Below are 72,089 nucleotides of genomic sequence, written 5' to 3'. Positions count from 1 at the left end.
TCTTAGAGAGTAAAGTTACCATTTTACTCTCTATTCAGGATTTGGCATGATTAAATACCATTGGGAATTTTGAAAAACAAGAACAAAACAATATTATGTACAGACGCTCCCCACCTTACGAACGAGTTACGTTCCGGACGATCGTTCGTAAGGTGAATTTGTTCGTAAGTTGCTTCAGTGCTATATTTTGTATTATAATTTATGTTTAAAGCCTATATAAGTATATTGAAGGTTTATATAAGTATGTTTAAGGCTTGTACAAGTAACCTGCATTGGTTTGTACTGAAAAAAAATTAATAAAATGGAGAGAATACGTACAGTACTGTACTGTACTACGTTTGTTAGAGAGAGAGAGCGAGACACACACACACAGTATGTACATGTACGTAATAAGATAAATAAAATGAAGTTTAACTTACTTTTGGAAGATGTACTCGATGCTTAAGGAGATGATGGAGGAGGAGTAAGAGGAGGATTTTATATCATGAGAGATTCTTCGTCGTCGCTGGAATCGGCTTCAAAAGTTATTTCCTCCTTTATGGGGACCGGTGTTTCTTCCTCCTCCTCCTCGCCACGTTGCTCAGCCTCCAATGAGCTCTCACAGCGCCAAACGTCGGTATTAGTGGCGGAAAGAAGCCCTACGCGCAATACAAAATCTAACTTACAGCATTTCTTTCCGAACATTTTTCGACATACTATACGCGGAGAAATGTTCGTATGTACCGTTGTTCGTAACTCGAATGTTCGTAAGTAGGGGAGCGTCTGTACATACAATAAGTGCTACAGAACTGATCATTAAATTATCTTGAATATCATTGGAGATATTTTCACGTGCATGCTAAAAATATAGGCAATAGTGAGTTGGCTGGCATTATTACAAATATAGGAGCATTAGATATGGTTCAAGTAAGCAACCAAGGTTCCATCAAACTGCTGGGGTCAGAATAATCTTGTTTTTAGACTCAAAGGCATCCCAATCCTCGCAAAAGGTTTGAACACAAACTCAAGAGTTTGATCCAGATTCAAACCAAGACTGGATTCTGTGAAGCAATCCGATTGTTGAATCCATATTTGGCATTGAACAACACAGAATTGATCCAATTCTTTATCTAGAATCCATTCAAATGACTTTAGAACAGCTAGTCGTAGGGATTTGAATCAGAGATCAGTGAAGGTAAAGAAACACACATCTCTTATTGCTAACAATGCCCTTGAGATATTTATTCAAGGATAGCAGACATAAAAGTGAAGAAAAGAAACTGACTGGTACGCAAAAAAAATAACTGAGTGGCACTTGTCAAGGTGAAGCCACATATTTCTGTCTCTGTAAGGCAACAGCAAATGCCATGCTGATTTGCAGTAAATATTTATTCAATTTTGATGATTACTTCATTTCATGCACTTATGAAATGCATAACGCCATCCATTCATTTTCTGTACCGCTTATCCTCAATCGAGTGGTCCAGCTGACTTCCTGAACTGGTCACCAGTCAATCATACGAGTAGGTAAAATATATACGTACGTTTTGAGTTTGAAGATGTGAAATCTTATGTGTCCAGTTTGGGGGATCAATTAATAAAACTTGTGGGGTTCATTTGTATAGACACAATGCACTTATGCACAAAAGGGCACGACTTTCCAATTAAAAGCAGTCTTGATTAAACCAAATAACAAACAAATGCCAATGATGAGTGAGAAATGAGTTTCACAATTGATTCTTTCATATATGGATGCCATAATGGCAAAAATGAACCATATGAATCTGAAATATGAACCCATTCTTTCACAGTATCAATATATAGATTAGATACAGTATAACATACATAATTCTTGACTTTCAAAATTTATTGTTGCAACAATTTATTATTGTTCAGCAAACATCTGGGAAAAAACGTTCAGATGTCATCCCACTGAGGTTCATCCCTCCGACAGATGTTTTGCCCGTTCTCCAGGAGACAAGTCATTAGCTTTTCTGCACTCGTAATTCCTGATATTGTTAATTGTGATGGAATATTGCCCTCCACTAAGATGATATATGAACAGATAATGTGAGGGTCTGTGTCAGAAAGGTCTCACATACTTTGCTAAACAACATCTGTCACGCCCTTCAGCCTTTCTCAGTTGAGTATTAACACAGCAGTGTTGTCACAGTTGCACTGCTTGTAATGACATTGACTTTGATTTGATCAAAACAAGGGCAAGATACTTCATTCAACACTCAACTTTCTACATGCAGTCAATATTCGGGTTAAGGTCAGAATTCCGGTTTCTGAAACAACCGAGGTAACACGTTTACATGCGTGGCGGAAAGAGCTACTCACGTTTACATGCTCATTTGTGCTCGATTGGAATACCCCATTTTGGCCGCGACGCACGGACAACGTAATTATGTAAATAACGTCATTTCCGCTTTTAACTTACTGTAAGTTAAATAAAAGACATTATATTTCACTCACCACGCTAAATAAAGTAGTCGATTTCCTCCTCGCTTCAGAAATGTGATTCTTTGCTGTGAGCGTCATGTTTATTGACACCGGCTTGAGTATTTCTGGTGGGCTGCACGCCAGAAGCACAGACTTATATACTTGTATTTACTGTATGTGTATATAGGCACAAACTATGGTACTTTTGCCGTAGAGACACAAAATAATGTGAAAACGCAGCGGAGAAATCAATGCATTCAAGGGAGGCTCCTTTTAGCAAGTAGGACGTATACAAGTTGTGATTACATAGACCAAGATTCCTTGCGAATCAAATAAAACAAAGAAAACGAAGAAGAAAAATAGCGAGCATGCGCACAGCGAAAAATATTGCCTCGATCGATCGAGGTATTCCGAATTATATGAGCAAAAATTCCGGTTATGAAAGGAGTAACCCAGGACTCTTATTCGGGTTATTGCGTGTTTACATGGTCTTACAAAACCCGAATATTGCCAATATTTGGGTTTTAAAAGAGTTATTGCCTGCATGTAAACGCAGTCACAGTCTTTATGCATTTGACTGTTTTTTTACAGTGTTCTTTCGTTTTCCGCTGGGGTTAGGTTCCCAAAAATACCTGCACTTAATGAAATCCGCGAAGTAGTTAGCTGTATGTTTTACATTTGTTATAAACGTTTTAAGGCTCTAAAACCCCCCACCACACAGTTTATACACTTTTCTCATCGAGGCATTTACATTTTCTCACATTTCTCTCTTGTTTAAACATTCTCATCTTGTTTAAACATTTTCAATGTCCAAACCTTTATACAAATTATAAAATAGATACATTACTGTAAAAACATGAATGCAAAATTGCACAAAAAAAAATCAGCGAAACAGCGAGGCTGTGAAAAGTGAACCGCGTTATCGCGAGGGAACACTGTATTCAATGAACGGATGAAAGGTGCACTGGTAACATATGAAGGGTTTATGTATTTATATTAATAAAATGTGATGATGATAATTGAATGTAATGACATGACCCCCTGGAGAAAATGGGAAAAACAACAATCTGGCAGATTTAAGTAATTTTCTAATTGATGGGTTACTCAATAACACAGATGGATCTGAGCAGGGGTGCTGTTTTGGGGACAAAATGACAATGCTGATTCTAATGACCCATGACTGACTACAACCCTAGAACAGTACATTCCCATACTTTTATTGTGCCAAAGTGCTTATTTATGTTAGAGAAATCTAGTGTGAATACTGATATATCTAGCATGATATAATAATGATCTTTATTTACACTCTGTGAAATCTAGGGCTGTTTATTTGAAAACAAAGTTAATATACCCACAAGAAGCCATGAGTGTTATATGAATGGTAGCTGGTTTATTGTTCCCATCTAATGGAAGATGAATTAACTGCTCTGCCTGTCACTATTTGTCACTGGCTTTGATTGATGAACAATTAGTTATTTATTATTAACAAATAATGCTTTTACGACAAATTAACGAAATTGGATGATGTCCTACGGCTCCCCTAATAATCTCTCACGGCACCCTGGTTGGCATTACTGTAGGAAATAATATTTTCAATTTGGCGCATTGAAGTGCTGGATCCCACAGTATTCCCAACCCCCCCACAGATTCCCAAATCCTTTTCCTCTTATAAAGTCAAGGTGCACATAAGAGAAATGTTTTTTGTTTTTTTTATTCCCAAAAACTTGCAGATGGCAGATGGTGCAAGATATTCCTGCTCTGCAATTGCTTTAATGTGACTTCCATCCTTTGTTCCAGGACAATGTCAGACTATCCTAAAGCAACTGAAGAAAACTGCCATTTTTAATAACTTTGATGCATCAAGAAAACACTTCAGAATTCAGGTTGAACCATCCATCCAGCCATCCTTTTTTGATAGCACTGCCGATTCAAAATAAAGGTCACTCCACTATTATAAACAGACTAGGAATAAAACCAATTTATCCTTAACACTACTTTAAGACTTTCGCCTGTCTGCCTTAAATTGCCATGATTTTAGGTACAATAATAAGAACATATCAGGAAGAAGTTCGTAAAAGTCTCCTGGCAGGGTACATATGCATCAAATAAGAAAGGATGAAAGAATCCTTTGTTGCAGCAGAGAAGGGACTCTAAGATAACAATTCCATCCATGGAGACACTCATTTACCATTGCATCAGGTTTTCCCGTGAGAAATACCTGAAGGGACATGCAAATATAGCATTAGTGTCCCTCAATTTGTAAGTAATTGGAAGATGCTAAGCAGGTGAGGATGAAATGCAAAAATTATAACGCGGAGAGAAACAATGCAGCGCCTGCAAGTGAGACCTGCAGTTGTGTAGTTTAGATGTTAAGGGAATAGAGCACGAACAAGTGATCAGATAATCCCGCAATCTCAGCAGTGGATTCACCTCACTGATTTCAGAGTTCTGGATATTGGAGCGCTGCCGAAAGATGAGAGATTAAAGTAAATGCCAAATGAGTTACCAAGGTTTACATGTCATTTGCCACAATGACTTGTAATCACTTCATCATGATGTGCAGTTAACAGGTATTCTCCAGCTTTATTACATTCGTGAGGTTTAATAACACATAATATTACTGTGACTTTAAATACATTTTTGTATGGACTAAATACAGTACTAGGAGACTCAGCTTCCCCGTAATGTATTCAGTAGTGTTATTAATTGACATGTTTTGATGGTTATCTCTTAAAATAATATATATTATTATAGGTCACCAGGTCAGTCCAGATCAATCAGATATTTATTCCATCTTTTGTGACGGCCAAATCTTACCTGGCTTCCCATTTTATGCATTATTCACTGAGAAATTTTAACAAAACTGAGGGAGAAAAATGCTGAATGCAAACCTTTAGTGAGTCCATTCCTTAATTAATGTAACAAGGTCTTTCTTGGTCTATGACAGGAATGCTGCATGCCCCCCCCCCCCCAAAAAAAAAACCCAATCCTTCAAAAAATGCGGATGAACATCCAATATAAATGTTTTGTTTTATGAAAAAACGCAGGAAATATAGAGGGGGGAAAAAAACTGAAAAAAATGCACCAAGGAAATCCAAAATATGAATAGAATAAATAAATATATATACTGCCCAATACTACAACATGAGTAGGCCTAATTCATAACAATAACGTAACATAACCTGACATAACAGTACCTCAATAATATTAACACTTTAAGTGAGTTTATTTTCATGGGGAAAAAATATACACAATGAGTTCTTGCAATTAATATTGGTTTTCTGTTCCGTTTTCTGCCATCTTTGAATGGTAATTTTCAGCCCTTGCACTGAGGGAACAAAAGCTTTTTGGTTATTTTGTTGTTTGCTTCAAATGTCTGTTTCAAACCCTTTTTTGTTGAGTTCGGATGGTTGATATTTTATACATGTAAAATTATTAAAAAGGAAATATATTAGGAGCACATTATTTGTCCATACGGTATCTAAAAGTAGCATTTTTGTCATACATCGGGTTAGGAAGTGTGTAGCACTGATGAAAAATCATGTACCGTGGTCTATGCTCTTCTCATGAAAATCACAACAACAAAAATACTTACTGTGATCTTTTCGCATAGCTAACAATTCCAGCCATTTTGGGGTCAAGCAAACAAACGTCACCAGAGGTCGTAAGCCCGCTGCCGACTTGATGAATTTCCTTCTTTGTCCCTTTGACCCACGTCTTCTCACTCTTTCCTCAAGCTCCCCTTTTCTTATGTGCAGCCATGCAAATAAAGCCCCCCCACCTAGAACATACACACAAACATGCACATGCATTGTCAGTGGAACACTACCTGTACCTTCAACCTCCAGCTTTCCTACTGTGTCGTTATTTACATCACAAGCATCAAGAGGACACTGGCAGTCTATTGACAAGGAAATGTGGCTGTCATTGGGTAGCTGGTTTATTATTTACAGAAGCACAAAAAGAGCTGCAATTAGTTTTAGGGAGCAAATATTTTACTTGTTTGTAGATGAGCATGCTTCAGTTTTTTTTTTATTAATTTCACACAAATGTGACTGATTACCTCTACCAAGCATGTAACAATTTGGCTCGTGCCGCCCATGCTTCTGGCAATGCACCAAAGGAACAGAAAAAATGTCTGTAGAAAAAAGGATTTATTTTATTTTAACATGCACCGACATCCAAACAACACTCTCCTTCCCAAATATTTTAAGACCTCTATTTATGCCCAGGTGATTGTTAAATTGTCATTGGACTGTACCACTGGGAGAGATTACAATTAAACAATTGAAAAATACTGCGAATACAGCTATCTATTCACATAACAAAATCATCAGGTCATATAAACATACACATATACAGTAAATGTAACTTTGCAATACATTTATTGTACAGGATACAGTAGCTGGAGTAGACTTAGTTAAGATCTGGTATGTGTTTTTTTTGTGTGTCTTTCTTGATTATTTAGAATGGTTTCCAGGGATTTTAAATAACAAAAGCAGTCAAATATTTTTAAGCAATACTGGTCCATGAACGGTTGGATGAGCTGGCAAGTAAGAAAACGATTTGATCTAGACTGACAGCAAGATGAAATGAATGAGTTTCTCCATCCAAGCACTTTCTCTCCCAGGGGATGAAGCAAACAAACAGAATAGCTGATAAAAGAGAGGGGAGAAGAGGGCAGATCAAACTTTGTGTTTTGAATTTGAAAGTCACTCTGAGGTTCGACTGCGGTTTTTGGTGTTATGTTTGCGTGCAAATTCATGTGGGAAAACTTAAAAACTAACATATATGTGCCACATATTATCCAAGTCAAATGATCAGTGTTTTGCCAATAAATGTTCATCGCATTCAAAGATAAATTTATATTTATATTGATCTTGAGGCAGTTCATCAGCCAAGGGTCATTGTTTTTATTTTGGCTGCTTTGAGTTGCATTCCTGAGGCATCATGGCCTTCGCATAGTGAAGACATGGATGCTGAGTATGTGGTATCCATGGTGACCACCCAGCAGTAAGTGTCTAGAGTCCCGACCAAGTAAGCCTTCAGCAGTTGGGTGAGGCTGAAGGATGTCTGACACGCCTATTTTCTTCCGTTAAATCTGAGCCACGTTGATGTTGCCTTTCAGCTCAGGCTCGTTTTAATTGTCAAGTTGCTATGGTAAACGGAGATTGTGTGTGATGCTTCAAGCTTTTATCTGAGCGGCAATGATAACACCTTTAACCATCAAACCAGTAAATCTTGGGCGCTGTTATTATGTGCATTCACAACCTAACAACCATGAGTAAATATTTAATTGCAGCCACGTATAAATATTTGTACCCTAGTGAACTGTTGACATTAGCTTTGTTGCAACAGAAGGTTCCTTACCCCTAGAGAGCTTTTAGAATACAAAACTTTTATAAGTTATAAAATCATTTATTTCAACAGATACCTTGTTGAAGGTAAACTCAAGATACAAGATCCAATTCATCTAATTTATGGAATGATTGGCGTCACAGCGGTACGCAGGCGTGAGCCCATGTTTTATTATTCTGTGCTCATTTTACTCTAATAGCTCTCCATTTGATTTATGTACCGGTGTTTATTTTATTAAAAATGGTAAATTTTTTAAAAGAAGTGTTCCACATCAAAAGCCACCTCTTTTACACTATGGACACAGATATTGGTAGCCTTGCTCACCTATAGGAGTTGAAAATGGAAGCAATATTGCGATAATCAAGAAATTTTAAGTGGGCTTGGTTTGTTTGTTTTGAAACCGAGCTCCTATACCATGGCTTTATGTATTGTGCATTGGGCAACAGTCGTACTGGAACAGAAAGTGGTCTTCCTCAATAATTTTCCACAACTCTGCACCATCACTGGTAACCAAACTCATTTTTACAGTAACTTGAACAACAGCTGAACAATTATCCTTGACTGCTGATTTCAAATAGGTATCCATGATTTTGTTTTGTATATGTAATATTAAAATGAGGCAATGAAACATTTATGTTTTCGAGAAACCATACCAACAACATGGTCCTCGACAAAATATTTCAAAGGGTTGCATTGTAACAGATGCCCAAGCAATTTCTGAATTAGCAAGTAGAAAATGTCAAGGCCGACAGTAGAGATCTGTAATTTAATTACTTTGACCTCAAACATTTAATAATAAGCATGCCGCAGACATGTGTGTGCCAATGATAAGAATTAACCACCTGTTCCTTAGATGATTCAGAGATCTTGGCATTTGATATCAACTCAAGCAACATGGCATCATTGGTACTGCAGCGCCATGATAATCACCTCATTGTCCTACAGGCATGTCCTGCCAAGGCTCAATAACCCATCTGAATATCTGACAACAAGCACTGACCCTGAACGGAATACTTGTATTCCATCATCCCCTACACCAGCCAGGCACCACATTAGCATTGTGGATGGGTGGTATTTAAAGAAGCTAGGCAGATACTGACTGATGTCTCCTTTTATCGCAAGCCCAGACATGCTCTTTCTGTGTTGTATGTGTTCAAGAATAGTCGATTACAGTATATAATGTCATCCATCTGTCTGAAAATCTCATAATTAGAAAACGCTGTGATGAGGGGAGAAAGAAAATATAGAAAATATTCAGCAATTTGAAGCCGGGTCCTCTCAACTCTGAGCCAAACATGCTAACCACAAACAAACTGTGCTGTCCCTGCAAGAAATTCTATCCCTATATAATATGTCAAAAGGCACTGCTACAGTAAGTACATGCATATTGCAGTTTAAAGGCAAATACTTGATTTTTTGTTGTTCATGTCACATATGTCTGTTCGACTAACAAAAACATTCATTGGAAAATCACTGCTTATTGTGCCAAATGCAGTTGTCTGCCATCCCGTGGGTTGTACATTTAAGACCACACCCACAATAAGTGAAATCGCGATATAGAAATACCCTATTTAAATACTTTCTAGGCATATTTTTTATAACATTTTGGGTATTTAATTTTTTAAAGAATTTTAACCACACTTAAAATAGTACAAACATTTTTAAACTCATATAATTAATTGAGAGAAATAAATAGCAATGGATAACAAAAATATTGTGCAATTTACCTGTCCTTCAATGTTTACAGTAAACAAACTTGTCATCTCACAATACACATCAATATTAATGGCCAAAGATGTAAATAATAAAACGAACCTATATCCACTTTTTTTTATGTAGGCGTAAAACGCAGGATTACAGCGCAAAACATTTTCACCAAAAACTAAGATGAATTACTTCCTCTTTTGTTCTTATTTTTTTCAAATTTACAGTCTCACACTTAATAAGTGTGCTGCCATCTCAAGGTCGATAGTGAATTCCACTCGATATCAACAAACGTTAGACCAAACTAGAGTTAATACTTTGAAATTGTTCGCAAACATGGAACCCACAACGGGGGAAGGTTACTGTTGGTATTTGTATTACAATTACAGTTACTTAGTTCCACCACTAAATAAAACAAGTAACATTTTTAAATTTTGTTTAATGTCAAAAAATCATAGTGTCAAGGCCCAAATTTGAATTGTTGGAAATGATGCGATCATAGAATGCAATGGTAAAATATTTGATATGTATCTCCATAACCCCCTCTAAACCTTTAGTGACAGAAATCATTTATTTTCCAACAACTCTCCAGAAATCCAAAATGTAGGATGTAAAGGAAAACCTCCATTTGCACAACAACACAACCTAATTGGAAAAAAAGTAGTGACCTGATATCCCTCAAAAAGACACTTTGTATTCCCGATCAGTAACAAATGAAATAAAGGAAGGTAGCAAACTGCATTGTATGTTTTGAGGTAGATGTCCCAATTGCTCCATGCCAGCAGAAGTTCAATGCACTGTTTTTCCAAAGAGGTAGACTGGGAGAAAAGGTTGAGTCCCAGTGATGGGACGGGTGGAAAAATTGCCCTGATGGGGAAGGCCTGACCCAGCATTTAAATGAGTTGCTCTTTTCTTCCTCTTGCCATCGGGGAATCAGCATGACATCCACGCTGTGCTGTTGTATAGATGACATAAAACACATTTCTGGCTTTAGAGTCACTGTAAACATGGACACATTCTTTTAGGGGCATCGATGCTCTGATTCTATATTGAGCATTTGCACCTATGCCTCGTGATCACGTGACTTCACCAGTCTGAAAGGCGGAAGTGAATGAATGTTAAATTGAAGTGGATGGGACACGGAGCGACTTAGAGACATAGGGACTGTTTTACAAGTTATTATTGCCCATCTATCCTTGACATCTACAGGTTTTGAGGTACTGAAGTACGCCTGTCGGTAGTCGGGACTCATAGAGTGCAATATTTACAGAGTTCGAGATTGCTAGTTTGGAAACAGACCTTCACTGATTTAATAAAATTGCCGACTTTGCCGAAAATCACACTGGCCGCACGACCTATATCATGTTGTTAACACCATATCCACTTACACCGGAACGGATTTAAAAGCTTAAAGCGTCTCGATGTGTACCAGTTTTTTTGTTTTGTTTTGTTTTTTGTCTGGCTGGTTGGGTCTCCGGGACGAGATGCTACGCTTACACCAGGGTGACAAGATACCTAAAGGTCAAACTTGTTTATGACGTAAAACCGAAACATTTTTTTACGTTCATTGCCGAAAAAGCTTAACGTGGCTTAATGTAAAAAAAACTTAAAAAAAAAAAAAAACTTAACACGGCTTGTTAGAAAAGTACGACCAATCGCGTGAATTTTGATTGGCGATTGCTCGTACATTAAGCCACATTAAGCTTTTTCTCTGCAGTGAACGTCTGTGCAGAAGAAAAAACTTAATGCCTATAAAATCCAAAATACTGTGGCGATTGTTTTGGTATTTTCGGAGTGGACATATGTCCAGATGTGCATGTGAATTTTGGTGGCGATTGCTCGCAGTTTTCTAATAAGCCATTTTAAGCTCTTCTAGACTGAGGGACTCTTAGACTGTCCCTATTTTTTACACATTCCGCCCTATATTGAGCTCATATGGAACTAATAGCGTAGTCTGTGTATGTGCCGTTGGAGTGGACGGTAATTATTTGGCTCGTTAATGTGATTTGAAACATGATGTTGTAATTTGACACTTCTTCATTAGTGTATGATTGCTAGTAAAATATATGAGCAGTGGTCTACTAACCCCGTAAAAAAAAATGTCACTGCAAATCCGTGAATACTTTGAGGGCTGCAAGACCTTCCATTTGCTATCTGTCCATTTTCTATCTTCATCAGCAGGTATGTGATAAAAAGCCGAGTTTGTTTTACACGTTTGTCTACTAGTACAAGCTACCGCACACATCCAGCAAGATTGAACCATTTTAGAAGATAATTGATTAGATTTACGAGTTTCAATGGTTTCAATAGATGCAAGCGTTTATTTTGCCGGAGGGGCCGTTCCCGTGAAGGCTGTGATGTCACGTGCAAAAGGTCAATAACTACCTCTGCAACAACTTTTAGTTTAGCTTTGCTATCAAAGTGAGCAAAGAGTGCTTGACCTCAGTCCAGAGGCGCAAATATCGCCGGTGCAGCCGTAGCGTCGCACCGGGGCCCAGAGACAGCGCAGGGGCCCATGGCAGAAGGGGAAAAAAAGGAAACAAACAAACAAACAAAGAAAAGGGGGAAATAAACGGCCAGAGTTATTTTGTAAATACGATGTTGGAAATGATCATTTAATCACTTGACTTCGGCATCTGTCAGTCACGATGAGCATCGACGTGATGCGATTTGGAAAAAAAGTTGTCGTCATGCTTTGCAAACAAAAAAAAAAAAACAGCATGCAAAAAAAACAACATGACGTTAAAGCTATTGGAAGAGATGTGATGGACGTAGTTTGAGTCCAGGCCATTAGCAAAATCTAGTGTCCCCCTCCCACTGGAGTCAAGCTGTAAAAAAAAATGTTTGCACCCGGGCCTCTCAGCATGGTGTTACGCCACTGCCTCAGTCTAATGATACTATCGTACTGTATTTGAATCTTGAATGTGCATTGACTGTATAGAGAGAGGTGGCAATAGTAGACACACTCTAAATATCTGGTAAAGATAGAAGTAGTGAATCAAAAGTACACGCTCTGAAATGTACTAAGTACAAAAGTGATTTAAAAAATAAATTAATTAAACCCATAATAATCCCAGTTGGCTAACAAATTTACCCTATTTCGTTAACTTACGTCACATACTCAGGAGAAGAAGAAAAAAACAATCATGTAACGTCACATGTCACATAATGATTGCCTGTTTTGTTTTTTTGTATTTTTAAAATCAAACATTCACTCAATGGGCCACATTCAGGCATCAGATTGGACTTTTATCAATATGGCTTGCTTCATCAACCTTTTATTTTTTTGGAACAGATGAGATGACGCTGCAAGTAAAGGGAAAAGTGAATATTGGCTGGTGTTCTCTTCACACAGGTCTTGTAATACTGTCAGTCTATGTGATTAAGGCTCCAGAGGCACAAGCCAAACATATGTTTCATGTAAAGCTTTATTGTTAGGGATTTCTTTCAGGTTCACTAAAACATTATGTCAGTGTGTGAGTGATGCCAGCACACTCTGATGAGGGAGGAGGTGAGCTGGTGGGATCATGTGACAGCTGTTTTCTTCTCTTAGTGATTGACAGGTTTTGGTTTGATTTTTTTTTGTATTTGTATATTAGAAGGGTACAAACTATGGCGACCGTGTACTATCGCTTGTGTCATTTCTGTATCTTGACAACCTGTGAGTCATCGAATTCAATCCGGAAATAGTTCTTTGGGAAGCAAATATTTCATTTTGGTTTGGAAAAATAAATTCCAGATTTCAAAGTAGTTTTGTGAAAGTACAAATGGGTTGAACTTTTGCCATTTATGTAGCAGTTTATCATTATTACTTATGTACTGCAATTGCAAAATTAAGTTATTACATAAAGGAACAAGAAAAACATCCATACATCCAGAACACCTCTCTTGTTGTTATGTTTAGTTTTCTTACAACACTAATAACTTTAAGAGCATGGTGTACATAATCTTCAAATAATATGTAAGATGAAACAAACAAAAACAACAAGTAATTTGCAACTTTACAAAAGATACGCTGTTTTCAATCTGACAGCTACTCTTGCTTGGAGTTCCTTGAAAATTCGGAGTTGATTAGTTTGATGATTACTTGATGATGAATCATTCAGTCATCAGAGCAGCTCTTATGAACATTTCAAGTGTGGGCTGAATACTATAACAGTAGTTCCCTCTTTTAAATCCTTTCAGAATTTCAGTGAACAGCAGTGTTTGATATTGAGCCTCCTTGGGGAATAGTTTGGGGGATAGTCACATGATGTCCGGATCACTATACTGCAGCACACGGCCAATGGGCACTTTTTATGACCCCTAAAATACTCAATAACCTGGTTGATGTCAAATGAACTAAGCACTTAATAATGCTTGCAACGTATAGCAATAGGGAAGAATATATGTCCAAATGGAAGACTAATGCATTCGAGGCAGGTTGGAAGTTGGATTTATCCCACTCATATTGTCGCATTTTTTACCGCAAAGCGTTCGAGGCAAATGTAAACAACAAAGATGGCTGTTCCCGATAAACAGTTTGCACATTGTCGAGTGACATCCGATTGAAGCCAGTTTGTGAAGTCGAGGTCCTTTTGTTTTTTCGATTCCGCAACTCGGATCTCTGACTGGCTTCAATCTGGTCATACTCAACAGAGAGGCACGCCGTGAATGGCAAAATATAATTTGCACAATTGAAACATATTTATGTCTTTATGTATTATAAGATGATTTTAGTTATTTGAAACAAGTAACCTCACGTAACATAATGTCATTTGTACTGACTGCGTGAACCAGAACAACAAACAATTCATTGAAATCAGCCCTCTATGTTGGTTGCATTTGCCTCGAAAGCTTTGAGATTGGAACTGATTGAATCTTCCCACCTTCCTCAAATGCAATTAATCCTCCATTTGAGCATATATTCTGCCTCTTTTTTTTCCCCATGTAGCTAATTTACTTAGAATAATTTCCTAATTCCTTTATTAAATTACAATTAGTCCCAGAAGTTGACACTGTCACCAAAATGTCAATACTTAAGCAAAGTATTTGTGATTCCTTTCCCTGTGTTAATAAAACCGATCACGATCTGAGCATGTTTCCCATGTGGTCACATGGTGTTTAGACTTGCTATACCCTGTTAATTACTTGCATGTCTCTGGAGACTTCAATTATATCCCTGTTTATAACTGGCATCAAACACCGATATCTCATGAGTTGATGTTATCTGCCTTAATTGCTTTCAAGACAAAAGCTGCCTGTGTGGAGATTAATCTGTGGTCTTCAAAACAAAAGGCAGACAGATGTAAAACCATGCCTGATATGAGAAGACCCCCTCCTTGCTGCGGGTCCCAACGTCTTCACGCAAGTTATCCGCACAGAATACCAAGTGACTGCTGGGAAATCCTTTGTTGTGTTATGATGGAGAATGGGGGTATTTGACTTACCGAAGATGGCTATGATTGGTCCTTCTTTTAATACCACACTGCTGTAGAATGAACATTTGAGCATTTTGTCACAATAATACTTGCAAAATTTTGACTTATTCAAGACAATTCTATTTTTTTATTTTTATGACATGTTAAGATGAAAACCAAAAATGAAAGTTTAGACAATTTTGGTATCTGAAATGTTGATGCACATATAGTAAAGACGTTTTTTTTATATTATTATTTTTTGAACAGTTGTATTGGAACTCCAGATTGAGTTGGAATTGACTATTGCGTACCGACTATCACACTGGAGACCTAACCTTGGCGTTACTGTTATTGCTGAGGTCCTGGAAGATAGTTATGCAGCTATTAAAAGTCTTTTGTTGGGATGGTTTGAATCGTATCTCTTCCTCATGGATTCAGTTTGACCAAGCAGGTCACACACAAGTATGTAACCTCATAGTCTCTCAGTTATCTGCTTGTGAATTTATGAAATAATATCAGCTGCACATGTCATTTGGCCATACAGTGTTTAATACTTACTATGTCATCTTTACACTTGACATTTTGTTTGTTTTGCTCATCTGTTTTTCATCAGAAAGCAGCTTGGTCCAATGATGACAATTTGGGCTCATTCACAAATTGCTTGTCACTTATCAGATTATCAAGTGATGATTTTCGTGAGGGGCGTGTGATTGAATGTGTTGTGCATATAATGATTAAAGTGATATCTGATCTAAACTTTATAATGATCTAGATCGGGATCAGATATTTAGCATTTTATGCAAAATCGGTGATCGACAGTAATGTCTTCATTTTACCAATTATGTCATTTATCTGTCCCATGAAATAAGACATTACGTTATATTGAATGTTAGTCAACATTCTTTTGAAGATTTATTTTTTTCATGTATTTCAATTGACATTAACGATATGTGGGTTTTCGCTATTGGTGGCAGTCCCTATCCCCTGAAAATGGCAGCGATCGACTGTACAGTAAATATAAAAGTTTTTTTTTAAAATAGATAATCCTCCATATCTTCGAATCAGTGATTGGTTGGCATTTTTTTCAAACTCGCTAATCGGTAATCAGACTAAAAATCCTGACCGTGTAAATCCTAATCTGATCCAACATCAACTGCCCCTACACTATATTTATGTTCAACTATTATACTATACTACACAAGAGACAAGTAACGTCAGCCAGCACAATGGATTCTGGGTAGATTTGATTGGAATAGCGGCACACAGAAGCTGAATTCAGATTGGACAAACATCACCACCCATATCAGATGTGTAGTCAAGTCATACAAGTGAAGCGTTGTTTGAAATGGATCCAGAAAGCATATAAAACAGGAAGTGCCTGCAAAGGCTCCTCTTTCTTTTTGAATGTTTTCAAACAGCCATAACTGGAACAAAACCTCCCTCACAACTCAACGCATAGCTTTGCATCTGCCCTTGGGTCATCACAGACAGAGCAGTCGCCACCCTGTGTAACATGAGAGGTAGAGGCTTGGCCTGCACGTCGGGCTATAAAGGGATCCCCGTGTCACTTAAGTGAGGATTCATGCGGCGTAACACAGACCAGAGAGATGGGAGACGCCATGAGGATTGAGGGCAGCCCTTTCACAGAAAAGATCTGGTGGCTGAGATTATGTTGGCTTGCGGATACATACTACAAGACCCAAACAGTCCTTCCTCGGGTCTCCTGACGGCCTCACGACTCTGGCTGGAAGTGTTCGGTTTAGGTGAACGGTATGGGATTTTTTAATAGGTTTTAGGTGAATTAATGAATACACACTCACACGCATGCACACACACGCACACACGCGCGCACATGCACATACACGTACACATGCTCACCCACATCCAAAATAAAAATAAAAATAAAATTTAATTATTTAAAAAAAAAAAAAAAGAGAGAGCAATGATGATGACATGTCAAATCGGTAAAATTACCGAATGAACAATTCTGAGCTCTCCAGAGAGAGAGAGAAAAAAAGGACAGGGCTGATCCAACACAACATCTAAAGTCTGCACCACTCAATCAATATTATTTTTAAAACAAAAATGGACCCGTGCTTACTGACGTCCCCACTGGAGTGTGCTTGGCTCAGAAACGTGAGGTCCATTCAAGACAACGCAAAGACTAGCCCATTTCATGTAGAAAAGCCCCGCCTACAACTACAGACCTCACTTACTGGCTTCCACAAAGGGAATTTATCATTAAAGAAGTACAATCAACAACAGCCCACAATCTCCAAACACAAACACGCACCAACCCAGCATGGCAGAGCAAAGCAAGGCCCCGATCTTACGGCCCAGCTCTGCATTCCAAGCAGGGAATGTGGAGTACCAAAGGAACCAATTAGAGAGTGAACGCTGACTATCTTTTTGAGTCCATTCCTCCAGCTGTGGGAAGGGGGCTAATGAGAAATGTTGTATCGTAGATTGGGCTGTTATTGCGACACAGACGATCACTGAGCTTGCTTATATTATGATTCCGTTAATAAATAATGAATCTTTCACTCCTCTTTGGGGCTTCATGTAGGCGAAGGAACCATCTCAGCTGAGCTCACCTCATATTCCCGGCCGACTATTTCATCTGCAAGTCGAGATCTTCATAAGCAACAATTTGGTAAATTTCATATAGCCTTTTTAGTTTTCTTCTCAAAAATCTATACTTTGTCAGTCCACACGTGTGGGTGTCGTTTTTGTGAATTATTGACCAATCTAAAGCGTTGGAAATGGCTTTCTCTCTTTAATGATGCAATGCTAATGGTTTAACAAACCGTTTTTGTGGTCCCCTGAAAAGTGACAAGCAGCAATATGCACATGCCACTCGCTTATCTTCCGCCGTGTCGAATAGGCAGTAGTGTAGCTCTTTGCTGTATTTATATGAATTAATGAGAGGAGCCGCTTCGAATGGACAGGAGTTAGCTGCGTTCCATCCCACAATGGCGCAAACGCATTCTTCTATCTGCGCTAATCTAGCAAAAAGTGTAGCTGTGTAGACGTTTGTGCGTGACTTTTTGAAGGCAGACGGTGAACCAGATGGTGAAGAAAGTCTTAGTAAAAAGTGATGTGATGGATTTTAGGGCTGACTGTCCACACTGTTTTTGAGCAAGTGTCCTAATGGGATCTGGCACTGTTGAGACTGGGCCACATTATTGACCCATCTGACAGGTTGCTGCAGCAGCAACGTCGGAAAGGAGGCGTCATCCAGCGTGTGTACGGTTTGACGTCATATAATTGCAACAGTGGCAACAATAACAAGGACAAACATGGAGATTTCAATACATGCCCTTGTGCTTGTTCTCCCCACAGACTGATAAGGCAATGCTTTACTGCTGTTTTCGATGGTCTTGCGTCGCATAGAGTGACGTTTGGAGCTGTTCGGACTGAGACGCATTCTGTCCAAAGGTGATGAAAATACATCGCAAATGTGGTAAAAATCGAATTGCATGTGCTTTGTGACTGTTCAAACTACAAAAGAGCCATCCAGTTTAAATCTGGGTGGGCTAAAAATCGGATTTTGGCTGGCAGTCTGAACAAGGCTCTTTGCATATCCCTGATCGGCTAATGAAAAGACCAAAATGTATTTTGGCCATGCCTCAGAAAAAGGAAAGCTCCATGATCAGTCAATAAATTACTACTTATTAGAGAGTAGCGACATAGTTGAATGGAACATATCACATCTATAAATGTGTGCTGAGTTAAGACCAGTGTGAGCACAAGAAAGAACAAGATGTGCCAGTATTAACACAAAATCTGTCCAGGCGTGACAACATTTTCATACTAACCTTCTACCAGTTTAAAAAGAAAAATGCCTTGAAAGTACTGTATGCCTTTTTGCTGATTAATCTAGTAATTAGCTAAGGTAATGATTTGCATCCGAGCAGACTCGAGTCAGCATGCCTGTTTTATCTTCATTAGAAAGAAGGCAGCTTTCAGCTAAAAACAAACCCAAAACGTTTTTGCTCATCTCCCATTATTCATCACTTGGCAGCAGATCTGACTTCAAATTAGATATGGAGGGCATTTTCTCTTCTGCCTTTATGCGTCTCCAGAAGGTATTGGAGGGTCAAAATGCAGTTTAATATAAAGAACAATATTTGTGCATCTGAGCACCTCCATCTTGAGACTGCTCACTAAAGACAATATTTACAAATGCACACTCAATAACATCTGCTGTGGTTTGTGCACAGCGGCATGGTGGAGCAGGGGAGATGATGCACATCCTGAACTCATGGGAATAGAACGGGCTCTCAGGTTCCATCCGCTCATTGGAAAGCTTCAAATGCCACAAACAAATGGTCCCAGATGCCAAGGCATGATGCAACACAGATGAGTTTAAACCTCATGGGATGACTTTCATTATTTAGCACAGGGAATAGGTAAATGCCACTTGGCAGGATTAGTGGAGTGGAGTATAATGCAACAGCCAGGACTTGTACACTGTAAAAAAAAAAATCTTTAAAAATATGGTAATTTCCCAGGAACTGGAGCGCCCAAAAAATACTGTGAAATAACAGAAAATTTCTTTATTGTAAAAACAAAATGTTTTTGTTTTTTCAGTTATTTCACAATATTTTTTGCCGCCCTATTTGCCGGAAAATTACCTTTGTTTTCTTTTTTTTGCGAAAAAGTAATTTTCTGTTATTTCTGGCGCCCCAGCTGGCGGAAAATTAGTTTTTTTAACATTTATTTTGTTTTTTCACTGTGAATATCTCATTAGATGTCCTTTCAAAATAAATGTTAATACAATGACTGCTACCATCTATCGGACATTACAGAAATGTAAGTTATTTTCACTTTTTAAAAATTGCCAATTCACAAAAATATTATGGAAAAATTAAAATTTTTACTGTTAATTTCTCAGTAAATATAGATACTTTTTTCATTTGTTTTTTTAGGGTTTTAAAGTTGACAAATGTGTGAAATTACGAACAGAAATATAGTGTGTTATTACAGTTACAGTGATTTCATGTTATTTTACATTTGACATGTAAAATCAGTTTATTTTTTGTAAATTAAATATTTTTAAAATACAGAAAACATTTAAAATAAAAAAGTACAATTCTGTTATATTACAGTTTTTTTACAGTGTAACTAAATAAATATAATATGAATAAAAATTAATCTAAATTATAGGTGATGAATATTTTTTTCAACGCTTAGTATAAATATAGAACATGCATACAAAAATGCGTGAAAAATGATGTAAATGTAAAAATGTCAACTGAGTGTTGTCATTATATGCATTCACACTGTATCCACAAAACATAGTCGCTGTTATTCAAATGTAAAATAATCACATTATAATTATAATTCACACAACACTTTCTTAGATCTCATTAAAACATGGAGATGAGGTAGTTCATGCAATAGACACATTGTATAAATTTGGTCACAGCTGCTGACTCATGAGCAGCAAATAATGACTCAGGTGTCAAACACAGTTGTAGCGATCGTACTAAAAATCCCATCTGTATTCAACCCATGAATCACTATTTAGGATACACAAGTCATTCTATGACTACGTTTATACAAATTCTGACTGGACACATCTAAGGTATAGAGACAGGTGAGTAACAAGGACCTCGGTGTAAGTCACAATCTTCGGTCGGCAACAAGTGTAGGAGTATTTGTGTTAGGAAACCACAAACATTAACACTCAAGGATTTCAAAAATGTGGTCGCTGAGCAATGCAGTGGATGTGGTTATGTAGTGCGTGTGGGAGGGAAGTTACAAAGGTCATGATGTTCGAGGCACCTACCGCTACTTCAGTCTTTTCATCATGCATTATAAACATAATCAAATTACAGTAACTGATGGTTAGAATACGTTCCCATGACAGTGTTGATTATCTATATATCTGCCAGCGGGCACCCAACCGGGACCCGCTACACTGGCAAGCCAAAATCCAAGTAAACTCAGTACACAAACCACCCCTTTGCACAACACTATTGTATATACAACCAGTACCCACAGCTGTGGTTGTGTTTTTTTTTACGAGTCATAGTGACACCGCACCTTATGTGAGCCCTATTGAGCGTCTGCCACAACTCACTGGATCAGGTCAGAGTGCTACTACTTTGTTTTTATTGCATATCCCTGGCGTCAGGCCAAAACCTCGTACCTCCAGAATAGTCATTTGTCAGGAGACCCCAAAGACGGCATGATTTTTATATGATCAACATTGCATCATCAAAGAGAGCAAGACATTTTCACACCGTTCGATTGGCCAGTATTTTGTAAAAATAAAACCCACGCGTATGGACAGACCTAAATTATAGATTTGACTTGTGAGGTTTCAACCCACGCCAGCAATATGTTACTCATTTGACTTTACCAGTAAAGTGAATTCAGATGTGAATGGGAGACTACCATCATGTTGTAGCTTCTGAAACATACAGTAGATCATATTTGCGGCCCACCGGCCATTTTCTAGCGGCCCTCAGCATATACAAAACAACTTGACACAGCCTGCTTTTCTAGCCTTGCAAATAAACTATTTAAAAGTAAAATAGAAATATTTCTCTTTGTAATTTAATTAATAAAGTCAGATATTTCAGTTTCAGAAGCAAAAATGTTTTCCTCCATTTTCCGCTGTCTGTATCAAGGTCTGATTTGTAGACATATCACATTAAGATCCTCGAGTAAACACTGCTTTAAAAATAGTCATTTTATTACCAATTACTCGTCCTTTGATTCTGAATGTGGCGATTGGCTCAGGGCTGGGGCGGATCTATTCTCGTGGGATACAGTGGTGTTGACCACCCTAAAATCATGAAAATCCCAAACTGTTTGTCTTGTTTAAAAATAAATTATTATTTTTTTAAACGCTAAAATAATTATAGTACATAATTGATTGAGTTATTATGACTTATTAGTTTTAGCTTGTTTAATAATATCAGATAATATCAAAGTGGCCCTGGCATCCTTAGATTATTCTGTATATGGCCCCCAAAGGAAAAAGTTTGGACACCCCTACAATAGATGCGTCTGAAATAAATAGATCAGACATCCAGTCTTGCATTCAGAAGGGCAAAAAATATATGGGCTCTATTTTCATTGATGGTGCATTGGGATATTCAGATTTGCATGTGTTCTGGCGAGATGACAATTTGTTGGAAAGGAGAGCACCGGATGGTCTACGTAAGCTGTGTTCAAGCCCACAACAGCAATACACCGTTTTTTGGTTTGCTAATGTGTGTGAAATTACTCGGTCTAACACGCCTCTGCGTACATTTACGCCTTGAGCCGTGCCAATTTCTTTATAAGAGACGCGCTTTAGTTAAAGCGACTGAATGTATGTGTGCAGATCAACTCAGTCGCAGAGCGGAGTTACAGACTTAAAACGAAAAAGACTCCAGAAAAAAATGATTTGATCCTCCAACATAAGCATCTACTAAAAAAAAATTTATATTAGCGCTGCACAGGACCAGCCATGATCAGCTCACAGTGGCGGGTTCAAAAGTTCACCAGACAGAAGAGACGGGAAATTACATTCTACAGATGAAAAGATGTTCATTAATCATACATCATCTGAAATTCTGCCTATGTACTTTTGCTTACCTGTTACCTGTGCTTTTTAGGTTACCAGTAGATGTTTTGCTATGATTGTTTTAACTTTTTCATCCAGTCATGGATGAAAACAATGAAGAAACCAACCAATACTTTATATTTATATTCTTATTCACACCACTGGCGTCGTCATCCTAAAGTTAAAATTTTGTCGATTTCATATTTTTGCACAAACCTATACTATTGGTCAGGCCCCAGTTAATAGCCCAATGAACAAAGGTCCAACAAAGAAATCCTTTTTTTTGTTTTGTTTCCTGGAATGTGATGATTCCTGCCAACGGCAGCGATATGCAGCTTCATGCAGTCCTTTATGAAGCAATCTTCATCTTCTAATTGAACCATATATGAGTGGTTATGTACAAGGTGCACCAGACCTAACGGCAGCATTAAGTAATGCACTTTAAATGTATGCATCTTTACTGACTCCTACGTACCAATCAGATTTTTTTTCTGTGTAAAGCAATGCATGGAAACTCTAAACTCTAAACTAAACTAAAAGTCAGGATATGGAGGGGAAATGTACGACTTTTGTAAGGAAGGGGAAAAAATGCTGGAAGAGAAGTGGATGCTTGCACCCGTGAGTCTCCCTTCTCCCTGGTTTCCATTCAAGTCAAACAAGCAGAGTTAATGCTCTCCAACTTCTGGTGTGGCATTACAGTGAACCCCATAAAACCATCCTTGCTGTGCATTAATCAACATCATGTGTTTGCTAAGCGATGTGCCGCTATGCCATTGAGACGTCTTAAAACCCAATTCATGACTGTAAGATGGCAGAAGAGCTTTTAAATACAAATTTAACGAGGAACTCCTTTCACAGAGTTAAGTAACATGATTTTGAGAAGTTACAGTAAGTCTATGTCAATTTGAATTCATTCAACAATAAAACATATTCGTTATAGTGCAAATATAAGTTTTTGGGAGTTAACCTGAGGAGGTATCTCAAGACAGGCTGTTTGTCATGTTTACGAGGGTCATGTGGCCTTCGGTTGCAAAGAGGAGGAAGTGGCTAATGACTAGTGACACATGCAGCAACACTTTCCAATACAAACTCTTACTCATGGTGTTATTTATTCACCCTTCAACAAAATCAGTATTCATCACTGTGAAACCCAAAAGAGAAAAAACTCTTAGGTAGTTATGTGCTTTTTGCTCAGTTGATTACCTTGAGTGTGTTGAGCTAATAGTTTCTAATGAGTAATGTAATGCACCTGTCCAACAAACCTCACCCTAAATTGTAACATTTAAAAAAAAAAGAAGCCTTTTTTTCTGAAGCATAATATTATCAGAATAAAGTTAGCATCATCAAGTAATTGCAAGAATTCCCTCAGGCGGTAATTTTTTTATATCTGTTCTAAATGTACAATAAAATGTAAAAAAAAAGTTTTGGTACTCTTGTTAACATAAAAGTGCAAAAATGTTAAACTAACAGAAACATGGCTGCATCTTTTAGTCATTGATACAATAATTCCATAATAATTCATAAAATTGAGTTAAAATAAAAAGATCTACTGTACTGTTAAAAAAAAAAAAACGAGTGTGAAATTGATTTGTGTTGGTCATTTTTCTGCCACTTAACGGCATAGTTGCATTTGTAGGGCGTTGGTGACAGCTTAATTCATTTTTCTTTTCATATTAAGAGCTATCTAATCTTTAACACAAAGTAACTCGGGAAATTCTGCACATTGTTAAAATTGTAAAATAAAACTTGACTACAGTCTCCACAAATATTTGCATTATTAATAAATGTATTATTTCGGTGTGTGCCACTGCTCCAAACGCGTCATCCACACCGCCACGCATGCATTCGCGTCCGACCGCACAAACTGCATTGACTAAAGATGGAATCGCACTGCCAGAAACACTCATCTTGTGTTTGGTCTCAATGCAAACTGTAAACACCCAAAATGTCTCTAAGTTGACCTATTTTGTTCAATTTTGGCATAAGCATTAAAATACATAAAGAATATCTATTTGGACTTGAAGAATTTCCTTATTCACCTAAAAGTTTTGGGAAAATGTTGACCGAGTGTGCGCTTGATTTTTTGAAAAATTTGTGATAAAAACTGAACAAACCTGTACTATGTCATTGTTGATGACAAACACAATAGAACACGGAAAACAGTGGTTCTGCCGATACACACATGCAGTACCTACATAGAGCAAATTTATTGCCCGATAGTTAAATATGACAACTTTTTTTTTTTTTTACATCTAGCAATCAAAGGCAGCAAGCTCTGTTTTGCCTCACCCAGGTGTCGCAATCGGCATGTGTCAAACTGTGAGAGGAAACGTTCACTCTGATAGACTAACGGACTCTTTGCCCTCATACCGTTAATCCGAAATCCCCGGTGTGTTTAAATAGGTATTTCCTAGTTAGGGGGCCCCTTTGACAGACATGCATGTCACAGGCATGTTCTCTGAGGTCATTCTAGGTGACAATGTAAAGGGATGGAGGGCAACGGTGACTTTGTGTCCTTCATTTCTTTTGCCTCCCTCTCCATGCTTCCTTGTTTCAGACAAGGAGCCTAATGAGACCCAGAGAAAGGTCAAGCCACTGCTGAGACTTCTACACATACCAGCTCTGTTCATCCAAACCAGAACCAGCACACTCCACTGATCCAACGTCAAAAAATCATTTTAACTATTTCTATTAGTTTACCATTTTTTTCTACTTTTGTTAACAAGAGTATGACAACCTAAAAAAATGTTTATTGTACATTTAGAATACAGATATAAAATTTGTGCTTAATCGTGAGTTAACTATTGAAGTCATGCGATTAATTACGATTAAAAATTTTAATCAACTGATGCCCCTAATTTTTAATAATGATCTCATCAGGTGATAAAAAATTTTTAAAATTGTAATTAATCGCATGACTTCACTAGTTAACTCACGATTAAGCACAAATGTTATATCTGTTCTAAACGTACAATAAAAACAATTCTAGGTTTTCATACTCTTGTTAACAAAAGTGGAAAAAAATTAAACTAATAGAAATACGTTTATAGCCGTCAATGGCAGTGAATGAGTTAATCTGCTAGTTAAGATTCTTCCAGGAAGTATTCGGAAGCAATTTAAGGAGCATAAATGTTCACTGGCAAACGGCAAATTTGAAGCAGCAATTGAGTTTTCGTACCTGGAAATCTCTCTTAGATTTTAACCCTTGGCACAGCCTAAAAAGTATCAGTTCCAGGTCAAATAAACAGAATCTTTTGCGGTGAGTGGAAACCTGCTGTATGTGTCCCATTGGGAGAGACTGGTTTAGATTTAATCACTGTGAGCCTTTGCTTTTTAAGGTGTCCACTAGCTAATGATGATTGGTGAAATTGTATTGTGTAATTGTATTTTTCAAATTGAACCAAAAAATTCACCAACAAAAGAAATGTTAACCCCTTCAGACCCATAGATGGACATGACATATTTGTGTGTCTAAACCAATAAAAAGCATAATTTGGATGATGTCAACACTTCTGGTTCATGATTGGATCCTAACCAACCAATCACAATCGGAATGTTAAAATGTTGCATATAAGCTTGGTAATTTTAAAACACGTCACAGCCATATGATCCTGGCGTCCACTATATAACAACTTAAAACATTAGATAACCCCCCCAAAAAATTCCATGTTCTTCTTATGTGGGGAAAAAAGTCAAAATCAGCACACACACACACACAAAAAAGAAAATTTTCCGAGCAGAAAAAATGCGGGTCTGAAGGGGCTACTATGTCTTTCAAAATGATTTTAAATATAGAAATTTGGTAGAAGTTGGAAAAAATGCTTAATATTTTACTATGCCTTTAATGATCTTTTTTATTGTACAGTAATGTGAGTTTTACTTTTTTTTTACTTGGATAAACCTCTGAAATGAATGACCCATTCTACTAAAAATCAAAATTTTCTGAGATGCGCTTGTTGTATGGTTTTAAGACAAGTGACCAGTGGTGCAGGGAGGTTGAAATACAGGCTCTTTATAAAAATGTGGTGGCTGACTACTCCAAGGTGAGCAATGTATATTCATGTAACAAGTAATGGTATGTGTCCGTTTGCTCGTTCATTTACAGCAATGTGGTCTTATTGAAAGGTCAACTGTGTGTCAGCTGTGTTTCACTGCCTATACTTCACCTGTACAAAAGCATGTCCTTTTGGGTCAGAATATGAATCTCTTATGTTCTTCATCTAAAAACCAAGGGAGATTCTCATGTGATATGAATGAGAGTCTACACTGACAAGTTACAGATCTTCTCAGCTGCCTTTGAAGAACACTGGAGTCTTTTGTTTTTGTTCATAGATTCATTGGGAATAGAGATGAAAACCTTCTCTCCAGGGGATAGCTGAAGAGATCAGAAAATTGAGTACTTTTTTCTTTCTTTCGGCAAAGCAAGGATACGGTCCTGTGGCGAGGATGTCTCAGAGCCTTTTCAGGTTGTGCCAAAGCTACTGTACGTGAAAAGAGCAAACAAAGTCGGTTTGAGAGCTGCCCACTTGGACACAGACTGTTCAAAGAGCTCTGGAGACGCTAAAAGTGGAACATCTAAAGTCTAAAGTCTTATGATCCGTAATTTGCTAATTTGATTTCAAGGTATTGGTACTCGCGATTTTTAAAGAAAATGCTTTATTGGGATATTCATATGTTTATTTAAAATTATCTGTCATTGATTTCTTGGGACATTTTATGGATCAAAAGTACTAGTGGTAAAGGTACTTGGTATTGATGACTACTCAAGAGTTCAGTACTTGTACTGGTATCGATCTGAAAAAAAAAAGTGGTATGAAACATCCCTAATCAAAAGTACTTGTGGTATCGGTACTCTGTTTCGGCATTGGTGACTACTCAAGAGTTGAGTACTCGTACTGGCATCGGTTTCGGAAAGAGTGGTATGGAACATCCCTATTCATGTGCATATGCATAAAATGCGCACATTTTAGGGTCAAAATGCCAACATTTCGGGGCAGTCGGGAGCCCAGTATCCAATTCAATTTTGAATGAATGCCTTCATTTTCCTCTATAAGTTAGATTTTTACTAAGAAAGCATTAATATTGCCTTCAAGCCCGAAAATCGGGGCCATCTTATTGAAAGAAATTTGAAGTCAGCTTTGTACCACCAGTGAAAGAGGTGAAAAGGGGCCAGATGAAACTGCAGGAAGAAAGGAAAGTCACAAGGACAGAAAGTGATGGATTTAAAATGGGAGGAGATGTGAGAAGGCCAAAATAAAATGAACCCTGGGAAGCCAGACCTGCTTAAACAAACAGTTGAGGTTTTTATTAAATCACTATGGATTTTGGAATACAATATTTTTTTTAAATGGCTACTTACAGAGTTGCATCCCCTGACCCATATATATATATATATATATATATATATATATATATATATATATATATATATATATATACGCTTGTCCTCACAAGGGTCGCGGGGGGTGCTGGAGCCTATATTTATATATATATAAAATATTTTTTCGAGGCTTCGCATCATTTTGCACTCACCAAAAGGTGGCCGAGTGGTGATAAACGGAAGAATTTCTTTATTTTTGCATTTAGCTGTTGGGTCTCAAGTGGTTGACATTCAATGAGATTGTGGTGCTCCTGAAAGTCCGAGAAATTAATAAAAGAAAATAGTACTGGGACTGAAGTGGAAGGTGCAAAAAAGACAAAGGATGATGGAAGTGTAGAGAAATAAAATGATAAGCTACAAAATTTTGAAAGAAGCCATAAGTGAGGAAGACATGTCGTACAGAAAAATGTGCTAAGTGGAACAAAATGATCAAATATGAAAATATATACAACATTATGATGCAACATTTTAGAAATTATTAACCAATATTTAATTAGCTCCTACAGCCCCCATTATTGTTGAGGGTTTTTTCAAATACAGCGCTGTTTTGTTTTTTGTTTTTTAATCAACCAGCTTTATTTTATTATTGTCCTCAAAAAACACAAGCCTTGTAATAGACTCAAAACAAAAGCTGGCGACAGACAGTATGAGAAGAATTTACAGTATATCATCAGAAAATGACTCAATATTTTGGTGGTGGAGAGACTGTTGTTCCATCCCGCACCGCAGAAAGAATGGATTTGCAACGCTTGTCATCAAGATGCCCAAGTAGATTCCAAAGATGTTATTCTTCCAACCCTGTGGGGGACGCTGAACGTCAGTCTTGACTGTCATCATGGGAAACTGATAACTTTTGTTTGGTCTTTTTGTGATGACAACATACCTTTTAAGGGGACTCACACAAATGCTCAATGTGGAGGAACGAGCTGAGGAGGCTGCTGGATCCAATTTACTACAAAGACAGAAGACAAATGCAGCTTGAGGAACATTGCTGGCTTTCTGACCTAAAAAAAAAAAAAAAAATCTGTTACATTGCCTCTTAAAAAGCAACACAGCGAATGTTAGTAATTCTTCAAAAGTACTATACATACTTTTTTTTTTCTTCAGAAAAAAAAAAGTACTATACATACAAATTTAGGCAGCATACTGGTGACATTATGTTGTCATGGTTGGCGCCGTTGCTGTCAGTGACATCATGTGCGCAGCATTGTGGAAGGACACAAAAGTTTCCACTGTTTTAAACCACAATAAGATTGTAGATATGAAGGCATAGACAGACATATGTATTCTTGCAATGCTTTGAGGGAGAGTATCATTTCATGCTTTAGGCCACAGTTGTACTATAATGACTGTCAGGAAATTCAGACCATGTCTTCATTTCTACAGTGAAATAAAGTGACTGCTTGTAGTTGAAGTGGGCTGCTGGCAGGAGTTTGAACAAGCCCTGCTCACTGTATTATAATGACCTCACTGACTCAGTATGGGAATATCATCTAAAAAAAATAATGTTGCGGTAACAACAACTTCAGGTAAGATCACTGTTGGTAACAAGTTACAACCAATATGGCACACCTGTTTTCTGAATGTTAGGCGTGATTGGCCGTTACCTGAGCCCTGAGCAACTGTGATGTAATTTTCTGTCAACAGCAAGTGGCAAAATGGCCGCGCCCTGACATTGCATTTTGCTGATTAACTCATATTAGACAAAAATTATACAGTATTATTCACAATTCCGCATTTATAATAGTGGGGAACCATACAACATATTTAATACATTTTTGGGTTGACTTCCGCTTAAACAAAAACAAAAAAAGGCAACAACATTACATTACTAAAATACACAGAATGAAATAAAAAATATGGAGGTAGAAATAGATTAGTTTATACTTCCTCCTACTCCTTTTCAAACACTTGTAAGCAGTTTCCGCCAATTTTTACTTAAAGTGTCTTTTACGCAAGGTGATTAACAGGAATGCCTCCAATTAAATATGTTCAAATAGTTTAGGATGTTGTGCATCCCTGAGAGCAATCTCTTTGGATCTTCCAAAAACTATTTGAGAAACAAAGCTTTAGAAGAAAAAAAAGTGGTTTTGTGGTTCAACTTGCCCCCAGTGCGGGGTAGGTCAGAATTCAGTGGGGTAAATTGTGCCAAAAAAAAAAAGGAAAATAATTTTAATGTTACAAATGATAATGCTATCCAAAAGGAAGACAAATTCAATACAAAACTTTGATTTACAGGTTTCAGAGACCTTTTCTTATTTCATTCTTTTGCTTTTCCTGTTCACCTTTTTATCTTCTCTTTCTTTGCGAGCCTTCTTCAACTCCATCTTCTCAGGTGTGTCAGTCTCAATTCTTGTTTTCACTTTCTTTCTTTCTTTTTTAAACAATTCAGTTCCTTCTTTTTGTGGATTTTTGCAAGGGAAAAATAACTTCTTAAGACACATAACTTAAGTGAGCAGAACAACCAGATTTGTCACTTGGTGAGTGGTCGGGAGGGTGAGCCTATTTTTTTTTCTTATCCCTGTATTTTTTTATGGCCATCCTGCAGATTTGCAGCTGTTTCCCAATCTGAAGTATGGTCTTCCCCTCTTTCACTGCTCTGTCCAACTCCTCAAGAAGAGTTGAAACCCTGTCTGTCTTGCTTTTGTATCAGGTAGCATGATGAATTTTTGGTTTAAAAAAAATTAAGGGTGGGGTTTTAAGTTTTTACTGTTTCTGTTTGTAAACAAACAATCGAAAACGGACTCCTGCCATGGCTCAACCCCCACTTTTCTCGTCAACATTGTGCCTGCCTTCAGCGACACGCCCCTCACTCTTTGATTGGCTGGAGGGGTAAACATTGACTTTCTGCCCAGAAACGTCCTTCTTATGGCAAAACACAACAATATGACAAAATACAGGCTGGGGTGATGGTGGTTGATGACAAAATCACCACCACACATTAACAGAAGCCCAGAGGTACTGATTGAGAAGGATTTCATGTGTATACATTCAGTGTTTATTTGAGTGAAAACTCAAGGCTCCATCTTTAATCAAGAATGGCACATGTTTTTAGTGATCAAATGTAAGAATACAGTTTGCAATAACAATAAAATACAATAAAGTAACATAGAGTAAATAATTATAATTTAGGGGAAATTGTGCCAAGACAAAATTACCCCAAACCCACCATAAAAAAAAGCACCCCTCAGCTGTTTTGAGCCAGCATCAGGCTAAGCATATATAGTCATTATGTAGCTTACTAAAGCACTAAAACATGTGTGAACTCTTATCAAAGTTATCTATAATTGTTGAATCACAGCCATCAGAAAACCTTAATCATAGAAATTTTACTTTGGCGGGCAAAACAATTTGGGTGGGAATTTTTAATGAACCCCCCCCCCCCCGCAAGTTACTGTATTTTGCTATACTCTTATTTCGATGTATGTATTATATTGAAGGGGACAGAAAAAAACATTCATTGTTAAAATCAAAATCCTAGATTAACAAAGTCCCATCAGATTATGAGCAACATAAACTGATTGGAAGATAAAAAGAACCTGGTTAGCGAGCACAGGTGGAAGGAATAAAAACGAATAAGTGGGGAGAAGACATAAGATGAAACAAAACCAAATATAAATTAAACAAAAACTCTCACTCTCTCTCTTTCTCTGTCTGTCTCTCCCTCCCTGGACGGTCAATTACTCACCTCCTAACCATCACACTCTCACTCCCACAGTCTGACAGACCGCAGCGCCCTAGATCACAACCCCTGTCCTATTTTTCCTCAATGGCACTGTAAGCCCACGCGCCTCTTCATGTAATTTATGAGAAGGCTGTTAACACACTTTTGACACTTCACATTCTTCGCTGTTTTGAACTTAGACACAAATATATATTGATATGATACCCACAGTCCAAAGAGATGAACTCTGAAACTGTTTTGTTCCTGGTATCAAAGTTGTTTTAAAGGTCATGGATGTTTTCTGTCTAAAATATGTGAAAATGAGAAATACTGCAGTGACTGTGAGCTCAAGGTGGGATGGAAATTCAGATATTGAAAAAGCTGCTCCTTAGATTAACAACAATTCCTTTTTTCAATGCAAGTATTCAGTGACATCTTTTTAAAATGAAATTTAGAATAGAAAATAATAGCCTCTATGAGTTTCTAATCTATTGGGACTTTGAAGATGACACATTATTAGTATAGCACTCAAGTTCCTCAGCGTTACACACACGCATACAGTGATGATATTTTCATAACCTGGTTATGATGAGGTAAGAGTCTATAAAAGAAGCTTTCAACAACAGCTGCAGTGGAATGACATCGACTCCCAACCCTGCAATCATGTCTCCTTTCTACGAGCCCCGAGCCACGCATCGAGAAAAGAACGATTGAAAAGTGTAGGCAGGCACACGATGGTCAACATTGCGATTTAAAGTGTTCAAAGGGAACCATTTGGAGTACCTGTGTATTATTATAGAAAAAAACAAAAAAGGTGTGGTGGCTTAAATCATTTGTTGCCATTCGCCCATGAACAAACTTTCCAAAGATACAAGTCATGGACTTCCATGAGACACATTCATTAGTTGAGACTTTTACCTAAAGCAGTCTGAATTAGTAATGGGCTAATAAATTACCCATTACTAATGTTGAATAACAGCTTAATGGTTGAGTTTAGAACCCTGGATAATAAATAACGAGATTTTTCAGGAAATCATGCTACAGTTGTCTAAATATACATTACTCACTAACAACGTAATCATCAGCCCTCATGCATGAACTAAGCATAGGTCACTGCCTTTATTTTGAGAAGTAAATGGATACAATTAACGTGGAGCTTCAGTTGCCAGAGGTTCTGCCAACATCTGCATGTTGTTGCAGCTGTCTGCATGAAACATGATGAGTGGGTTTGTGTGTTTATGAGAGTTTGGCAGCGAAGGAGGTCGGAGACACTGCATCACTGTCTGCTGAGTGACAACGCTTGTGGGGTCAGTGAGGTTTACATCAAATTGTTCATTGGCAAATATTAAATTAAGTGACAAAAATATTTACATTTAAAGGTTAGGCTCTATTACACAGAGTAGGTCAGCAGAAGGTGCTTAATGGGCAAGCTAATACCAGGTACTCTTACTTGACATGGTAAAATCTAGCACAAGAGCTCTTGAAATTATTGGGCTTCACAAAGGTAGGTTTGATTGACACTGAAGGCCTTTTAGTTTAATAATACAGGGGACCCACCGATTTACCTGCTTATGTTTTATTTCCCGTTATGTTTAAAATATTTTAGGTATTTTAAAATTTTTGGGAGAGTCTACTCCCTAGTGGTAGCAAGTACAGTGAAAACAGCAGGGGCCCCAGAACAGAACCCTGTGGAACACCTACGGCAGAACAGGACTCAAAGCTAAGAAAAAAAAAGTGGTGGTTGCCAAATAGGATTTAAGCCCCTCTAGAGCATTACCACTAATGCCCACCTGCAGCACTGTAAACCCAAACATTCAAAATAATCAAATAGATTAAGTACATGGTCATTTACTTTTAGCCTTATTTTACTCTGTCTGCAGTTCACATTGTAAATAATAATCTGTTCTCAGTTTTCTTACCTGGTTAAATAAAGTTTAATTAAAGTAATAATAATTCGTTTTTAGTTTTTTTCTAAATTAATCTGATTCATACTTATAGTAGGAGGCACACTGGGTGACTGGTTAGAACGTCTGCCTCCCAGTGCATAGGTTGTGAGATCGAATCCGGCCTTTGGCCTTCCTGGGAGTAGGTTACATGTTCTCCATGTTCTTGCGTGAGTTTTCTCTGGGAACTCCAGTTTCTTCCCACATACCGAAAAATATGCATGGTAGGTTAATTGATCACTCTGGCTTGTCCCTTGGTTGTTTGTCTGTGTGTACTCTGTGATTGGCTGACAATCACTTCTGGGTGTACCCTGCCTCCTTCCTGAAGATAGCTGTGATAGGATCTTTCAATCCAGTGTACTAATTGTTTGGACTTCTGTTAACTTAGGCCCCGTCCAGACGGAAGCAAAGCCGGCTTCGTTCCTCAAACAAATCTCGTACACACAGAAGCATTTCAAGACTTGCATGTGTCCAAAAGAAGACGCTGAGGACGTTTAACGGCTGTAATGTATATGCCAAGTCTGGAGTGGCGCTGTAGCGCAGCCACAGGGAGTTAACGGAAAGCATAGAAGAAGAATCAGCAAAAGAAAACGAGCACTTTTTTCCCCCCTAACTTTATTGCAATCTACAGAACAAACATGGCTTTGCATGTATCAAAACAACATGAAAAAAGATGAACACATGAGAAGTGACAATGGCGGGTGATTCAAGTACAACGCCGCTTGTTGAACGTGGGAATAAAGAAGCAAAATATTTTGCTACAAAAACATAAGCAAGCTAAGGAGGCTGCGCAAAACCACTACGACACGGCTATCTGCCATTGTTGTTGACAGACTGACGGTTCGCGCGCAGTCACGCGAGAATTGGCGTATACATCATCAATGTGCGACAATGCGTCGTTATCGTGCTGCGACCATTACGTCATCACTGGAGGAGTATCCTGCATATGGTGTTCAGACGGATGCGCATAGGGTGCGTTTTGAAATCTTTCCACTCTGGAGTTTCAAAAGTGATCAGTTTCAAGCTCCGAAACCACGCCATCGTGTGGACGAACGGCCTGAACGGTAAGAAACTTGTGAGGATACGTTGAAACTGGCTTTTGTGTGGACGGGGCCTTGATCCAGTGGTTTTAAAACTAACAATTATAAGATAGTAACTGAGAATATTAGAGTTGCTGTTGCAGAAAGTTTCTAAGTAACTGTGTGTCAAAAAATTAAGTTGTGTTTCATCAAACCATTCAAGTTCTGGAAATCTTTAACTTTTGAGTTAACTCAAAAAAAGTGAAGGAACAACACAAAAAAATGAGGCAACTGTTCACCTCACTTTCTTTGAGTTCTGCTAATTTGGGTTAACAGTGTGGCTGATACTGTAAATGAGCCAACAGAAAACTGTTGTTTTTAGCTGTTGTGCGATGGTGATGTATGTGATAACGGGTCGGCCCAGTCCCTATCCCCCACAAGTAGTATGTTATTTGTTTATTGTTAGGTCATTTTCAGCATGTAAAACGGCACTGCATCACACCTTTTCCAGTGGGCTATTTACTTCACCAAAACGGAACATTAGCTATTCCGTTTACATTGTGGGGGCTGAAGGTCTAATTACTGTGTTGAAATACAAACTTTCAAAGTCCACGCATGTTTATTTTACTCTGCCATTTTGCTCTCTATATATGCTGTAGTAGGAGCGGGTGCTTTGGAAGCCACTCTGCCATCCCAGTCTAGAGACAAACAGGTGGACATTCCAGTAAGCAGGCTTTCCCTTCTAATACCATAGCGCCAAGTGAAGAAGGCGTTAACACTTTTACAGCTCCCTGGGTAGTGAAAGTCTCATGGTGGGCCTCTGTGAAAGCCTGTGGTGACAGGTCACCTTGGCGGAAAGTGGCGCTGTCCACTTGAGCGTACCGCCAGGTCAAACACTTCACGTTTTTGTCACGTCATGCAGCTTCAGAGTTGATGTGACAAAAATGGCCAAATATGTTAATATTGTAAAAATGGTAAAAATCAAGCAATTGTGTCCACTCGCAAATCCTCCTAGTGTATCCGTCACTCATACGCGATGCACAGCTGATTCTATAACCTTATAACCAGGTTTTATTCTATCCAGTTTAAGCTAGCACAATGGTATGGTAGATATTCAACAGCAGTATTTTAGAAACACACTGATGATCCGTAGTAACAGTTTGACATGTCAATCATCGACCTTGGGGGGGAAAATAGAGAAGAAAAATAAACGTGGTTACTAAACACTTTTCGACATAGATATGAATTTTTGCTTTTGTACAAATCGATTCAGTTTGAAACAAACCCGAATGCACAGGAGGCCCTTGATTTCACTTGGCTCTCCATCAAGCTTGCCAATTGCTCATCACAGTTAGAATAGGGGAGGAACTACTTTGTTTCCATTAATTAAATTAAATTAAATCCATTTCCACTAATTTCATACACTAAATCTTTTGAACCAAGGCCAGAGTTGTTGCAATTCTATTGAAAGCAATTTGAAATAGTTTATTTTGACCTCATGAAGAATATGACAGTTTAGTCGTAATCCATGTGAAATTGTCAACAAGGACGTGCTCAAAAAAGCTAATAGATCAACGCCAATATGAAAAAAATAATTCATCAGGCCCTAAAGTAGGCAGTCTGGCCAAGGTCTCTGGGCAGCAACGTGACAGACATGAGGGAGGGATGGCTGGAATAGGCGCCTGGGAACTTTGCTCCAAGAGGATGACAGCTCTATAAGTCAGACACTGATAAAGCAGTCAGCAATGACAATCTCTGGGCTCCAGCCAGCAGAGCGTCCGTCCGGCACAGATAAAGTCAGACAGGCCATCCATCAGTTTGGAGACAGAGAGTCGGAACCACCTCAATAGAACCAACTCGATGACCATCGGCTGTAGGAATGTGCTGCTGACCCTCTTTGCTCGCATGGGGAAACAAGGATGGTTAGGAACCCCCCTGGAGAATTCATACATAGAGATGAGTGGGAATGGGTGCCACATAGCCTGTTTAAGAGGTGTGGTATAGCAGATCTATGGATTGAAAAAGTAGATAAGGTGGCTAACAATGGTGAGGGCAAAACCTGTCTCAGGTTGTTAAGATCATCTTGGCCGCGAGCAATTGGTCAACCATACTATAGAAAACATCATACAATAACATACAATATGCCACATGTTAAGGCACATGTTGGGGGGGACAATAGTGTCACTAACATGTCCTTTAGGAAAATATGTGCAGGTACATTTTGTTGAAAAGTATGTTTTATATTTTCTTTAAGCTGATTTTCAATGCTACTTGTCTCTGTTCATGCTTTCTCCACTTTAGTTTATTTATTTATTTTTTTAATTCTGGCATGTTCTGAACTGAGGAATTACTGTTTATGTTGATTTAAAAAAATACATATAACCAACCAAAGGACAAAATAATGTCCATCTCCTGTTTACAAAAAATGATCCCAAATTGCACGCAGGTTAGCATTCCAAGTGTCCTGATGAACTGAAATACACAAAAGTTGAGCAGTATTTAATTTTCTTTTTTTTTTAAAGTCAAGTCAAATATTTTCTTTCCAAAAATATGTTCCATGCAGACTCACTACCCTAAATATGGTATTCTAATTAAATATTGTGTTTGTGGAATATAAAATAGGCAGCAAAAAACACACATCTTTATCCATCTCAGTGGGTGGCCATTTTGCCATTTGTTGACTGAAAATGGCATCACAGTCTCTAAGGGATCAGCTTGCAAACATCACATGACCAAACCCAGAAAACAGGTGATACGTGATTGGTCATTACCTGAGCCTTTATCCCTGAGATGGATACAAATGGGTGGATTTTGCTGCTCAATTAATATTCCATCAACACAACATTAATCAAAATGCCATGTTGAGAACTTGAGAGAAGTCAGTCTGCAAAGAAGGTATTTTCTGGAAAGAAAATATTTGACTTGACTTTCCCGTTATATTCAACAAATGAGCTTAATTGACCATCAAGTAGAAAATTAACCAAATACATTTTTAAAGAATGTCAGAAAATTTATCTTTCAGCATGCCATTTTTTTGGTCCGTATTGTTATTATGCCACAGTTGACTACCGCAATTACTCCTAATTTCTTCACCCTTGATTTATGAGATACCTGGCTGAAGATCTGCTATTTCCTTTTCTTGCAAACATCAACTAATCTATCCTATGCGTGCAATATACACATGATATATCTATAATTGCCAGTTTTTATTAATAACCACTAGATTGCACAATAGCAATCAAACGGAAGACTTAAAATAATCCATACAGAGTGTTAAATAATGTAGACATATACGGTATGCGCCAGAGGCAAGTTCCCACTCATGTTTAAACAGCAAGACAACCGGCAAACATACACTCTGTTTAAACGTTTAGGCTGAGCTGGGCATGTTGACAGAAGGGCTGCCAATCAATCAATGACGGACACCTGTTTTGTTGACGATTAAGGAATGACGGGAAACTTCGAAAAATTTATAGACTAAACATTGCCGGAAGTGGCATTTTGTCCGTTAGTGTAATCGTCAATAACCAAGTCAGTACCAACCAACCTTCTCAGCCCAACAATGACGGTCAGACGCGCCATTCTCCAAGCCTTCTCTCTTCTGGCTTTATCCAAATGCTGATAGCTGGTCGTGTTGTAGAGTTCGGTTGACTACGGACCGTGTTGATAATGTTTTCCTCCTGTTGTAAATTATTTGTTATTGCTACGTTTATGCAATTATTAGTTTAGTGCTCAATTTGTTTGTTTTACATCAGGTGTGTTGTTTGACTGTTAAGGGGTCCTTCGATGTGCCATGTCACATCAGGCAGGTTATTGAACAGCTAAGGGATCCTAAAAATGGGAAGTACTTAGTCCGTTGGCCATACCCTGTAGTATTCCCAGCAGTTATGACCGTGTGCAAATACTGTATGAGGCGACATTAGTAAAGAAAAGAATAGTGACATAAAATAACAACGTCAAGTGGAAAATAGTGATGACGAAATGTAATTAATGGATTGTCACTGCATTTGGCCAGTATGGCAACAGACAATGTAAGCGAGTACTCTAGTTAAATACACCTACTATAGATAGTGTTTATTAACGTCACGGTATCGCAGCGATACAAATTGAAACGTTTGATTAGTGGAATCAATTGAATTACAAACATTTGCCGATGTTACTGCACAGACTACATGGCAACATCACATATGCGCTCAGGTAGGATGGCTCGATCCCAAAACATGGGCATTCTTACATCTTCTGTACTTTTGTTTTTTATTGTTTGCTATGTGCATTTATCATTTGTGAATTTGAGGCGAAGAATCTTGGCTTATTTTGAAACCAAGCTTGCTTGTTCCCTGACCGCGCTAGCTACTAGCGCTAGCATATTAAAACAAAAACAACAACACCATTGTTGATCATCACTTACTTTTGTACACTTTAACAACATTTTCTTCTTCTGGGCTGCTGGGAAATGAAAATAGAGACATTAAGGAGGAGGGTGTTTGGATAAATCTCTAAATCACCAGATCTATTTTTAGCCAGAGCTAGCCACGGCTAGCGGCTCACATTTAGCACGATCGCAGTATGGTAAAAAGCATTTTGAACCATCTTACAATGACACTCACATTAATCAAAATGGTCAGAACACACGTTAGTACACTTTGTCGTGCGTTCCGTTAACGGCACACAATGTGGGGCACATGACGCCATGTGAATGCTATCTATATATCGGACCTCATGTATCTCCACCCCCAGTTATGAGGCATCACCTTCATTGTGTTCATTGCCACCTGGCAAAATGACTTTTTTCTTTGTCTTGGAGTCAAAATGCCAACGCGCAAAGAAGCTGCATTCCAGTCAAACAATAGCATTCTTGTCATGCTTCATGATGCTTCTATACAAAGGATGTGTTGCTGCTTAAAGACATACATGCGCTGAGCTCGAGCGTTACACAGGCAACATTTAATCACACTGCTCGCAAAGCTGGCAGTGGAGTGAGTGTGAAGGACGCACTGTCAAAGAACGCTATTCTTTCTCCAGCTGTCATTGCTGTGCCTCGTCTTCCACCGTGCGCATCCAAACACTTCAGCACTTTCGGCTCAAACACTTCTTTAATTGTACAATAACACAGAAGGAGAAAGAGGATTGTATGGGCAAGGCTTCAGACAAAACAAGGCAACAGAATTGTGGAGTGCAAAGTTTCTTTTGGAAGTTTCTCAAGAACAACAACATGCTAAACCAAAGCAAATTGCTGGCAAGTGTGGAATTAAAATGGACAGTTAATTAATCTTCCACACTAAGAATGCACTGTGGAAAACATGAATGTGCTCTCGGAAGGAAAACAATACATCATGGATACGCACATTAAATTTATTAGTCAGACTTCATTCTACTGTAATGCAACCAATGCAAGTTTCCCTCTCCGGGCTACTTGTAGAAAAAGTGTGTATTTGCAGGCAATGCATTTGAAAATGTGTCAAAGCTGTATGTTTCGTGCGTGCGACTGAGGTAACAGAGGCTACAGCTGTTTCTCATCAGCAGGACTTCAGGCTTACAATGAGACCCCCAAGGGGAACCTGCGCTTGTGCTGTATGAGCAAAAGTAAGCCATGCAGTTATTTCCCCTAAGTAATATAAAAGGGAATGAAAAAAAAACTCCAACAAATGCAGTCAAGACCTGTCTTGACCTGTCTGTACGCCACCCCATGAATCACTCCATCATTGCTGCATAGGGAATGCATTGTAAGATTTTGCAACCTTGTGCCTGCTAGGAAAGTCACGGAGGATGCCCTTGGCAGGGGATCACAGCAAAAACCTTCTTCTATTTAATTGGCTTCATGTTTTCTGCCAAGCTTGGCCATAGCCAGCTTTGAGCTCTCAGAGTTCCGAAGTGTGGTAACTTCACCCCTGCTCAGATGACTTTTTCTATTACATATGCATATGAATGCATAGCCAGCTGTGCAATGTGACAAATGTGATGTGGTCGTGCCCACAGCTCCAAACTGTTTCACCCTCAGCTCAACTTTGGCTGTGTCACTGAAAGTCCAAAAAGTGCAAAAGACAAATACGGTGGCCCGAAAGGGTCAAAAAGGCGGCAATGTATTTCCAAAAACAATCTTAACCCTATAAAGCCAAACGTATCATATAAAATACAAGACATTTTGAGCCCTCTATTTCATGAGTATAATACCCCCCGCCACCCCCACCGCCAATAAAACCCTAACGTATATGATCTGACACATGCATTGCACGGATAATCCATTAGAGGGCAGTATCTTCCAGATGATGGGTTTCCCAGCGACCTTGCAAGATCGTCCCAAAGGAGAGACACATACTTATTAATGGTGTGAAATGTTCTTTCGGATTTTTGGAAATACTAATATATTTGATATGTCCGTTTATGATTATATTTTTGCCGGCTATAAATGTATGAATCTAAAGCACTGTGACCGGATGTATCAAATATGACAAATCAAAAGTCATATGTGGAAGTGGAAGGAAAAAATTCTGTTAGTACAAAAGGACCAATAAATACTCTATTCACAAAGAATCCAGATTTTCTCTCACATGGTTCTCATGGTTCAGGCTTTATAGGGTTAAAACATATCACTGAGGTTGTCAGGATGCAGCACAAGGCAAACTTTGGGACTCAGGAGACCATCGACCACGGCACAGACTGCCAACAACCTACTGCTCCTAAACTGGTATAGCAGATGGATGGAGGTTAAAAGTAACTTCAAGGGAACTTCAAAATATCAACAGGATGCAATCCTTTCTCTGTATATGTATGAAATTCTCAAGAGAAAACATCTTCTGGAGCTTGTTTAAAATGCTTCCAAGGCTGTCTGTGATATCAAAGGTAACTTGCTTGGTCCGTGTCCAAATGTCAGCAGGTCCCTGGCTCGTCTGGACGGTTGGGAACATCTGTTCACCGAACTGAGTCCAATCTGACCACAGTGGTGGTGAGATTAATTTGAGTCGTCAAAATGAAATCGAAAAATGTCAAATTTAGAGTCATGTTGCACTGATGATATGATAAAGTAGAATTTTCTAAACGCAACAGATGTGATTACAATGAGAAAGCATAGAGCATCCAGTAGCATCAATTTATGATTCACATTATGAGCACTTATTTGACATGAGAGTAGCATGCCAGCCTATTGGCACCACAAAAAATGGAAATAGTATACAAACTCATTTCATTACACACACATAGTCAGTTGCTGGGATACAGACAAGTTAAGCAAACAGAGAGTAAGCAAAGGGTCATTTGAAAAGAAAAGAAAACAACATAGGGATGGATTTGTGTTGAGTTAACCAATAGTGCTTTTATTTATTTATTTTTTTGGCACAATCATTGAGAGACATCTTGTTTTAAATTAACAACTTTCACAAAAATATTCTATGTACCATTTAGAAAGTACAACCATTTTAATGTAGAATATCATTCATTTTTGATAACCTGTATTGATGTTGTGTATGCTTCAAACAGTATATCAATCTAATAGGGCCCAGAGTGGCTAATCTGGACAATCGAGAGAATTCCCGTTGGTCAGGCTGATTTTAAAGCCTGAGGGATTAAAAGTAGGAATAATTTAATACCAAAAGTAGCAATAATTTATATTCTGATTTATTTGCATTCATCTAAATACTTTTGAGCCCCAGAAAACGGAGGTACAATGGCACAATTTCCTTCATGGTGAATGGTGCATAATGACCAGCTGTCAAATAAAATACACGCTTTGGCAGTTATCTTTTTTAATCCCAAATGTTTGACAAGTGATGCTAATTTTACGACAAAAAGAACAAACTTTTTTTGCATGAATATGGTTCACTTCACAACAATTGTGTTTCTTCTTTAAATTACCTTGGGGAAGATGAATTACTGCATATCAAACTTGTTCAAGTTTATATACAAGAAGGCATGTTGAGTCCATACTTCTCATCACGCATACCAACTATAATGCTGTGCTCGTAAAATTCCACTACTTACATCAACTTTTTTTTTTTTTTTTTTTTACAGTACATAAATCCAACATGGATTAAAAAAGTGTCTTATATTAAATCTATGTTAAAAATGAAGACTGATAAGTAGTCAATCTATATGTAAATATGAGTTACATTGGGAAAATGCATTAAGCCTCCTGTTTGACCAGAGCCCCAGGAGCTGAAGTTGTGATTTTTAATGGAATCTGGGGGGGGGTTGCATGTTGCGGCTGAGGCTGCAAGGTGAGAGTATGAAAGCTTTCACAAGGGAGAGCATGCTGGATAACAGAGTACAAGAAAGATTACTCTCACTGAGTGCAAATACAATTATTGCATTTTGGAGGTCTCGGTAGCTTTTCTGCATGACCACATTTGCACCCGAGACAAGCCAAGGTTGTCTAAAATAAAACAAAATTTTTGAATCGCCACTCGAACTGTGTTGTGGAAAAGCTCAGAAAGGTACAGTATAAGTACAAACAACACATTATCTTTTATAATGCTGCTGTGACTTTAATGAAGCAATATGTTGTATTGTCATTTTGACTGGCACTGCAACAGATCCAAAAGATGAATTTTCACTTTGGGAGTTTTCTGTGGACCCCCGATTGTAGTGTGCTTAGCTAATGCGAATAAGTAGGCTAAACCATCGATACAGAAAAATAGATTTGTCCAATGAGCCTTATTAAACTTTACAATGTATACCACCAAGCGTCTGTTTCTCACAGAGTGTACAACGGTTAATTAAGGACCTAATCCTGTTACATTCCACACATGGTGATTAGTTCCAAATGGTTTTTCACACATGCAAGTTGAATGAGGTGTCTGTGGAAGCCTGACAGGGCTGGAGCACTAAACATCTGATCTCCAAATTATTAATTCAACAACTTTACAGCAAAATATTTACATCGCTTGAAACACTTTAGATCCCATGACCAGTGTTTCAGAAGCATTTTCAACATGTCGCCATTTTAGATGATACAGGCATCGATACTTCAGTACAAGTGTTCTAATGCAGTCTGTGTCACCGAATAATAGTAATAGTAAATAGGGCGCCATTCAAACAAGGAAATAATCTACCAGTCTGATGTTAATAATGTCATGTAAAAGGCTCGGTTAACAAATCAAACTGTTTGAACTATATACCTTCATGCTGTGTTGAACGAGGGATTTTTGATATAATATCTGTTTTTTCAGTACGTCACTCACTTAGTATACAAAACCTCTTGTCTATTATACGCATAAAATGTATTTCAAAACAATGACAAACATTTTGAATAAAGACCTTTCTTTCTGACTAGGCTTTCCGCGATCAGGATTTTGGAGCCGGCCACCGATCAGCGAGTTAAAAAAAAAAAAGAAAAAGAGAGAAAATTATTCACATCTTTGTAAAAAATATTGGGAAAAATTAAAAAATAAAACTGAATGTATGTGATGAGAAACCTTGGATTATTACGCATGGCAGCACAGAACGTCCCTGGAGTGAACAAGATTGTGTTTGGTGTTAATGGCTTACTTTGTGGATCCGAGCAATTAACAATAAATTATGTCCAACTTTGCATAGAATGCAAGATATCGTCTGCGTCGATCCAGCCGATGAGAGCTAGGTAAAGTCTAATTCTAACATAGATGATGATTGATGTGTCAGACTGCCGCAGAATAGCGCCAACTAATGTTGAGGAGGATTTACTTGATATTAGATTATTTTTCTTATTTATTTATTTTTGCCTCAAAACAAGGACATCAGTGTTGGCATCAGTATTGTGCCTATGCCTATTCTGAATCATATAAACTATACTAAGAGTATCAAAGGTTATCTTTCCATTAACTCATTCACTGCCATTGACTGCTATAGAAATGAATAAAAAATCATTCAAAATATTTCTATTAGTCAAAAAAAATCCACTTTTGTTAACAAGACAAACTAATAGAAATAGTTTTAATGATTTTTTTTACGTCTATAGCCGTCAATGGCAGTGAATGAGTTAATCATCAACTGAGTGTAGAGATTATATTATATACAAAACATTAATTGCTACAATAATCTCAGGGGACAAACTGAATTAAAGTAAAAAATAAATATTGGCATGTAAGTCTTGATACCAAAACTGTTCTAAATTCTGATGATAAAAATGTAATATATACTGTGTATATCAGCACTTGGAATGTTGGTGATACATCTAGACCATTCAGAAGGTCAAATGTGAAACATGCATTACATAATGAACACATTTGTAATGGAGTGTAGCTACATTAATAGTATATCACACTTTCAGGTCACTCAACGACCTGCTTGCCACATAAATCCTTGTGGCATATTTGTAACCACTTTGTAATCCCTTGTGGTCAGTGCAACAGCAAACCACACGCGCTCTCACACAGGCTGCAAGGCAAGAACCTGCTGAAGTCATCGAGAAACACCTCCATCTGTCCACAAGTCCAACGTTGACGTACAATAAATGGCGGCAGCTGTTCATAATTGCTGCGTTTAAGGAATGAGATTAATTAAAAGGTGGACTTGCTGGATTAGTTGGCTCAGTGCATATACGGTATGCCTTCGTGGTTGTAGTGCTAAGAACGAACACGTTTCATTTCATTGCTCCCTCATTCCCACTGTGCCTTAATAGTCACTTTGGAAGTGCCTTACATTTCAATTACAATTTATGTCAAAAATAGAAGAAATAAAATATAAATATGTCAGTCATCATGACAGAAGTAAAGCCTTCATAAATGAAAAACGTTTTTCTTTTTTCTCAGACCCAGAGTGGAAATAAAGTCTGTACACCCCTTTTGAAATGCTAGGTTTTCTTACAAATAATGAAGTGACACCATATAAAGTGCATCTTTAACCCTAATTAAAGCTCAGTTATTCTAGTAGGTTTTTCCTATTTTTTTTTTTGCCTCCTGCAGAAGACTGAAGGTTTAGTGTTGACCACTTAATATTGTATAGCATATATTCTCAATTGATAGTGTATATACTGTTAAGTTGATGTTCGAAACTGGTTGACAAATATTTTCCTGCAACTAAACCCAAATAAAACTAAGGTCATTATAATTGGCCCGAAGGTGGTATCAGACAGATTACAATCCTCACTTGGACCGCTTGCTTCTAATATTAGACCCTCGTCCCGAAATCTTGGTGTGATATAATATTTGATTTAGAGCTAAAGTTGAAATCTACATCAAGAAGCTTGTGCCGTCATATTACCTGCAACTCCATAATATTGCTAAAATCAGGTATTTCCTTTTAATGAAGATTCATGGGGGGAAAAAAAGATTCACACCTTTATTTCGTCAATACTGGACTATTGCAAGTCATTATTCACTTGCCTAAATAAGAACTCTTCGGCGGCACGGTGGTGGACTGGTTAGCACGTCCGCCTCCCAGTGCAGAGGACGTGAGATTGAGTCCGGGCTTCGGCCTTCCTGGGTGGGGTTTGCATATTCTCCCCGTGCTTGCGTGGGTTTCCTCCCACATTCCAAAGACATGCATGGCAGGTTAATTGAACACTCCAAATTGTCCATAGGTGTGGATGGTTGTTCATCTCTGAGTGCCCTGTGATTGGCTGGCAACCAGTTCAGGGTGTACCCTGCCTGAAGCCAGCTGGGATAGGCTCCAGTGCGACCCTTGAGAGGACAAGCGGTTAAGAAAATGGATGGATGAACAAACTCAGCTGCAAGATTGCTTACTAGAACTAGTAAAATAATTCACATTACCCCGATTTTGGTATATTTTCACTGGTTGCCAGTCCAGTTCCGAATTGATTTTAAGATTTTATTAATAACTTTCAAAGCACTCCACGGCATGGCACCAGAATATATTCATGAGCTTTTAAAACAGACCAAAAACACTGCTGAGATCGGCTAACAAAACATTATTGGCTGTTCCAGAGTCTAGGTTAAAAACTAAGGGTGATCGAGCATGCCTAGACTCTGGAACTCTACCAAACAATATTAGAAATGTGAAGTCTTAAGTCGGTTTTAAAGACAAATTTTTTTTAATGCTTGCTTTTACTGAATTTAAAGTTTGAATTATTTTATTGTATTTGTAAATTTGCATGTATGTTTTATTTTATTCTATTAATCTTTTCTTTTCTATGCCCAATTTCCTTATGGCAGTTCGGTTGCTTTTATAAGTATGTATTTTTTATTTGTTTGTAAAGCACTTTGTGCTGCATTGCTTTAAAGGTGCTATATATAACAAAAAATATTATTATTCTCTAAGATTAAGTTAAACATGACATTACAAATTACCTGGATGCTTCAGAAAGGTGCAATATTCAATTTCATTAATTGTCATTATATAAATGAGCATCAGTAAGAAAGAAAAAAAGTGAAGTAGTGATTAGCACACCTGCCTCACTTCCGTTTGAATCTCAGCTTCCTATGTGAGTTATGAGTTAGCATGATCTCACCGTGCTTGCGGTTTTTCACCTGCTGCTTCCATCTTCAGTAAAGTACGTGCCAAATGTGGTTGGTTGGCAAGTCATGTCAGCAGGCAACTTAGGGTGCAGCTCAACCATGAACCGAATATGTGCCTCTCATGTCATTTACAGCCTGACAATGCTAATTCAAAACATTAATTTTCACTTTGTCTATAAAATTGGTGCAATGCAGTAAATGCTACAACAAATGGACTAACTTGTAGCAACTTCAGCAACACGTCAAACTTGTGGTCAAGTTGTGCGCGCAGAGTACAAGCACAACGCAAAGTCCTCTGCTGCCATCTCGTGGCGAAATAGTTAACACACCTGACCAGACAGAAACTCGTAGAACAGCCTTTTTTTTCTTAAAAAAAAACGAATTTATTAGCAATCACATGGAAAGAATGCATGACATCTAGAGGAGCATTGTTGCAATAAAAATGCCAACTTCTTATTTACAAAGTCTGCAATTGAATGTGAATATTATTAGCACATGCACATACAAATTGCCCAAATATGACACAAGCTTTTTTTTATTCTCCCTGTCTACTCGGTCACCCGACTTCACAGCCCCTCTGCTGTGGTCACAACACTTGATAATTATGCTCATCACCAATACACACTGACAACAAGGAGCATGTGATGACTGCACAGACAAGATGAAGATGACCATATGAACAAACGCCATCTAGGCCATGATCGGAGAGCAGATTTGCATCAAGATTAAAGTGTCACTTAGATAAAAGCGAGAAAAGAAAACTTAAACGACAATCAGTCTTTGGCGGCATTAACAGACATCAAGACTCAAAATGATCGTCTAACGCTGTGATTTAGTGATTGATCTTTCTAGCTTTAATATTCATCGTGAACAATACCAGGATTATAAAACCTTGGGCGCACCCATATTACTTCCGCAATATTTATTTTAAAAGGCCTGTTAATTGTCCCTCACATTTGAAGTATCCATCAATTGTTCAAAACGCCACTTTTTTGGGGGGGGGCTGGTGTTGCATTAGTGATTCCCACTAAGGTTATAATATATGTAAGGTGGCTGTTATACATTAAGATTCACATGAGATGGCTGTTGTGTAATCAAGTTGGTCTGTAATGATTTCACAATAATATGTTAGACGTAGCTTTGGGCAACGACTGTCTCATTGGAGCTCTTACTCAGCCAAAAGGCACTTAAAATTCTGCAGGCCTATTTCTGCCTCACACCAGCAACAAGCGCTCATTATGTTTCCGTCTACGCATCTTTGTACTTCAAGCCTTGGAGTTAATTAGGTAATTGACCGCCTACTGCAAATGAAGGCTACATTGCGAAGAGTTCATTGGTGATTTGAAGGCATTAGCGCAATCCTCATTTGGCAAACTGAGAAAAACCACAATCGCACTGTAAACACCAAACAAACAGTCATTTGTGACATTATTAGGAGATTTATGAGAACGAAACAAAATTTTGACTTCTGCGTGGAGGAACGGGCAGTAAGGCATGATGGGCATGAACAATCCACCTCCGAGCACTGATAACATTTCAGGACTCCAAAGAGTTGGTCTAATTGTGCTGTACATAGTCTACATGGCTACGGTAGAAGTGAGTGGTGGTGCGAGCGGGTGGGCGGACGGGCGGTAGTAGTAGTAGTACTTCACAGAGGCAGTTGAAGGGATGACTGAACGATCCGGAAGTGTTCGGGCTGCGTTTCACTTTCAGCTTCTCCGTGACTTGGAGTGCTGGATGAGCCACTGCAATGTGATATCTGCCATGGGAAAATTCATCACCACCAGCATCCAATATGGTACACACACAACAACAAGGATTTCAAATGATGCAACGGCGTTGCGTACCTATGTTGTCTTTCTCTTTGCAGGATACCGAGTAGCAGCAGATTTCCCGATCCTGAATGGCTGACAGGTTCCTGTTGAAGGAAAGCAGTCGATATGAAATCCGGAAGATCTTTCGGTCACACTTGGGCATTCAAAGTAATTAATAACGAGTTAATAGTAAAAATATATATATATATATTGGTTAAATTATAAATTTCTGGATTTTTTTTGTTTTTGTTTACTACGAGATGAAAATAAAGAAATTAAAAATCTTACTACAGTGATCTGCCACACCATCCCGGTTCGGCATTTGCAAATTCACAGATTTTTGACAGAATTAGTGCAATTAAGATTTGCTAATATGTGGTCATTTGTAAACACTATAGCATTTCATTTCCCATGATTTTTAAAAAACGGAAACTGCAAGTAGTTCTAGTTCCAGTATAACGAAAACTAGTAGGCCTACACCTGCTAGTGCTTGGATGTGGATGAGAAAGAAAACGCAAACGTAAATGTGAAAATAAAAAAGAAGAACTTTCAATTCAAGATAAACTATGAACTATCTTCACACTTAATTGCAAATGAGTGTGGATTTACTGAAGTTGTTTTGATGCTAAGGCCAAAGGAATATGCTGCAAGTATTCCTAATGTGCCATCTTGGTGCCAAGCAACTACGGACAACTGAATTGAGGAGCTTTATTCAGAGAAAAGTAGTGCTTTTCCTGCCATCTTGTGGCATCTGTAGGCGACTACAAAGCTATTTTCCTACTCTTTGTTCTTCAGTTATTCTGTTTGATAATTAGATATTGTGCTTTTGGTTGCGTGAAAAACACAATGAGTTGCCCTGTGCATGAAATGTGTTATATAAATAAAATTGCCTTGCCTTGAAATTTAAAGGGGGAGTCAACCGAAAAACAATTCTTGATAATAATATATTCTCTGCAAGCCCACAAGTCTGATACGGTTAAGATTGTGTTAGTGGAATATGAGTTAACCATCAAAATCCAACAGTTTTAAGCTAGAGCAGAAAGCGGCCATTTTGCCACTTGCTGTCAAGTGAAAATCACAGTTGCTCAGGTAACAACCAATCACAGCTCAGCTTCAGAAAACAGATGAGCTGTGATTGGTCGAAGCCAGACTCCTGAGCAACTGTGATGTTTCCGTTTAATCATATCTTAAATGAGAGTAAAACATCACTACAAATGTCCTGCTTCCAGTTTAGTACATTGTAAATATCTGGACTTCTTATCTTTGGGCCGGAAAAGTTCACATAACACACCGATCCGAATTACAGAATATCCCACATGGTTCTTTAAAGCTATTATACAGTACAAGCTAACTATGTTTTGAGCATAATGGGTGATAATATGGAATTACTCATCCTCACATCTTTTCAATAAGTTGCTTCTCATCCAGCGCGTTGGCTAGATCTCGTTTGTTGCCGAGCACTAGAACCTGAAAAACAACAATGGCAAAGGCTGATTAATCTCTCGCAAGTCAACAATTGAAAGGATTCTTCTCAACTAGGGTATTCTTGTTTCTTAAATAAACTTGCTTATGCGTGGAGTTCATGCCACGGGTATGAAAATGCATAAATACGAGCTCATCTTTCAAACACATCTTGAGTGTGAAGTAGCCACTGACTTACCGGAATTCCTTGTAGTTGTGGTTTGTCCAATAAGTTGTGAAGTTCATTTCGGGATGCTTCTATCTTATCTCGATCGGCTGCATCCACCATGTACCTGTACAAAAAATTACAATTGTAACGAATAAATAGAAAATAAAACAATAAAATACAGTAATGTCTTAAGATAACCATTTAATTTATGATGTATTCACATGCCAGTTTATTTTTAATGAAAGATAAATACAGATATATAATAATGGGGTTTTTTTTATGTATAAAAACAGAGTTACAACATACTTAAATAGAATGTAATTCCAATTCAATGCTGCTGGCGTGAATGCCTTGGCCACCAGGGGAGGAGCTAACTAATAGATGAAACTCTTTCCAAAGCCAGTGGCAAACAAGGCAAGCACATCTTCTTTTGAAAGAAATGCTTACAGGCCGTCAGATGCTGGGTTTTAATGACTCGATATGTTTCTGGTCTTTGAAAACGGAGTTTAAGGCTGAATGAAACAAACTACCGTCTTTACCGCGCACCGTTTTGAATGTTATGATGATAGACTTCCTAGACTTCCGCCGCCGCCGAAGAGTGATGTTGCTCACGAAGAATATGTCACAGCAAACAAACAAATTAGATTGCACGGTTCGTTTTGAGCCGGGCTGAAATAGCTTTCAGCGGCCGACTTACCAGACCAACTTTCTTTCCTTCATAAAAGTGGGCGTGGTTTGCCAGTCTAAATCTTTTTCAACTCAACTCCAAAGACATCTTGTTCAATTATTTACATTTGGCTTCTAGATTTCACTCATCCAAAAACAATGGAAAGGGACACATACTGACCCGAAAAGTCCATACACTTACACAATAGCATTGACTCCTCTGCAGTAGCGCTCCCACATGCTTCGGAAGCGGGGCTGTCCACCTATATCCCATATCTGAGGAGAAAAAAAAACATTTGAATAACATATACATACATATGTATATATCGAATTATGTTTACACAATACTTGTGTGACAGAATTATGTTCGTATCTCAATGAAATTCACTAGCCCTAACCTTACGACAAGAAAAAACATTAAAACTATTGGTCAGTGGTGGGCCGAGTGTGCCCACCCCTGCTCTAGGTGAACGTTTAGCAAACGTGTGCAAACTTGAATGAACCCTGACATGAAACCAACATTTACTAGCGTGGCAAATGTTCACCCCCTCAGTGGGATGCAGGCTTTAGACAGCACATCAAAGTATTTTTTAATCTGGAAGTGCAGTAGCTAAATAAAAGTCTCTCATACAAATTAATGTTTAATTTGTCTTTATTTTAATATATTATAATATATAATAGAACTGACATTGTTTATTTTTGTAAAGAATATTTAATTGCTTGTTTTAAAAATACAAAATAAAATTGCATATTAATTCAAAATTACAATTTTGAGAGGGGGGAAGGGAGGTGTAATTCAATTATTTTCCAAAATCATTCAGGCCTCCACAATTAATTATGCTGTCACAAGACATTGGCACCTCAGGATGCAAAACGTCCTGCTAGCCTAGTTCACATACCTACCTTTATTGTCACATTGCCTTTTGTGACCTTCCGCATGTTGAATCCAACTGTAGGAATCATGTCTTCACTGAACTGGCCTGACTGTTAAGGCAAAACAATAGAGGGTTTGTCACCATCAAGAGCAAATGATCTTACATGTTATAAGGGATTTTCATAAACATATACAAACCGGCTGGTGGTTACTGTGTATTCTTGCTGCTGTATTATGCACTGTGTTTATTATTTACTTGATTTGGTGTACTGTACACTGTACAGTGATTTGTATTGTATGGAAGTTATAGAAAAGTCACTTTTCTCACTGTGTATGCAAAAGAAAAAGTGCTTGATTCCAATGTTGCTTGATGGCAAAAATTGCAACAAATAAAAGTTAATTTATGATCTTAGACATGTATGGGATAGATAAGCAAGTTGAGAACAAATCTCATACTCAATACTTAATTCTATTATGATGCAATTTTCCAGGAAGACTTTACTCGTGATGACTGCAGGCCTGCAGATCACTGATTCCAACAGTGAATGGTTTTACTGCTGTGATGCTCGATGATGTTGACATGCGTTGGGCAGACAGTATGACAACACCAGCAGTTACATCCACGTGACTATTTAAAGAAGCGCCCAGTCACACTGTCAACTTGGTCAGTAGACAAGCAACAAGATTTGGGTAAAAGCCAATATTACGCCCCTATTGCAGTCGTCATTCTTTTCCGGGTGTGTAGGAAATTGATTAACATATCTGAATATTAACCTTTAAATGAAATTGAACTCGTAACTACCTTTGCACAGCCTTGGGCCCACACTGACAGAGCATGTTTTGTTTTTTTAGCGACTTACAGCAATCACGTTGACGAATGTGGTCTTCCCGGAATACTGAAGTCCCACGAGTGTAAGTTCCATCTCTTCTTTCCAAAAGAGGGACCTGAACCAGTCCAAAAGCCTGTTTATGAGGGCCAACATCTTGGACGACACGCTGGTCAAAATCGCAACGACTTTCTGATCTGACGTGAGTTGTAGGTTCGTAGCAATCCACACCGGAAGGAGCTCCGAGCTACTCTGGCACGTCATGTGACCTACAGTTGCGTTCACGTAATACCCGGAACTTGGAAATTCTCCTTTCACAGGAACCTGTGTTTTCTTTGCTGTTATAGTAGACAAAATATACATATTTCCAGAACACTTAGCGTAGCACACAAACACATGCACGATCACGCACAACATGCAGTCCACTACCACTATGTTGAATTGTAACTTTGCGATAATAATGCCCAAGATTAAACCGCCATAGTTGTTTATCATTTTTGTGTTGAGAGAGAAAACTGAATTTCCCAGAGTCTTCGTAATTTTCATGCTAATGCAAACTGCTAGTCACCAACATGGTATCCGCGGGCAATTTGGGTACGATTAAATGTAACAGTCCTAAAATGGATCAATAGGTCCTATACCTGGAAAAAAGGAATTCATTTTTATGACCATTGGAAGTTTTGAATCTGATTGAATTTCCATGACATGTGCTGTCCTTCAATTTAGAAACCCCTTTTGTTCAGCCTGTATTATGCTACATTGGGTCAAATTCTTAAGAACTGTAAGGTTGACTGTCATGGCCCGGTGCATTTGGCAATTTGGTGACCAAAAGTAGACGAGATTTTAGATTACATAAAACCTGGTCTAACTTGTAACATGATTTTTGATGGATTTTAACGAGGCACAGGAAGACAGATTCTGAGCTCCGTGGATGAGTGTCGTGCATATCATTGTATTAATCCTGCTGAATCATTGTAGAAATCAATTCATTAAACAAATTATAATCAATATAATTTTAAAACTGCTTTAACAGCACCCCAGAACCTCTAAATTTATGCTCCTAGATATAATCTCCCTTGGTCAGATGATAATGTAATTAACATCTGTAACATACTACAACAAAAATAGTTACGTATTTTGTAATTCCTCATATAAAAAGCACATTGTTTACATCTGTAACAGGTAATTGACTTCTGCTCTTTCAAAAATGTTGTCAGATGACATGACCACATTCATAGCTGTGGTGTGTAGCAGATGATCACTTCGTAGACAACATTTTCTTTGATTTGCATCTACTCAGGGTGCTAAAAAAAAAAATTGCTCATTCGTTCCACTCAAACACTGGCAAAATCACGGTTCCATTCCACGATCCACTGGAAGCCCTTCAGGTCAATGAGTCATGCGGCAGTCCTTGTAAGAAATTAAAAGGGAAGGTATGATTTAGTGGATAGTGCATTGTCACTTGTTATTCTAAAATGAACTGAACAAGATGAAGGCAAGACTGTAAAATAAGAAATATAATAATAATGTATAATAATAATGATGTCATCTACTGACATACCGGTGGTCTGACAAGTGTGGTATAGTTCTCAGGCGTTGCTGCACTCATCGTTGTTGTATAAACTGTAATCCTGTGAAATGATTGAAACAGCAAAGAATGAAAGTCAATTAATATTTGCAAAGGGCTATGTAAGCTGATATTCATTCCCTGCCCAGGTAACTAAATGAATTGTTATGAGGTTCATTGTCACAAAAATGAGAGCGAGCCTAATGAACAGATGTTCTGCTTACCCATTACACACCGGAAATAATGACAAAACCTGTCGAGAGACAATGTTGCAAGTTATGAATATATTCTTTCAAAATGCTTCCAACATAAATTTGTTTCCTGTGAATATTAATTCATTTGTTCTGATTACCTGATAAAGCGAATACATATTGATGTGCTCTTGACCAGTAGCATTCATTGCTTTTTCTGCTGCTTCTCTAAGAACAAGAGATGATAGTGTGTCGTATTAAGATCATATTATTTAAGTTGCGAATTATGTGTATGTTGTGTCATATCATATGTCATACATATTCCAGCAGTATTTATCTTTAGGCAGCTCACTTTCTATGATCCTTGGCTGGGGAAGGACGCCAATGGTCAAAGTTGGTCTCGACTATGAACCATCTAAACAAACAAAAAGTTGTGTAATACCAATGAACAAACAGCCCATAATAAGCTCATAATACACCAACCCTCCACTCAGTGGATCCAATGGCCAGATGTCTGCGGGGCCTGCTCGGTCTCTAGTGATGACAACCCCTTCACCTGGACGTGTCCCACCCACAATGTAATACACTCCCGTGATGATGGGAATTTTGGAAAGGCGCAGGACGGCATCTTGAAAGTCTTCTGCCTCTTCTAGAGTCTGCACAGAACACCAGTAAACCGTACGTAAAGTTCAATCAAGCCTCTGCACAAGAGATTAGATTAAATTGTGTTGTGGTGGTTCTAGTAATCTTTTTGCTCTGTGTTACTTTGTGTGTCTTTTCACTTGTTTGTAACCTACAACTCGGTCGATTTAGTTGCTGCCTTCAACAGACCAGATTTCACCGTGCTTCCTTATCTGCTCTTTCACCTCTCTCACCAACCAGCTGACTGGGCTTCTCCTCAACAGAAAAGCTGACACCATATTCTTCCAGAAGTCCCACCAGTGATCCTTGTCTGGACATGCACACAAAGCAATGTGTCATCATGTTTTTAGCACTTTATGAGAAAGGTGTGGTCTTACCTCGCTCGTCACCAGAGATAGTAAACTTGTATGGACTTTGTCCTGTCCACAGACCAACATAGCCAGCAAATGTGGTTCCAACATATGAGATCTGCAATGGTCCCAGGTTGTAAGACAACTTTTAGCTCATATCACTCTTAAATAATCACTTTGTTTGCGTTCACATTTCTCAACTAATTGTTTTGAAATTACATCCCATTAAAAATGCCCAAGAACCATTTTAAGGATTCCCAAATTATTATGCTGTACCTTTCCTTTCTTCCAGAAAACAACATTCATAGTAAGATTTCTCAGAACTGAGTATGGGTAGTCGAGATTCCTGCCATGGTACACGTTTCCATCTTTGTCCTGAGCCACAATGCTGGTGCAGAATCTGCAAGTGCAAAAAATCTTGATGTATAACACATAATATCAATGTATCAATTACAAAGAATGCATACGCGGTTAAGAAAATGGATGGATGGATGGATGGGCATACGCGGTTGCTTCGTAGGCAAAGTTGAGCATGATGGCATCAGGGAGACTTGTGCCAAAGTGTGCAGCCATGCCACGGAGCTCCTCGCCGTAAGGTTTGGGAAGAATGAACGTCTCTGAGACCTTTATCACAGATCTGAGAACTTCGTGAAGCCATTTTGGAATTGTTGAGCTGACAAGAAAAAAAAATGTTAACACAACCATAACAAGAGGAAACATAGTTCCTGCAAATGGCAATTATTACCGTTGACAACATCAATATTGTTATTATTATTATTTAATGAATAAGTACAAGAGAGTCATCAGCCCTCTATGAAAGAAAAAATATGACACAACAGGAATAAATAATACAATTGTAAATTTTTATTCCAGAATATGACTTCAAGTTTGAAAATACACAACTTCTCTTCCTGAAATTATCCAACTATTTTCCTTAAAAACATACAAAAGCTTTTCTAAAATACACAGCTTTTCATATAAATATATGGCTTTACTGTATTCTCATAGCACAATGACTTTACAATGACTTTAAAATATACACCTTTTCCCTAATACAAACACTCATCCTTGAAAACCACTGACTTGATCTCAATTATGCATGTTGTTGTTTTTGTTTTTTTAATCGTGAAACTATAGGACTTTTCGGGGAAAATATAAAATTTTATTATCATAGCGTTTTGTTTTGTATGTCAGTGTGGCCACACCCGTATGCCACACAATACAGGTAAAACTCATTTTGAAACACATTGTAAAGATTAAAATAAAATATGCAAAATAAAGTTTGAGAACTTATTGTATTATATATTCCTTGAAAGTAAGAAACAAATATGTTTCCCTTACTCTATGACCTGTTGAGCAGCTTTCTTGAGGAAGTCGGAGTCAAATGCTTTGAGTATCGGCAGCCATCTGAATTGTGGATCATCATCCAGGTTAATGTCGATTGTGGGAGGGGCGAAGTCCGAACTGCACGACACCGCCAATCCGACCAGCAGCACCGCAGCACGGACCAACAGCATGACTGAGGCGGACCGGTCCGTGAACGCCTCTTTCACCTGTAAGGGACACAGGCACTTTCAAACGTTTTACTCTGTGAAGGTCAGTCAAGGCAGCACTTCCGCTCTGAGTTTTTCCACAATTAAGGCTTCGGTTAAGAATCAAGCCTGAAAGTTAAAGTTACCAAACCCAACCACGAACGGACTGTGTTATTTAATAGCGACGCTCGTTATTACGTGTGTAAATCGAATGCTACCAAATAAAAATATGTTTATAGTGAAATCCGGGTGAGCGGTGTGGGTTGTACTGCCCCGCCTACTCGTCGTAGCGAGAAGTGAAGCCACCGGCGGCCATCTTGCGGTGCCACTCGCTTAGCCACGCCAAATTTCTCTGCGGGTGTTTTCAATTATTTTCTATCTCCGTGGCGAAAATGCCTACGGTTGTATCTGATTGAAGAGCTATGTGCATGTTACATTGGTAATTATGCAATTATAATGTTTCTCTTATAAGGTATATCGCCAAGAGCTACTCAAAGATTCGTCTGCATCACGTTATCATGCACGTGAACCATGAACAATGAAAGTATTCCATACAGGGATCTTGTCATAAATCACGCTCTGACAGTGTTTTCAGCAAAAACGTAATTTGTCCCTCAGTAACAATGGCAATGCTTGCTTCAGCTAAATTGTGAGTCAACATCCGTGGATTGAGCGCGTCGATGCCGCAGCCATTTCGTAGCTAGATATAGCAACTTTTCAGTCTTCCCTAGCAACTTTTTCCTCAAAAGGACCAACTTTAGCTACTTTCAAACGTTGTCTGCAAACCTAAGATACTTAAAAGCACACATTTTTCCTCGAAATGAGAGAAATAATTTCTTGTCACAGTCAAAAATACACGACCGTCTTACAAAGGTCCATTGAGTTGCTGAAATTACGTGTTTAAATAGTTTAATACCGCTAGTTAACACCAATTCAAATACGAATAGAGATACGAATACAGTATCTAATATATACTGTCTGTGTGTTGCCATCTAGCTATTTGTAACATCGAAAATGTAATATTTGCAGTAAAAATCATTGTATATGTGTATGGAAGTTGTAGCTTATCTATGCCGTAAATAAGATTAGTAAATTAAAAACTGCGCCTGTCTATGTGTGACTCCTTAAGTATTCTTATGCCGCTGCGCAAACTAGTCATGGTCATTGACAGTTTGCAACCTTGAAATGTCGTTTGTCAGTACCGTCGTAAAAGGAGGACTGGTTGGTCTGTGAAAATGAAGGCCTGCTAGCTGAAATGCACTAAATTACCACTAGGTGGTAATAGCCGTCCAGTTTTTGTGCTTATAAGAATCAGCAAGTCAGCGAGACGAAGGCTGAATTTATGAAGTTGGTAATGCTGTATTCTATTTGCCGTCGAAGTTACAAAACAGGGGAAATTTTAGAATCATATACACATATGGTGGAAACTTTCAATGTATGCCACACTTCTGCTACTGAAACAACAGAACAAGTTGTTTGGTCTGTTCTTCCTGTAGTTTTTTAAATTAACATTTTTAAAAAGCTAAAAAATTAAAAGGGGCGCTATTCCTTTGTCAGTTTCTTTCTTTCTTTTTGTTCTCAATCCTTTTATGCATTCGTGAATGGGATAGTAATTTAATAGTTACTCAATCCATCTATCTATGGGCTAATTACATTTAAAAAATGTCATTCAATATTAGGTAAATTATATTTAAATTTAACATTGTTCAAACCTAAACTTACCTTGTGTTCTTAACTAAGAGCAATGATTGCAATGTCGATTTCTTATAGTAAATGTCATCTAATGGTAATCATTATGCCCCGCCCCCAAAAAACTGAACCATGAGTGCAAGTTTTACTGTGCATTTCTGCGAAAACTTCTATGCATAGTTCATTTGACATCTTTCAAAATTTGATATGTTTACAGCTTGTAATCTAAGACATGCTACTGATTTACGGCCACTGACTTGACTACTTTATGGGTTATGTAAGTGTTATGTAAGCATGTGTTGTTATGGAGAGCTGTCAGGAGGGCTGGCTACAACACGTACACCAACAGGCGGTGGATTCCACAGGGTCAAATAAAAAGAAGCTTTATTAATACTTTAATATATATCAATAATACTTTACAAAATTCCGACCAACGAGTCTGTTATATTTCAAAATAAAAATCCCAAGTACCTCTTTCTATAGAAAACTATTCCTACTTTTTGTCTCAACTTTACATTCACTCTGTTTGCCACAGACACAACATTTTAAAGCAAAATGCATGAAAAATGTATCATCAGTGCGTCTGCACTAAAATAGTCAAACATACGTGGAGATCTGGCTTGGCTTGATCTGGAATTTGAGAGACAACACAAGTTGGGTTGAAAACGAAAGCAATGTACACACTTGGCATTACAGCACACGATTACCATAAACCCTCCTCGGGTGGCGACGCAAATACACTCATTAGGTCACGTATCAAAAATAAAAATGTAGAGAGTAGCATTAAAAAAAAAGAACACAACTTCGCAGGAGATCCATTTCAACGCACATATAAGTCATGTGTCACAAGGACTTTTTAAAAAAAAAATTTAAAGCATGTATGCTCACTTCAACAGATCACGAGTGACATGCCTCATACAGTGACGACGCCCTGAATTCTTTACAAACACTCATAAAGTTATCTCCCAAGATAGCCGGAGTATGAGTGATATACGGTGGTCAACACGAAAAAGAATTTTGTTAATAAAAATACAATACAAATCCGGTATAAATTGCAGTTCCAAGACAAAAACACCAGATCAGTAGATCTGTTGTTCTTGGAACTACAGCAGATCAAATGAGTCCAAGCAGCGTCTACTGTATAGTACAAGGGGCTTTTGTTTAATCCTTACATTCATTCATAGACAGGTGTGCGTGTGTGCAAATAGACAGGTCTAAAGCACATATATAGCCTACTGTATATAAAAGGGGTGACAACCCATTTTTGCCATTATGACGGTGGAACCAAATATATGTTTAACGATCTCATTGTATTAATGGATTATGTTTTGAAATCAGAAGTCAAACAATTTGGAAATTTGGTCAATATTTTAGCAAGGATCATGGAAGTTGAATATGATGTGGCGGGCCAGGTCTTTGACACCTGTGGTATATACCTTTTTGTGGGGTGGGAGCTTATGTCCCTTACATTCTGGATTCACCTCTGACATTCAACACTGAGTGCAGAGAAGTGAGTCTCTGCTACACTCATTCTTGCAGGTTCACAGTGTTTCAGAGCCATGCAACAGGTGGGCATGACCCTTGGAAAGCCACATGGAGGAGCAGATGATCGATGGTGGTTGGTAGTTTAAAAGTTCAGGGCCTCTTTTATTTCAAGACTGTTACTCTTTGGTTTCCAAGTTTAATGGGGAGCCCTGTTTTAAAGCTTTGTGAAGTACAGGGGAGTCTTCGGAGCTCTGGCGTGAAACTGGAGAGCCCGCCCTCTGGGACATCACCAGAGGTGGGGAGCGTGTCTCTGGAGATAAGCTGGCAGCGGAGGCGCTCATGCCAGGGTACATTACTGGCATGCGCCCAGGATACCAACATTTCTCCAGCATGGGCAGGTACGCCGCCGCAGACGCAGGGGGAATGAGATAGAACGGGAGGCAGAGGGGGTGCTGGTTGGGGGAGAAACCCACGTAGCTGCCAGAGGTTCCGGCTGGAAGACCAGAGGGGTTTTCGTCCTCAGAGGAGTCAGACCGCAAATTCTTCGCTAGAGGCTCGCCCACCTCGTGCTTGATGCCATCAGCCGACCGCTTGGACGTAGCGTGCTTGTGCTCCCCCTCCTTTCTGCGGTTGTCCGACCACCGCGCTCTGGGGTCACGTTTGTCATGTTCGCCCCCGTAGCCGCTGTCGGTGTCTGTGTCGCTGCCGCTCTGCTCCCCCATCCCGCCAGGGTAAGTCCTTTGAATGACGGGAACGCAGTTCTTCGACGTGCCCTCGGTAGCTCTGGAGGGCTGCTCTGCGGGTTTCTTCAGTTTCTCCGAACTCTGAAAGATGGACTCGCTTGCGAGTGCGTCGCTTTGATGTTGTAGTACCTCCGAAGCGACCTTGTGGATGTGGCTGATGACATGGGATGGCATCAGGTCCTGGCTGCTCTCTTGGCGAGCTAGATAGTGGAGGACCTCTTTTGCGCACAGGTGGAATCCCGAACGGAACATCTGCTCGCTAATTTCCGGGCCGTCACCACCATGGTCACCTGGTGCAATGTAGAAGGAACAACGTTACTCTAAAAAGTATCACACACAACTTCAAGTTTCCCATCAAACTAAATTTTATTATTTGGTCTTACTCTAAATAGAGTCAAATTTACTATACTGTACAGAGTTTACTGTTTAAAACTGCCTTAAATACGGAATTTTTAATTCAAAGTAAAAAAAATAATAAAAATTCAATATGGTTTCTCCATAATCGCGGATTTCCACTATTAAGGGTCTAGAATGTGTCTCCTGCAATAAATGGGGGTTCACAATATACACACACATATTCTGTGACGTACTTATTTGCAAGTCCTTTTGCAGTTCCATGATCTGCTGCTGCTGCTGCTCCAGCAGGGTATTCAAGGCGTTCACGTGCTTCAGAGTGAGTTCCAGTACCACGGCTTTCTCCAAATGACCCAGCGTCTAAAAACAGGAAGACCTTCGATAAGAATGTTGATCTTTCTTATGTAACACATTCAGCAGTCAAACAGAGGCTAAGCCTCCGGCACCGGGGAAGTCATGCAAGGCAATCCATGACGTCTAACAAAATTCAGTATAGGTACAAAAATATAAATATATAAACTGTGTAATTATTATTATTTTAAATGTGTACAAAATACAAAACCCTTGTAGATAAACTGTCGTTTTTTGTGCTTTCCATTTAAATGTCTTTTTTTTTGTTTACCTCAAACGTTAGCTTCACAGCCATGCAACCAAAAAAAACAACAACAAAAAAACACTTACTGTTAGTTTGAGGTGCTCTGGTAGCAAATCTTTGAGCTGAGCAATGCATTCGTTGATTCTGTCTCGTCTTTTCTTTTCGATGAGTCGATGTGGCAACTTGTAAGTCTCCTGCACGTATAAATCATACGCTCACGTTGACATCTATAGTGAGTTTTCATTTAAGAGAAAAAGTGCATTGGAACTTGAAATTACCCTGCTGTCATCACCGCGTTTTAAGCCCCTTCGTGACTTGTACACGTAAATAGGAAAATCCATCCTTTGGAGAGTGAATTAAGGCAAAATTCAGGATTGAACGTTTTTCATGTAGTTGCACAAACAGTGTTTGTTATGTAATCCTTACCCCTGCATGTCAGCGATATCCATCAATGGGCGTTTGGGCACACATGGTGGCGGTTGCGCCCTCGTAATCCCCTCCATGTTGCTCAAATACAAAAAGTCAAATGATTAAAAACATACAACAAATTGCAAAGATCCAAAGCGAAAAAAATCCCCCAAAAGCTTTCGGTATTCCTGTAGCTCCGGTTTGTTGGCAACACGCTCTCTTTCTTTTTCTGTCCTTTGGGAGCTGCGGGCACCCTTGTGAGGTGTGCGAACCGGACCGCAGTTCTGGATTCCGTCCGTGGCCCGACTGAGTGTGCGCGAGGAATGGGCGGGTGGCTCGATGCCTACGTGTCGAAAGAGTCCTGTGACTTCAGGCACGTCCCTCGTCTCCCAACACACTGTGCAACTGTGAAGTCCATCACATGAGCCTCACGTGTTGGACGGCGCTTTCAAACAGCCCCCCCCCCCATCCCGTCCCCCTCCCTCCCCGCGCTGCTGCTTCCTGTCTATGCACGCACGCACAGCCGCACACGCAGGCTGAGGACAGCCTATTATCGCCACCCACGGGAGCCGAGTCCCGTGTACCACCACGCTCCGACTCTCTGGACATATTGTGCAAGCTTTTGTCCACCACGCAACTCCTCATTTAGCATCAAAGACAGAAAGTAGAGAAGCAGACATACAAACTTCCTTTATTGTGGATTGCAGTCATAAACACAGCGCGCAAAATGAAAATGTTTGACTTTCCTAAACAAATTAATAAAATGTGAACAGATATCGTGTTACACAGGGGTCAACCAACCTTTTGGAAATTGAGCAAGTCAAACTTATCCCCCCTGGCATGTTATATTGTTTTCTTTTGTTGTGTAGTCAACAATTGTTTCAGTCATTGGTTTGTCATTCTTAAGAATGGCTATTTTTGTATGTTTTGCAATATTCAATAAAAAAAATAACAACTGAGCAACTCCCTGGCTAATGATTAGTGCAAAGGGCTACTAACAAATTTGCTCAAATTACATCATGTTAATATTATTATAATATATTTTTAGGGATGGGGGAGGGTTGGCTAACTCGAGAAATGTATTGCCTCAAAATTGGGAGTATGGGGCGATCACATCAGTATACGAATCCATAAAGGAAAATCAATTCTAAAAAGACTCATTAGTGACAGGCCTAGTTATTTACAATGACTAATAAATAATAAGTAATTACTGTAATGACTTCGATCACATTAAGGATTTCTCACAACAATATGTAACACTTTATTTCTATAAATCTCTTCCAATGTTTATATTTTCAAATGATCACTTGCGCAACATTCTTAGAAAATCACAATGCCACTGGTAAACTATTTTTGGAATAGGCCAACACTGGGTGCTCATGTGGTCTTTAAGGGCTACCTACCTGGTGCCAGCGGGCACCACGTTGGTAAACTGGCACTACACTGACATTCTGATTTATAATAATAATAATAATAATAATAACAGTAATAATAAAACATGTAGGCTTACTTGTGTTATGTAATGCTACTATGCTGTACCAATATTGTATTTTGCGTTGGGATTGCACCCAAAAAAATAACTCTATCTATAATTGGTAACTGCCGCAGTACCAAATACCACTGTGTATATATATATATATATATATATATATATATATATACAGTATATATATATATATATATATATATATATATATATATATATATATATATATTTTTTTTTTTTTTAAGTTGCATGATATTTATAGATAGATTTTTTCCCCCCTCAGTTCACTTGAATTTCTCTGGAGATCAATGAATGATTACTTTATCATAAACAAATTTAAATGGGCAACAAGGATATTCCATAATGTCAACGTTAGCTGTACAGTAATTTTATTTTGGGGGAAAAACAGATTTGTTTTGAAGGTAACACGTTACAGCAAAGGCCAGATGGTAAACACGTGTGGTTATTTTGGCAATCATGGCGTTCTTCCAAGTGGTTGTGTGACTGTTGACAGACATTGAGTGTTTGGCAGTGTGCTTGGGTTTGCTACGTGGTTGGTTTATGCTTGCTGTCATGAATATGATAACTCCGAAACTGAACCTGCTTGTTCCTTGTCACGTTGCCTCAAGCGAGAAAAACAACCTTGGCGCCCCCCGGGGCTGTGATGTCACAAGACGCCGAGCCCCGTTTATTGTTAGAAAGAAATGTCACGCAACATCTTTATTCATTTTATTCATTCCATTTTAGACTTGTTCAATTTTGATTTGGACTTGCCACAAAACTCTTTGGGGGATCACCATTTTGCCGGAAATTAGCCGGTACGTCTACTTCCACTTTTATAAAACTTTTAATTCAAGAGCATTGATTGCAGTGATATTTCGCTTTAGAGCTAGCAACCCTCTTCATTAAAAAAAATAGTAAAAAAATAATAATAATACGGTATTAATATGTATACAGTAGGGGAGACCGGGGCTAGTTATATCACGGGTAAGTTGTCACATTGTAATTGTTTTCTCCATTAGAGCGTGCAATGAAAAAGTGGAATGCTAGTTTTCTTCGTATAAATGGTCAGTGGTTGTGTACTGTCTGAGAAGAGAATATAACATTGTGAGCTGACATGAGTGCCAGTTATCTGTTTTGCACAACCCAAAGTAAAATTGTATTTTTTTTTATCTTTCACATATTTTGAAACAGGCGTCATACATGGACAAATTCTAGCAGAAAATCATGCACACTTGTTAGAGGAGAGATTCAGACATCTTGTCATACCTCGGTCACTGCTCCGTTTTACTTTTACTTTAGACTAGAGCAAGTATTAGCCAACATGGTAGTTTAAGGCAACTTGTCTCAGTCATTTTGGGGATTGTTGTCACATATGCAAAGAATGGGCCAATACAAAATGTTTTATATCTCTAAAAATAAGACAACAGATTAGAAAGTAAAGGATCATTACATTCCTTTTAATAAATATTTTTACTCTAATATACAAATAGCATGGCCTTGATTTAAAAAAAATATATATTTCTAACAATTGTATAAATTAGCAATTATGAACCAATAAATCTCTATATACAAAGGCATAGCCATGTAATAAACTTGACACATACGTACAGTAAACAAAAAAAAAGAAGCAACAATCATAAAGACATACCAGACACACCATAAAAATTCCATCCATTTTCTATATTGTTTATCCTTACAAGGGTCACGGGTGAGCTGGGCATGAAAATTAATGTGCAAGCACAAATAATTCAGAACAAGAAGAAGCAGAAAGCAAGCATGTTTGTTGCAACAGAGAAGAAATGCTGAATTATATTTGCTCAGGTAAGAATGACACAAATGTTCCGTAAACCATAACAGGGTTACACTGAATCAATTATACAACACACTTGACTGCTGAGAAATAATAATACAGTACGTCGTTATTACTGAGAACGAGATTTGGATTTACACGGACAAAGGAAAATTAAATACAACACGGCATTTTTATGCAAACATTCTTATGGAGTGCAAAACATTTAATTTAAAGAAATAATACACAAATAAAAAATAAGGTCAGCTTATTAAATATTGTATAATCTTAACAATTGTGAAAGTAAAATTAAAAGTCCCTATTTTATCCAGCAAGTCTTAAATACAAAATACAGGTCAACACTGAATGTTTTATGGAACTCACATCCACATGAAGTTGCATATTTAATTTTATATATTTCACAAAATACAAAACCAAATAATACTGCTTGTTCAGTCCATTTTTAAAATGGAGGCTAATCAAACTAAACAATTCATTATCTCCTGTTCACATGTGTGACTATTTATTTAAATGACATGCATGGATAAACCTGGTGTAATATTACATAGAAAACATTTGGCACAAACTATTTTCTGGACTGGAAAGAAAATGGTGGCTGAGTGTCAATGTCATGAGTGAGATTTGTACACAGTAGAGCTACACACCATATTATCGCTACAACTATATTACAGAGTGTCCTCCTAAGTTCCAATTTACTGTACTCACACTGGTTATGTGCAACGTTGGCGTGAGGACGACTCTGTCCAGACATAAGGCTGAATCCGAGGCGCTTCAGGCATCGTCCCTCGAGCCTACGCAGGCTGCTGGGGGTTGACGTTCATGTGCTGTGGGTGTCCCAGCAGGCCAATCCGCTGCTTCTGCTTCCTCTGCTCGGTCATCTAAAAGAGGACAACGTGGATGCATGGGGGAAAATGTTTAAAGAAGTGTACTTATCCTTTCTGTACACTACTATAACGTCATCAGACGGAAGATGCGCAATATGCAACACTAATACTAAAAAACACTCATATAAAATGTCAACTATTGAGTCATAAGCACACTTTTTTTTGTAGTTGGTTGTTTGCACCTTGACACATGCCAGTCTTGGATGAACTGTTTGGTAGTTTCACTATGTTCCTTTGGCATTCATGTTTGTGATTCACATTGGCCCCATATTGTGGTTGTGAGCATTTGGAATAATTTTTTTCTAATTTGAAAAATGTCAAATTTAGTTTGCCTGACCAAATTAGACATTCTGAAAAAGATAAGTCAACACTGTAAAAATTGAATGGTGAAATGGGTTGAATGTAAATAATTATTCTATTCTCATTAGGGTAGCTGGTGAGCTGGATTCTATCCCGTCTGACTTTGGGCGGTTGGTGAGGTCGACCCTGGACTGGTCACCAGCCAATTGCAGGGCACATTTAAACAAACGACCATTCACACACACGGACAATTTAGAGTCTACAATGAACCTGCAAGGGATGCAAAGGGAGACCATTGTGACTTTACTTTAGATGAAATGCTATGTTCACATCAACACGGGGTGAGCGTTCCGCCTCGCTTTACTCGCAGGCATTTTATCGCGGGTGTTTGTACCAGATGCAGCCACTTCATTCGCACACACTGGAGAGAGGGGGAGGGGTGTTGCTGCAGTATTTCAGCAGGTCGAGAAAAGAGAGCACCGCCGAGTACTTCCACCACTGGGACTACGGCCAAGGCACTCTTTTTCTCCTGCAGCGCCTTTCTTTGAGGTACTTGTCCCTCAAGCACTTCCACTTTCTCAGTAGCAATCAGACGGCTGTGCTAAATTTTGGCTAATGCAAAACAACTATTGCTACCTTGGTTCAGTTGGACAGCATTAAACAAGTAAATACACTGACTTACCAGGGTCTATATGCTAACTTCCTTGCTCACCATTCGGTGAACCTGGCTGGCCATGTTGTAGCACTCCGGGTGACTATAGACAGGAGGCTGTGTGAAGCATTACCTGAAGCCGATTGGCTGCCGCGAGGCGATGTGCGAAGAAAGTTCAGTTATTTTAATTTTGGCAAATGTATGGATTGTACAGAAACAATCCATCTGCGTTTGGTGTAAACATAGCAACTAACTTAAGAAGCAGTATTACGCACTGCACTTATTGTAATTCAAAGTTCTTGGACTGTTATACAGCACCTGTATTTGATTTGTGGATGGTTGTTTTTAAAAATGTTGTTTTTGAAAATAATATTTTTGTTGATTTTTTACTACACAATGATAATGTTGTTGTTGTTTTATAAACACTTACTAAAACTAATAAAAAATAAACTAAAATGACCAATTTTCAAAGAACTAAAACTTATAAGACTAACAAACTCGCTCTGAAAACTAGTAAAAACAAACTAAATTAAAAAATAAACAATACTCAAAACAAAATAAAAACGAACCATAATGAACAATTTAATTACAGTGGTACCTCGGAGTTCGAACACAATTCGTTCCTGTGAAGTCACAGTCCGTGTACGAGTTCCGAGACGTTCGAGCTCCGGGTTCCATTGTATTATTATTTTTAAATGTATATATTTTTTCACTCTTTAATAAAAGCATAACATATTCTTTGAAATGTTGAGGCAACAATGAAATACATCAAAAGTGAAATGACAACGTGGAAATACGATTTGTTGAAAAAGGCCTTGTGACTTCATTCAAACTAAATTTATTTTCTATTTATCAAAAGCAAGCTCCACATCACAAGTGTTCAGCAACACCATCATTTCCTCTTGTCTGGGTCAAAAAGGCTTGGTGACATTCACTTCCTCACATGCGGTTCTCATTTCAAGGGTAAAGCCGTTGTACAATTCTGTTACTAGAAAAATGAGATTGCAAAAATTGTGCAACTCTAGAGCACGCTAACGCAACGCGTGCAAGAGGAGGCTCTTACACGCTTTCAACAGCTGAATGGCTTCAGAAATACTGAAATACAGAAATGCTAACCCTAAGTAGAATTCCTTAGATTACTACATCATGTAGAATCTAACACTAACAAATGACACTGAGTTGAAAAACAAACAAACAATCTGCGACTCATGAGTGTTTTTAATAATCCAAATGGAACACTTGCTGTCCAACTTTAAGACAAACGTTCTCCTCAAACGTTTCATGGTAGACTCTAACTTTTCCTGAAGGCTTCGAATTTCATTCTGCTCCCCGTCTGCATCGCTGCTGACCAATGACATTGCCCTCATCCAGGGAACCCAGTCCAGGTTGTGCTCCTAGCATACAGAAATTGAGCGGGTTATGTCCGTCATAACAGCACACATGCATCGGATTTTTGCATAATTTCCGTCCGCATGCTAAAGCAAAAACGTATTCGGTAAGTGTTAATACTTTATTGACAGATGACTGAAGCTACGTAGCGTGAGCAGTTCAGCCACTAGCAGTGAGCAAAGCAGCGATCACTTACGTCATTGTGGTTATTCAGGTGATTTGTACGAGCCAATCTGCTACTACTGTGTTAACTCGATAATTGTGAGAAATCATGATCAGCGTCATCAAATAGAATTATTTAATTCTTATTAATAATAAAATAATGAAAGATGATTTAAGACAATTTATTATTTCAGAAATTTGTATCCAATTAGTAGCCCTTCGCAATAAGTTGCTAAAAGTAGCTTTCGGTGTCAATAAGGTTGGTGACCTCTCTACTAGACTATTTAACCTAGCAGGGTCAAAAGGGCAACTTTGGTGAATTCTTTCATGCTTCCATTCTACTTCTATGACTGACTTGACCACCACGGGCCATTGTGAGTGTATGCTGTCTGAACCTACCTCCAAATCACCCACATGAGTCATATGAAGAGGTCATTGTTTAACCCTTCAACACATTTTCCCACAAACCTTTGCCATAAGACGATTTACAACTAATGCGGTCACTACTGAGAAACACAAGTGTTTAAATGAATAATCAAAATTTCCCATATCTAATTACAGTCCAGGCCTGAAGATATCTATGGACTTATTTTTCACCTTAGTGGTTATGATATGAAATTCTGTTGCCGTGGCAACGCATAGTTCGACCAAAAATAAAATACAAATTTGAGTGTCTTAACGCAGACGAAAACTCATGAAACTTTGCATGTACACCAGGCCTTGCAAAAATAGTATTTTAATAGTTTATTGTCAGACATTTCAAAAATGGTTCAGTAACACCGAATACAAATTTGAATCTGCGGGTGTTCATCTAAACATCTTCCCGAAAAAGCAAAAGTAAAACTTCTTTTACTTTGCCACATGCTGTTGCTGTGGCTACGTGCTGTTTGCCAAGAAAAATTACTGTACGGTGTGGTGTGTACGCTGAAATGGGTGGTCAAAACTAGTGTTGTTCCGATACCGTTTTTTGACCCCCGATAACAATTCCGATACCCAGTTTTGTTTACCGATAGCTAGTTGTTGTTTTTTGCAGCTAGGTTTTTTTTTGTGATAAAAAAAAATCTAATTCCAATGTGCCAGTACCGTACAGCAAAGTGGCCAAGGCTGCGAGGGCCCTTTAGAGCTGCTCGCTGCTTTAGTTATGAATACAGCTGTGTGTGCGCACACCACAAACTGATGGTGAAGGGGAATAACACAAAACTAAGATAAGGAGTAGCACACACTCATTATGAAAGGACGCAAGAAATGGCATGTGCAGGCTCCACTTCCAGGACGTAAATGAAGCTTGCGTTGGAAAGGTGTCAGTCAACACTACACACAACAGCTGAAAGCTTTCCTCAATCCACTTAAAAATAAAACATATATGTATGTAATGGTTTTGAATATTATATTGTCAATAGCATTTTAAAGTTCTTTAATCTTGTTTTATGCGTCCTACTTTCAGTTCAGCACAAACAACAACAAAAGCAACTAAATATTTACTTGGCAAAGCATTATGTTTTCTAAAAACAGCCAACAGAATGTGTATATTAGCCACATTTGTAATTAGCAGAACGAGAGTCTCACAGTTAAATAGTGCAGATATGACTTCAGATTATAAAAGTAATTCAATGGTCATGACAAAACTACTGTCGGGCAGAGAAACATCATCCCAGAAGAAGATTGACAAGCTTTCTTTGTTGAATAAATAAATAAATGAATAAACAAACTACAAATCTGATCTCCAAAATTATTTCAGCATACAAGGGAACACCACCAGGTTTGGATTTTTACACATACTGAGTAAATGCTGGGTTTCACATACGCAATCAAAATAAGGGCAATGAGTCATCGTTTTATGTTGTATACGTGACACTTCACCCCAACTCCTCCACTACTGACGTCAATCTAAGTCAATGTCAGAGTAGTCCGCTTTCCACCGCCTTCTCTCCTGATGCTTCTTCCACACTATTTCGTCACGGAATAAAATGTAACCAAATAGGAGACAGACCTTAATAGACACAATCACAAATAGTTTTGACGCAATCCCATCCAAAAATATCGCAACAGAGAGGAAAATTCATTTATTGTTGGTGTAGAATCAAAACATTTCGGCTTGACATCAAAAGATGAATATGAGAACAGATTAACATTTCCTCTTTCATTTCCATGTACAGTATTAATTAAGTTTACATGCACTTTGCTTTTTCAGTTTTATACACAACTTTCTTGGATTTGGATTTGTTTACTTTTGTACTTCATGAAAAAATAAGTTAAGTTGCTTTGACCAACCAATCAGAAAACAGAGAAATGCTGCCGTTTTTGTTAGCTAGCTAACTGGCCCTGAGAGGTGACTTTAAATCTGTTTCGTTAAAGTACATTTGTTAGCAAGTAGCAAGAAACAACACAAGCTTCTTTGGAAGAAAAAAAAGACAGCTAAACACAAGATGTGTCTGCTCTCCAAACTTCTTAAAGTTGTTGATAACAATGCACCCTTGACAACTCCATTTTGGTTCAACAGGCCGTGAGGTTAATAGGAGTAAGGATGGGGGTTAATCCCAAATCAGGTGGTTGCTCACAAGACTGAGAGAAACACGTCAAGACAAATGACAATGGAGTGAGCAAGATGGGGTCCAGTGAGGAAAACATGATAACGGCACAAAATCAAAACTAAGCAACAGCTTTCTTATATTCTGCTTGGATTGCTTTTGTGAATCAATTATTTCCATTTTTATGTAAAAAGGGCACTTGATGAATATATATTCGTATGCACTGTGACACGGGGCGGACACCTAGTTGTTCATTGGTTGTATTGACAAATAGGTATACTTGTACAACATGTGTCTGAAAAGTTACAAAAGATACATTTCAAACCCAAACTGTCAATGACAAGTTGTCACTTTCAATGTAGGGCAGAACTAAACAGTACATCTGCAAAGAGGTCTTGCTGCATTTGCTTTGTTCAGTGCGTGAGAAGAGATGAGAGTTGTGTATGGAACAAGTGCTTCATCATGACAAATTGCTTGCTGCTTACAACGCCAACACTGAATCCATCGTTCTTTTACAGAATTGTGCTCTTCGTGTTGTTTGCGGTTGTGGATACACAGACCACACAAATCCATTATTTATACAACTAAAAACTTTAAAAGTGTAATGAATTGATGGAGTTAAACCGCCTTAAAATATTGTATAAAGCCCATCATGAAATCTTACCAG

At 38.3% G+C, this 72,089-nt stretch overlaps 4 protein-coding genes and 1 long non-coding RNA gene across 6 annotated transcripts in view; 1 reads left to right on the top strand and 4 right to left on the bottom strand.

The window, feature by feature from the left end:
- Positions 1-47,205: 47,205 nt before the first annotated feature.
- arl8bb (ADP-ribosylation factor-like 8Bb) lies at positions 47,206-53,442 on the bottom strand. Its single transcript, XM_077572941.1, has 7 exons — positions 52,686-53,442; positions 51,855-51,935; positions 51,154-51,227; positions 50,316-50,409; positions 50,055-50,122; positions 48,689-48,759; positions 47,206-48,600 (listed from the first exon to the last, which is right to left on the bottom strand). Exons 1-7 carry the CDS (start codon positions 53,196-53,198, stop codon positions 48,551-48,553), a joined length of 951 nt encoding a protein of 316 aa, XP_077429067.1. The 5' UTR covers positions 53,199-53,442; the 3' UTR covers positions 47,206-48,550.
- A 146-nt stretch (positions 53,443-53,588) lies between these two features.
- Positions 53,589-62,354, bottom strand: LOC144056294 (N-acylethanolamine-hydrolyzing acid amidase-like). 2 transcript variants are annotated; one of them, XM_077572940.1, is made up of 12 exons: positions 62,227-62,354; positions 56,744-56,955; positions 55,908-56,075; positions 55,679-55,802; positions 55,430-55,520; positions 55,277-55,362; positions 54,894-55,066; positions 54,763-54,825; positions 54,572-54,638; positions 54,444-54,472; positions 54,214-54,283; positions 53,589-54,062 (listed from the first exon to the last, which is right to left on the bottom strand). In XM_077572940.1, exons 2-12 carry the CDS (start codon positions 56,917-56,919, stop codon positions 54,042-54,044), a joined length of 1,068 nt encoding a protein of 355 aa, XP_077429066.1. In that variant the 5' UTR covers positions 56,920-56,955; positions 62,227-62,354; the 3' UTR covers positions 53,589-54,041. The 2 variants fall into 2 exon arrangements, 1 of the variants encoding a protein (XP_077429066.1); XR_013295031.1 differs by lacking the exons at positions 53,589-54,062; positions 54,214-54,283; positions 62,227-62,354 and having other exon boundaries at positions 54,451-54,472; positions 54,729-54,825; positions 56,744-57,157.
- On the top strand, positions 54,940-55,647 carry LOC144056296 (uncharacterized). The gene is made up of 2 exons (XR_013295032.1): positions 54,940-55,088; positions 55,224-55,647. It is a non-coding gene; the product is annotated as an uncharacterized LOC144056296 (long non-coding RNA).
- bhlhe40 (basic helix-loop-helix family, member e40) lies at positions 58,991-62,373 on the bottom strand. Its single transcript, XM_077572939.1, has 5 exons — positions 62,227-62,373; positions 62,079-62,142; positions 61,887-61,994; positions 61,442-61,565; positions 58,991-61,141 (listed from the first exon to the last, which is right to left on the bottom strand). Exons 1-5 carry the CDS (start codon positions 62,301-62,303, stop codon positions 60,285-60,287), a joined length of 1,230 nt encoding a protein of 409 aa, XP_077429065.1. The 5' UTR covers positions 62,304-62,373; the 3' UTR covers positions 58,991-60,284.
- A 3,925-nt stretch (positions 62,374-66,298) lies between these two features.
- LOC144056601 (neoverrucotoxin subunit alpha-like) overlaps positions 66,299-72,089 on the bottom strand; it is a 14,238-nt gene continuing 8,447 nt past the window's right edge. The window contains exon 5 of the mRNA XM_077573549.1: positions 66,299-66,385. Within this exon, the coding sequence (XP_077429675.1) occupies positions 66,299-66,385 (87 nt within the window). The remainder of the gene's footprint in view (positions 66,386-72,089) is intronic.

This window comes from Vanacampus margaritifer, chromosome 8, assembly GCF_051991255.1.
Source record: "Vanacampus margaritifer isolate UIUO_Vmar chromosome 8, RoL_Vmar_1.0, whole genome shotgun sequence".
Taxonomy (NCBI): domain Eukaryota; kingdom Metazoa; phylum Chordata; class Actinopteri; order Syngnathiformes; family Syngnathidae; genus Vanacampus; species Vanacampus margaritifer.
This window is presented reverse-complemented; position numbering and strand designations above follow the sequence as displayed.

Bases quoted from the DNA above. Each gene is read 5' to 3' on its own strand.
- LOC144056294 (XM_077572940.1), bottom strand. From the start codon at position 56,919: ATGCTGTTGGTCCGTGCTGCGGTGCTGCTGGTCGGATTGGCGGTGTCG. The intron at 54,639-54,762 runs GTGAGCTGCCTA...TCTTGTTCTTAG, and splicing joins CCAGCCAAGGATCATAGAAA to AGAAGCAGCAGAAAAAGCAA. The intron at 54,063-54,213 runs GTATGTCAGTAG...ATTTCTTACAAG, and splicing joins CCACACTTGTCAGACCACCG to GACTGCCGCATGACTCATTG.
- arl8bb (XM_077572941.1), bottom strand. From the start codon at position 53,198: ATGAAAATTACGAAGACTCTGGGAAATTCAGTTTTCTCTCTCAACACA. The intron at 51,936-52,685 runs GTAAGTCGCTAA...TTGCCTTAACAG, and splicing joins CATTCGTCAACGTGATTGCT to TCAGGCCAGTTCAGTGAAGA. The intron at 48,760-50,054 runs GTGAGGATGAGT...TTCCTTCAACAG, and splicing joins AAGCAACTTATTGAAAAGAT to GAACCTGTCAGCCATTCAGG.
- bhlhe40 (XM_077572939.1), bottom strand. From the start codon at position 62,303: ATGGAGGGGATTACGAGGGCGCAACCGCCACCATGTGTGCCCAAACGC. The intron at 61,995-62,078 runs GTAATTTCAAGT...TTATACGTGCAG, and splicing joins AACGCGGTGATGACAGCAGG to GAGACTTACAAGTTGCCACA. The intron at 61,142-61,441 runs GTACGTCACAGA...ACATTGCACCAG, and splicing joins GCAAAAGGACTTGCAAATAA to GTGACCATGGTGGTGACGGC.